We start from the raw sequence: 70,050 nt of genomic DNA on the forward strand, positions 1-70,050 counted from the left end.
GCAACCACAAAACCTGAGACATTTGTTGTTTTTATGTTTATTTATTGTTTTTATGTTCAGTTTCAACTGTTGCGAAGTTGATGTGCAGTTAATAAGTGCAATAAATATTTATACTGGAAAAGAGAATCGTGAGAGAATCGTGATCTCAATTCTAAGCCAAAAAATCGTGATTCTCATTTTATGCAAAATCGTGCAGCGCTAGGGTGTAGTAAGGAAGTTGGGGGAAGCAGACCAGAGTCTTTTGTCTCTTTGAGGACTCTGGGAAGTAGCAAGGGAGTGTGAACCTTAAGGTGTGAAACAGCTGTGTACTGCCTTTTGTTCCTGAAGAAGGTATTTAACTGAGAGCCATGCTAGGCTCAGTGAGAACTCTGCTGACCGTCTGTCCCGCGGACATGCAGGGGCTCCATCAAGCTTGGTTGTCTGTTGTCTTTGTGTGTTTGGATTAAAGAATGTTAGCTACCGCTCACTGCTCGTCTGCAGGCTTTATTTAAATGGAAAACTTCCACAACACTATCTGAAATGGTGTCATGTTTTATCACCACATAATACAATGCTGCATTTTCTGTACATGCTCTGGTCACGTGTCAGATTGATTATTACAATTCTATCCTTGCAAACGTCTCTATAGACATCAACTGGTGTAAAATGCAGCTGCTCATCGTATTACCAGACCTTTCTATAGAAAATATTAATACTTTCTTTCAACAGCTTCACGGGCTCCCTGTAAAAATACTGCATAAATGTTAAGATTCTGTTTCTTACTTTCAAATCTCTCCATGATCTCGTACCTCCATTTATCTCTGATCTTCTGCACATGGCCACTCGTTCCTGTACTCTGAGATTTTCCTTTTCGGTTGCTCTTGTTATATTCCCTGCTCGCCTGACTATCTGAACACTATGAGCTTTCAGCCAAGTGGTGCCTCATATTTGGAACTCTTTCACACCACATTTGCATTATTGACCCCCTATCTCCAAAGCCAATATTAAAACACATCTTATCAAGCGTTCCTATTCTCTTTGATTCTTTATTGCTGACTTTTTAATTATATGATGTTTTCCAACTGTTGGAACCTCTTGCATATTGTGATTTTGGTAGTTATTTCCCCAAAAGTTCATCTGGAAGTAGCGTTTTCAGTGGGATAAACATTTCATTACTCATCACAGTGACTTCTTTAGGTATTTAATTGCTTGTAAGGTGTCTTTGAGTGTCTTGAAAAGCACTTTGGTCTCAGAATCTCATCTCTGCTTTTCTGGTTCTGTTGGCTTCATCGGGTGATGGCCTCCAGCTCGCACTGGAACGGTTTGCAGCCGAGTGTGAAGCAGTGGGAATGAGAATCAGCACCTCCAAATCTGAGGCCATGGTCCTCATACGGAAAAGGGTGGAGTGCCCACTCCAGGTCCGGGACGAGTTCCTGCCCTAAGTGGAGGAGTTTGAGTATCTCGAGGTCTTGTTCGCGAGTGACGGGAGAAGGGAGCAGGAGATCAACAGACGGATTGGTGCTGCAGCCGCAGTGGACGCTGCACCAGTCTGTTGTGGTGAAGAGGGAGCTGAGTGTAAAAGCGAAGCTCTCAATTTACTAGTCGATCTACGACACTACCCTCACCTATGGTCACGAGCTGTGGGTACTAACCGAAAAAACAAGATCGCGGATGCAAGCAGCGGAAATGGACTTTCTCCAAAGGGTGGCCGGCCTCTTCCTCAGAGATAAGGTGAGAAGTTCAGTCATCCAAGAGGGGCTCAGAGTAAAGCTGCTGCTTCCTCCACATCGAAAGGAGTAACAGTTTTAATAATTTAGTAATGACACAACAGTAATTGCACAGCTTCACTTTACTTTCGGTCGTAAAACCAAAACTTGACGATGTTACTGTTTTATTGTAAATTTTGTGAATGGTTTTGTTGGGACGTATCAGTATAACTTTCTGACCAGTTTTATAGTCAAAAATATAACCATGTCAACAACAGGTCCAAACGACACTCATGTAGCCTACGTAGATTTTGCATAACATTGAAACTCATCAACCCGGTTGTACTAGTGTTTGTTGAGCCCAGAAGCAAGTTCTTTGTGATCTTCCAAGTACTGAACAACTACAGTGACTGGGCAGAAACAGTGATGTGTTTCAGCTTTTAAGAAGTATGTTTGGTCTCAAGAAAAGTAAAGTCAAAATTAAGGAAGGTGTTTTTGAAATCTTTTCCTAAAGTCCATGAACTAATGCTTAATGATGAGTTCAAAAGAAAAAGCCAGCTGAATTAAAAGCTTAGGAAGCATTCAAGCAGATAGTCCAGAATTTTCATGGCAATTACAGAACAGAGATTTATGCTAGACTTGTGTATAAGATCCTAAAAGCATATCAGGTACCAAATCTGGGAAATGTCAGTGATAAGGACACAGAATTGAGGATATTTTCAGGTAACGAGATTATTATTTGAGATGCATGAGATTTGCCTAGGTGCCTAGGTGAAGGAAGAAAAAAGCAATGGAGGCTAGATTGAAGACCAAATCAGGGAATAGACAGTTCATGCTTGCATCGAAATTATTGCCAGTACCACTACAGTATATGTAAACTCTAAAAGGTAACGATGGACTGCCTTCATAAGGGGTAACAATTTTATTACTCAGCAGTTGCTGAGTAATGTGAGACTGAGGTGGAAAAAAGGAGGTCTAGGTAACCCAAAATGATATCCTTTTTGTTTTCTTTTTAGCCATAAACATTGATTTTGCCAAACTTTATCCAAAATCATAACATTTCCTTTAACCCCGTTGTAGGTAGTTATAAACAAAGCATTTACATATCAACAGTCCTTAATCATATTTCGCAAATTTCATGTTCTGTTGACTGAATAATGATCATCTATCCAAAGTGTAGTCCATACTGTTTGTGCACAGTGTTTGGCAATGTGTTTACCCAATGGAATCTTTTAGAACATTCTCAGCATGTTTTGCTTCATCTGCTCTAATTTTCTTTTACTCCACCCAGTATATACCTGCTTCACCACTAACAGCGATCTTCAGTCTTCTCTCACAGAGTGAAGGAGTTCGAGAGGTGAGTTCAACCAGTTAAACATCTTTCTATGGCTTATCTTGCTTTCTGATATACTCTGTTATTAATTTATAATCACTATACAGAAGTAAGAAATAATCCATACTATTTAATCTTGCTTTTAGCTTTGGAGGGATTAAAAAGAAAATGTATGTATTGTGTATGTATAACATGTCATTCAAACGTCATACTTTTATGTTCTTTACTATTGAGTTTCTGTATCAACAATTCTTAGATCTAATGCACTGCAATAATTAAAATGCACTTTTATCACTTCATTTTTCTTTTCCAGTATCACTTTACATCTTTATCTAAAATAAAAATTAAATAATCTGAAAATCAACTGAGGGGCACAAAAAAAAAGTGAGAACTGAGTTCTCACGATGGGTGGCATAAAAATGTCAGTGCAAGTTCTGCTACTGTCATCTATTGGCATTGGTAAGTATCTCTGAACATTCAATTAGTCATTTAATAGAATATATATCCTTATCTAACACTTTTCTTTTTTATAAAAAAATCTATTGTATGTATGTCAGGACTGGTCTCTGCAACTGTAAGTGGTTTTTTTTTCAAGATTAAATAATTAAATCAAAAACAATGAAATGCAATGAAATACTGAATTAACATGTTCTTCTATAAATTTACATTACAGTCCAACACAACAGAAGGTAAGTTTTTTTTATACATATAAACCATATGCAATTTTATATGGATATAAAATAAAATGTCACCTTTTTCCTCTTTTAAAAGTTAATCCATTAACATCATTCTTATCCATTTTCCATTAATTATTAATTTGAAAATGTTAATACATGTGTTCATTCATTTTCTTTTTTGCATTTTATAGGACCAGGTTTATCTGAAAACAGGTAGGCATGCAAACTCAAATAACAATTTGTAGACATAATACATTCCAGGGATGTTATTTTAGTTAAAGATGACTTTATTATTCATTTCTGTTACCGTGTTTTTTCTTCTTTAAGCAAAGCCACCACTCATACCAACGGTTTCCAGGAAACTTGCCATGCAGCAAATCTACAAGATGCCATTCAAAGAGTAAGCCTTTTGGAATTAATTTGAGTAAAAAATGATAAATTCATCTTTAAACCTTAAATTATTAAATGTCACCACAAAGCATTGTTGATAAATGACTCCCCCTTGTGCTAAGTTACTGACAGTAACCCAGTCCTTTCACCTGGTCTATGTGTTCTTAGATCTCTGCTGCAGTGGACACACTGACAGGCGAGCTATCCTGTAAAAGGGGTAAAAATGCAAGCTTAACAGATGAAAAGTCGAGGATGGTGGAACAAAATCTCAGGCAGATTGTAGAGTCGACTTTACAAGTGTTCTTTGACCTGGTAAATGAGCTAATGCTTTACTTCAGTATAGTGTAGGTGTAAAACATGTAACAGCTTTTAAGAATGGTAAATGGCAAATTTGTCTTGTAACAGAACAACAATGTCCCTGGATTTGATGTTCTGGATATATTTGGAGTTCTGGACAGCCTTCGTTTGGGTAATGACAGTGACCCCGAATTCATCAGGCTGTGGTTCTCTGTGAAGATGATTCCTCTTTTGCCTTATGTCAATGGAAACTTCCTAAACCAGCTCAGCAAGCAGAACTTCAGCTGCACCTCTTTCCAAGAGATGTAAGTGAATAAATTCCATTTTACCAATTATTGCTGGTGACTGCTGTTAACTGCTTATGGAAATCATTAAAGACATAAACAATTTTAATTGAATATTCTAACATGTAACACATTTCTCACTGTGTATTGCATTGAATGTTGATGTCAGGGTCCCAAAGTCCACTGAAATCACTACTAAAAGGAAGAAAGAAATATGTGTATCACCTGATTGTTAAATTACAAGTCAGACCAAACAAGTTATGACTGTGTGACCCAGCTGTTGTAGAAGAGGCATAGACCTTAATATAAGGTGGTCGTTCGTGAAGCTGTTTTCTTTAAAATAAGAATGTTATATAATGATTCAAAAATTATGTAATTGAAAACAAGTCAATAGGAGAATTTCAACTGAAAATTGCTACCCACGATGTAAAACGCGGTTGGAAACTTTTCCAGACATGAAAAGACTGAGGTTAAAAGAGTTCACTATCCCATATTAGAATACCATATGAAATTAGCAAATTATCAAAGGAAATGAAAGTGTGGATGAATAAACGAAAGAAAAAAAGGTCTTATTCTGTGTAGAAGAGGTTGTGACAAAATGTACCAATTTGTTGATTACGATGATTTAAAATATCAATGGGATTTAAGTTTGAAATGTTTGTGATTGAATTATGTTGAATTTTGAATATGTTGAGTAATTAGTTATTGAAAGCTTTCTCTCAAATGTAGCATTCAGGCATTTGGAAGCCAAAAGGCATCCATGGACAGAGACACACAGCAAGCAGTCTTCACTTACTTCATCAAACCGTTCTTGTCAAGAAATGACTCAACAGGTAAAAGGAGAAACTCAAGCTCACTTTGGTTTTTCCATGACATCATGTGGTATATTACCCTGTCAATAACTTTCTTGCTTTTTCTGCAGATCCTGGCTGTGTCTCATCTATCACGGGGAGCCAAGCGTGGCTAAAGGCAAACCTTGGCGACTTCTCTGATTTTGCAACTGTGCAGGACTTGCAAGCCTTCAATCCTAATTTGTCCACTGTGAGTGCCAACTGCAGATGTACATCTTCCTGTAAACGGAATTCTTTTACCCAGAACATTTCCATGACTGCTGTCTTATATTATGCTGGTTCTCTTTTGTAGGCTGAATTGTTGTCAGTCCTCAGTCCTTCTCAGGTGGCACAGCTGGTACTGAGTTTGGGAGCCTCCAATAACACAGATTTGATTGATCGTGTGTTTGAGCGACTGCAAGAGGGCAACGCTCTAAAAAATGTGGATGGATTCCTCACACAACTGACAACCAATGGACAGGTATGCTAGGCTTCTAAAAGGGTGAAGGAGGACAATCCTGGTGTTTTATTCCAGCAGGATAAGACAGAATAAGACATTTGCTAAACCGCTACACAAGTCTTCAAGGAGTCTATCATAGAAAAGAATTGCTTGCAGCCTTTGTGCTGTGTTGTATGAGTACATTTGCAACATGCAGTCTCTGTATTGCTTAGCTTCTTTTCCACCTCAATTTCACAGATGCCAATTTTCCAGCCTGTTGTGAGAGATCGGGTCATGAATACGACCTTCATCGTCATCAGTCCACATTTCTCCACTTTCACGACAAATGACTATGAACTTTGGTTCCATGTGAAACTGATTCCTATCCTTGCCAGTTTTACTCCAGAAATGCTGATAAACGCAACCACAAAAATCAGCTGCATGAACTACCAAGTCATGTGAGTAGCTTTCTTGGAGCAATCAAGATTTTGTTGCAAATGAAAATGACAATAGTGACAAAGAACAGCATGAGAACGTTTTCTTTCAACTGTTGCAGTGTGAGTGGGTTGGCTTTAGTTATCCAGGAGATGCCACTGTACAGACGGCAAGAGATCACACATGGTCTGCTGGGCTATCTAAGAAATGCTGAAAATGCCATCAATGAGCCAGGTAGGGCAGACATAGGGTGCGTTATGTGCTTTCCAGTGTGAAATGTCTTGAAAAGCACTCAGACAAAAAACTTGCCCACAAATTCTTTTATGTCTACCAGTCAGAAACCTTCCTAAATTGAGCACATCCTAACTTTTGTTTGCATGCCTTAGCTTGCAGGCAACAAAATGAGAGTGATGCCCAATGGGTTAAAGCAAATCTGGGTCCATTCGTCCAATATACAGCGTACTCTGACCTCAAAGACTTCAACATCTCTACGGTAAGCCCTACATTGCACTTCTAGTCCTCCCTTAAGAACAGGAAAACAAAATTGTAGACTTAAGAAGACAAACACAGGAGTTTATTTTGCCATATAAAAAATACAAGCAAATCATAGAGCACACTTTCTTTGGTTGCAAACTGTAATCCTTTACCCACAGCATTGGTCATTACTGCTGTCTGATATTATGTTGATTCCCTGTTGTAGGCTGGATTGTTGTCAACGCTCAATCCCTCTGAGGTGGCACAGCTGCTACTGAGCTCTGGAGCCTCAAATAACACAGATTTTATTGATCTTGTGTTTGAACAACTTGAAGAGGGCAACGCTCTAAAAAATGTGGATGAATTCCTGACACAGCTGACAGCCAATGGACAGGTAGGCTAGCCTCCTAAAAGGGTGAAGGAGGACAATGCGGATATTTGATTCCAGAAGTAAATACAGAATAACACATCGGTCTCAACCGCTACATCCATTGTTGGCTATTGTATCTTAGAAAACAAATGGTTACAGCCTTTGTACCATGTTGTATGAGTGTACTTCCAACATGCAATCTCACATTTGCTTATGTCTTTTTCCACTTTAATATGACAGACCCCACATTTCCAGCCTGTTGTGAGAGATCGGGTCATGAATACGACCTTCATCATCATCAGTCCACATTTCTCCACTTTCACGACAAACGACTATGAACTTTGGTTCCATGTGAAACTGATTCCTATCCTTGCCAGTTTTACTCCAGAAATGCTGATAAACACAACCACAACCATCAGCTGCACGAACTACCAAGTCATGTGAGTAGCTTTCTTGGAGCAATCAAGATTTTGTTGCAAATGAAAATGACAATAGTGACAAAGAACAGCATGAGAACGTTTTCTTTCAACTGTTGCAGTGTGAGTGGGTTGGCTTTAGTTATCCAGGAGATGCCACTGTACAGACGGCAAGAGATCACACATGGTCTGCTGGGCTACCTAAGAAATGCTGACAATGCCATCAATGAGCCAGGTAGGGCAGACATAGGGTGTGTTATGTGCTTTCCAGTGTGAAATGTCTAGAAAAGCACTCAGACAAAAAACTTAAATTCTTTCATGTCTACCAGTCACAAACCTTCCTAAATTGAGCACATCTTAAGTTTTGTCTGCGTGTCTTAGCTTGCAGGCAACAAAATGAGAGCGATGCCCAATGGGTTAAAGCAAATCTGGGTCCATTCATCCAATATTCAGCGTACTCTGACCTCAAAGACTTCAACATCTCTACGGTAATCTTCATATTACTCTTCCTGTCTTTCTTGAGAATAGCAAAGCAAAATTCTGGAAATTATACAAAAGACATGCATTTCATGAATTCTACTTTTTTGTATCCATAGCTGACAGTTCTGGACGTTCTTTCACCATCGCAGAAGGCTGAACTAATCCTAGATCCAAACAGTGGTGCTTTAAACGATGCACATGTTGTAAGGGAGGTGTTGACAAGCTTGACAGAGACCAGTGATTATGAGCAGCTCAACCAATTCTTCCAGGTTTTTGCAAACATCAACAAGCAGGTGAATTCTCATTGGTAACCTTACCTCAGTGCAAACATCAACAAATGTTAACAGTGTTCTTTCATAAGCCTGCTCAAGTGTTTAACTCAAAATGATCTATTTCTGATATGCTTCATGCCTTGAGGCATCCCTGCTGTACAGAAGTACAAAGATTTAGTTTAGATAAGCTCCCCCTCACCTCCACATTTCCACAAAGACTTCAGGACTTCCTCTCTGACCTTATTATGATCCCCTTCTCTTTTCAGAGAAATGTCACCTTCATCCAAAATCCAGATGTGCGAGACACCATTTTGAACCTGACCTTGACAGCCCTTGCTCCTCAGCTTAAAGACTTTCAGCCAGAAGACTATCAACAGTGGTTCCAGGTTTATTTGGTTCCTGTGATGGCGAGCATCCTTCCTAGCAGCTTGCGGGTGATCCCCAGTAACATCACCTGTGAATCCTACCAGGCTATGTAAGATATTTCTGATATCCACAGTTAGACATTTGGGTGTGCACAATGCCAAGCTGAGGCTCCTGACAAGTCACAATGAATTCTTTTCTTCCTTTAGATACGATGGTCTTGCGCAGAGTTTGGCAGCATTGCCACTGGACCTTTCACAGGGCGTGAGATCAAGCAAGCAGTACCTCCAGGACACATTCCCACGTATGTGGCAAATAGGCTTTCCTGACTAAACTTTTCTCAAAAGCCCAGTACCAGCACTGTAATGACTACTCCACTGATTTGTTTCCTTTCTTTTTCTTCCCAAACAGGCTGCTCAGTTCCAGCTTCCTTTGTGGTAAGATTAGTTTTTTGGGGTGTGTGTGTGTGTGGGGGGGGGGGGGGGGGGTGTCTTGCATGGGTTATCCAATATTTGATCCAGGTTTGGCACACTAATTGGGCCAACTGTGACAAAGTCAAGGTATTTACACTTGAAGAAGATGTTTCCACTATACTAACAATCATATTTTCTTTGTCTTCAGTGCAAGGTGACCCCAGTTCATGGTGAGTCTGTCTAAAAGTAGACATTTCAACTCTAAGGATATAAATGCATTCTGAAGGACTATTATCTGACACACAACCATTCTCTTTTCACAGTGAATCTCATTTGTGATGGAGTTGATGGGTGGGTGAAATGCCGTTTTGTTCAATGTTGATTCTGTCTAGGTAAAATTCGTTAACACAGTGCAATTAAGGGGACATTGGATTTCAATTTATTGTGTTTTTTCCACAGTTCAAAACTTGAACAAATCCTGTCAGCTGGCAATTCCTCGGCAGCCCTGTGCAATTTCACCATCACAGAACATGCCTGTTCCTCTGTAAGATTCCTTTTTAAACTCCAAAAACAGAACATAGATTTTGCCCCATTATGGTTCTGAGACAAATCTCCATGAGCTCTGACAAAATGGCTGTATTCTTTGTCAATTTTCTTTTTCAAGGCTCCCTATCTCACATCCAGCAACTTGGTCACACTGCTGAACTGCACACTGAAAAGCCAAAACATATACCCAGTAGAAGTCTGGAAGCTTTTCTTCCAAAAAGCCTCTGCTGTACTGGACCAGGCCCTTGAGACATTTGCTAACATGGTAAGTACAAAATCACATTTTCACAATATTGCCGTTTCCCTGCGTGAAGTTTGGGTCCAGCTACAATTATTTTTCTGCCAATTCAAGGCCAGCAACAACACTTACCCGACCTCGTCAAATGTGCTCGAGGCTCTTGGAGAAGTGAGAATTGACAACTTCAACCAGGCACAACTACAGAGTGAGGAGTTCATTACCAGCTGGTTCAAGACAAAGATCCGTCCGTTTCTGGCCGTTCCATCTTTCAACTTCCTATTTTGCCTTAGCTCCAAAAACTTCAGCTGCCAGACATACCAGACTGTGTAAGTAAATATGAGACATATTGCTCTATTCTGCAAACTTGCAGTTGACTAGAAGTTTAGATGTTGAAAGCTTTCTCTCAAATGTAGCATTCAGGCATTTGGAAGCCAAAAGGCATCCATGGACAGAGACACACAGCAAGCAGTCTTCACTCACTTCATCAAACCGTTCTTGTCAAGAAATGACTCAACAGGTAAAAGGAGAAACTCAAGCTCACTTTGGTTTTTCCATGACAACATGTGGTATATTACCCTGTCAATAACTTTCTTGCTTTTTCTGCAGATCCTGGCTGTGTCTCATCTATCACGGGGAGCCAAGCGTGGTTAAAGGCAAACCTTGGCGACTTCTCTGATTTTGCAACTGTGCAGGACTTGCAAGCCTTCAATCCTAATTTGTCCACTGTGAGTGCCAACTACAGATGTACATCTTCCTGTAAACGGAATTCTTTTACCCAGAACATTTCCATGACTGCTGTCTTATATTATGCTGGTTCTCTTTTGTAGGCTGAATTGTTGTCAGTCTTTAGTCCTTCTCAGATGGCACAGCTGGTACTGAGTTTGGGAGCCTCCAATAACACAGATTTGATTGATCGTGTGTTTGAGCGACTGCAAGAGGGCAACGCTCTAAAAAATGTGGATGGATTCCTCACACAACTGACAGCCAATGGACAGGTATGCTAGGCTTCTAAAAGGGTGAAGGAGGACAATCCTGGTGTTTTATTCCAGCAGGATAAGACAGAATAAGACATTTGCTAAACCGCTACACAAGTCTTCAAGGAGTCTATCATAGAAAAGAATTGCTTGCAGCCTTTGTACCATGTTGTATGAGTACATTTGCAACATGCAGTCTCTGTATTGCTTAGCTTCTTTTCCACCTCAATTTCACAGATGCCAATTTTCCAGCCTGTTGTGAGAGATCGGGTCATGAATACGACCTTCATCATCATCAGTCCACATTTCTCCACTTTCACGACAAACGACTATGAACTTTGGTTCCATGTGAAACTGATTCCTATCCTTGCCAGTTTTACTCCAGAAATGCTGATAAACACAACCACAAAAATCAGCTGCACAAACTACCAAGTCATGTGAGTAGCTTTCTTGGAGCAATCAAGATTTTGTTGCAAATGAAAATGACAATAGTGACAAAGAACAGCATGAGAACGTTTTCTTTCAACTGTTGCAGTGTGAGTGGGTTGGCTTTAGTTATCCAGGAGATGCCACTGTACAGACGGCAAGAGATCACACATGGTCTGCTGGGCTATCTAAGAAATGCTGAAAATGCCATCAATGAGCCAGGTAGGGCAGACATAGGGTGCGTTATGTGCTTTCCAGTGTGAAATGTCTTGAAAAGCACTCAGACAAAAAACTTGCCCACAAATTCTTTTATGTCTACCAGTCAGAAACCTTCCTAAATTGAGCACATCCTAACTTTTGTTTGCATGCCTTAGCTTGCAGGCAACAAAATGAGAGTGATGCCCAATGGGTTAAAGCAAATCTGGGTCCATTCGTCCAATATACAGCGTACTCTGACCTCAAAGACTTCAACATCTCTACGGTAAGCCCTACATTGCACTTCTAGTCCTCCCTTAAGAGCAGGAAAACAAAATTGTAGACTTAAGAAGACAAACACAGGAGTTTATTTTGCCATATCAAAAAGTACAAGCAAATCATAGAGCACACTTTCTTTGGTTGCAAACTGTAATCCTTTACCCACAGCATTGGTCATTACTGCTGTCTGATATTATGTTGATTCCCTGTTGTAGGCTGGATTGTTGTCGACGCTCAATCCCTCTGAGGTGGCACAGCTGCTACTGAGCTCTGGAGCCTCAAATAACACAGATTTTATTGATCTTGTGTTTGAACAACTTGAACAGGGCAACGCTCTAAAAAATGTGGATGAATTCCTGACACAGCTGACAGCCAATGGACAGGTAGGCTAGCCTCCTAAAAGGGTGAAGGAGGACAATGCGGATATTTGATTCCAGAAGTAAACAGAATAAAACATCGGTCTCAACCGCTACATCCATTGTTGGCTATTGTATCTTAGAAAACAAATGGTTACAGCCTTTGTACCATGTTGTATGGGTGTACTTCCAACATGCAATCTCACATTTGCTTATGTCTTTTTCCACTTTAATATGACAGACCCCACATTTCCAGCCTGTTGTGAGAGATCGGGTCATGAATACGACCTTCATCATCATCAGTCCACATTTCTCCACTTTCACGACAAACGACTATGAACTTTGGTTCCATGTGAAACTGATTCCTATCCTTGCCAGTTTTACTCCAGAAATGCTGATAAACACAACCACAACCATCAGCTGCACAAACTACCAAGTCATGTGAGTAGCTTTCTTGGAGCAATCAAGATTTTGTTGCAAATGAAAATGACAATAGTGACAAAGAACAGCATGAGAACGTTTTCTTTCAACTGTTGCAGTGTGAGTGGGTTGGCTTTAGTTATCCAGGAGATGCCACTGTACAGACGGCAAGAGATCACACATGGTCTGCTGGGCTACCTAAGAAATGCTGACAATGCCATCAATGAGCCAGGTAGGCCAGACATAGGGTGCGTTATGTGCTTTCCAGTGTGAAATGTCTGGAAAAGCACTCAGACAAAAAACTTAAATTCTTTCATGTCTACCAGTCAGAAACTTTCCTAAATTGAGCACATCTTAACTTTTGTTTGCATGCCTTAGCTTGCAGGCAACAAAATGAGAGTGATGCCCAATGGGTTAAAGCAAAGCTGGGTCCATTCGTCCAATATACAGCGTACTCTGACCTCAAAGACTTCAACATCTCTACGGTAAGCCCTACATTGCACTTCTAGTCCTCCCTTAAGAACAGGAAAACAAAATTGTAGACTTAAGAAGACAAACACAAGAGTTTATTTTGCCATATAAAAAATACAAGCAAATCATAGAACACACTTTCTTTGGTTGCAAACTGTAATCCTTTACCCACAGCATTGGTCATTACTGCTGTCTGATATTATGTTGATTCCCTGTTGTAGGCTGGATTGTTGTCAACGCTCAATCCCTCTGAGGTGGCACAGCTGCTACTGAGCTCTGGAGCCTCAAATAACACAGATTTTATTGATCTTGTGTTTGAACAACTTGAACAGGGCAACGCTCTAAAAAATGTGGATGAATTCCTGACACAGCTGACAGCCAATGGACAGGTAGGCTAGCCTCCTAAAAGGGTGAAGGAGGACAATGCGGATATTTGATTCCAGAAGTAAATACAGAATAACACATCGGTCTCAACCGCTACATCCATTGTTGGCTATTGTATCTTAGAAAACAAATGGTTACAGCCTTTGTACCATGTTGTATGGGTGTACTTCCAACATGCAATCTCACATTTGCTTATGTCTTTTTCCACTTTAATATGACAGACCCCACATTTCCAGCCTGTTGTGAGAGATCGGGTCATGAATACAACCTTCATCATCATCAGTCCACATTTCTCCACTTTCACGACAAACGACTATGAACTTTGGTTCCATGTGAAACTGATTCCTATCCTTGCCAGTTTTACTCCAGAAATGCTGATAAACACAACCACAACCATCAGCTGCACGAACTACCAAGTCATGTGAGTAGCTTTCTTGGAGCAATCAAGATTTTGTTGCAAATGAAAATGACAATAGTGACAAAGAACAGCATGAGAACGTTTTCTTTCAACTGTTGCAGTGTGAGTGGGTTGGCTTTAGTTATCCAGGAGATGCCACTGTACAGACGGCAAGAGATCACACATGGTCTGCTGGGCTACCTAAGAAATGCTGACAATGCCATCAATGAGCCAGGTAGGGCAGACATAGGGTGCGTTATGTGCTTTCCAGTGTGAAATGTCTAGAAAAGCACTCAGACAAAAAACTTAAATTCTTTCATGTCTACCAGTCACAAACCTTCCTAAATTGAGCACATCTTAAGTTTTGTCTGCGTGTCTTAGCTTGCAGGCAACAAAATGAGAGCGATGCCCAATGGGTTAAAGCAAATCTGGGTCCATTCATCCAATATTCAGCGTACTCTGACCTCAAAGACTTCAACATCTCTACGGTAATCTTCATATTACTCTTCTTGTCTTTCTTGAGAATAGCAAAGCAAAATTCTGGAAATTATACAAAAGACATGCATTTCATGAATTCTACTTTTTTGTATCCATAGCTGACAGTTCTGGACGTTCTTTCACCATCGCAGAAGGCTGAACTAATCCTAGATCCAAACAGTGGTGCTTTAAATGATGCACATGTTGTAAGGGAGGTGTTGACAAGCTTGACAGAGACCAGTGATTATGAGCAGCTCAACCAATTCTTCCAGGTTTTTGCAAACATCAACAAGCAGGTGAATTCTCATTGGTAACCTTACCTCAGTGCAAACATCAACAAATGTTAACAGTGTTCTTTCATAAGCCTGCTCAAGTGTTTAACTCAAAATGATCCATTTCTGATATGCTTCATGCCTTGAGGCATCCCTGCTGTACAGAAGTACAAAGATTTAGTTTAGATAAGCTCCCCCTCACCTCCACATTTCCACAAAGACTTCAGGACTTCCTCTCTGACCTTATTATGATCCCCTTCTCTTTTCAGAGAAATGTCACCTTCATCCAAAATCCAGATGTGCGAGACACCATTTTGAACCTGACCTTGACAGCCCTTGCTCCTCAGCTTAAAGACTTTCAGCCAGAAGACTATCAACAGTGGTTCCAGGTTTATTTGGTTCCTGTGATGGCGAGCATCCTTCCTAGCAGCTTGCGGGTGATCCCCAGTAACATCACCTGTGAATCCTACCAGGCTATGTAAGATATTTCTGATATCCACAGTTAGACATTTGGGTGTGCACAATGCCAAGCTGAGGCTCCTGACAAGTCACAATGAATTCTTTTCTTCCTTTAGATACGATGGTCTTGCGCAGAGTTTGGCAGCATTGCCACTGGACCTTTCACAGGGCGTGAGATCAAGCAAGCAGTACCTCCAGGACACATTCCCACGTATGTGGCAAATAGGCTTTCCTGACTAAACTTTTCTCAAAAGCCCAGTACCAGCACTGTAATGACTACTCCATTGATTTGTTTCCTTTCTTTTTCTTCCCAAACAGGCTGCTCAGTTCCAGCTTCCTTTGTGGTAAGATTAGTTTTTTGGGGGGTGTGTGTGTGTGTGTGTGTGTGTGTGGGGGGGGGGGGGGGGGGGGTGTCTTGCATGGGTTATCCAATATTTGATCCAGGTTTGGCACACTAATTGGGCCAACTGTGACAAAGTCAAGGTATTTACACTTGAAGAAGATGTTTCCACTATACTAACAATCATATTTTCTTTGTCTTCAGTGCAAGGTGACCCCAGTTCATGGTGAGTCTGTCTAAAAGTAGACATTTCAACTCTAAGGATATAAATGCATTCTGAAGGACTATTATCTGACACACAACCATTCTCTTTTCACAGTGAATCTCATTTGTGATGGAGTTGATGGGTGGGTGAAATGCCGTTTTGTTCAATGTTGATTCTGTCTAGGTAAAATTCGTTAACACAGTGCAATTAAGGGGACATTGGATTTCAATTTATTGTGTTTTTTCCACAGTTCAAAACTTGAACAAATCCTGTCAGCTGGCAATTCCTCGGCAGCCCTGTGCAATTTCACCATCACAGAACATGCCTGTTCCTCTGTAAGATTCCTTTTTAAACTCCAAAAACAGAACATAGATTTTGCCCCATTATGGTTCTGAGACAAATCTCCATGAGCTCTGACAAAATGGCTGTATTCTTTGTCAATTTTCTTTTTCAAGGCTCCCTATCTCACATCCAGCAACTTGGTCACACTGCTGAACTGCACACTGAAAAGCCAAAACATATACCCAGTAGAAGTCTGGAAGCTTTTCTTCCAAAAAGCCTCTGCTGTACTGGACCAGGCCCTTGAGACATTTGCTAACATGGTAAGTACAAAATCACATTTTCACAATATTGCCGTTTCCCTGCGTGAAGTTTGGGTCCAGCTACAATTATTTTTCTGCCAATTCAAGGCCAGCAACAACACTTACCCGACCTCGTCAAATGTGCTCGAGGCTCTTGGAGAAGTGAGAATTGACAACTTCAACCAGGCACAACTACAGAGTGAGGAGTTCATTACCAGCTGGTTCAAGACAAAGATCCGTCCGTTTCTGGCCGTTCCATCTTTCAACTTCCTATTTTGCCTTAGCTCCAAAAACTTCAGCTGCCAGACATACCAGACTGTGTAAGTAAATATGAGACATATTGCTCTATTCTGCAAACTTGCAGTTGACTAGAAGTTTAGATGTTGAAAGCTTTCTCTCAAATGTAGCATTCAGGCATTTGGAAGCCAAAAGGCATCCATGGACAGAGACACACAGCAAGCAGTCTTCACTCACTTCATCAAACCGTTCTTGTCAAGAAATGACTCAACAGGTAAAAGGAGAAACTCAAGCTCACTTTGGTTTTTCCATGACAACATGTGGTATATTACCCTGTCAATAACTTTCTTGCTTTTTCTGCAGATCCTGGCTGTGTCTCATCTATCACGGGGAGCCAAGCGTGGTTAAAGGCAAACCTTGGCGACTTCTCTGATTTTGCAACTGTGCAGGACTTGCAAGCCTTCAATCCTAATTTGTCCACTGTGAGTGCCAACTGCAGATGTACATCTTCCTGTAAACGGAATTCTTTTACCCAGAACATTTCCATGACTGCTGTCTTATATTATGCTGGTTCTCTTTTGTAGGCTGAATTGTTGTCAGTCTTTAGTCCTTCTCAGATGGCACAGCTGGTACTGAGTTTGGGAGCCTCCAATAACACAGATTTGATTGATCGTGTGTTTGAGCGACTGCAAGAGGGCAACGCTCTAAAAAATGTGGATGGATTCCTCACACAACTGACAGCCAATGGACAGGTATGCTAGGCTTCTAAAAGGGTGAAGGAGGACAATCCTGGTGTTTTATTCCAGCAGGATAAGACAGAATAAGACATTTGCTAAACCGCTACACAAGTCTTCAAGGAGTCTATCATAGAAAAGAATTGCTTGCAGCCTTTGTACCATGTTGTATGAGTACATTTGCAACATGCAGTCTCTGTATTGCTTAGCTTCTTTTCCACCTCAATTTCACAGATGCCAATTTTCCAGCCTGTTGTGAGAGATCGGGTCATGAATACGACCTTCATCATCATCAGTCCACATTTCTCCACTTTCACGACAAACGACTATGAACTTTGGTTCCATGTGAAACTGATTCCTATCCTTGCCAGTTTTACTCCAGAAATGCTGATAAACACAACCACAAAAATCAGCTGCACAAACTACCAAGTCATGTGAGTAGCTTTCTTGGAGCAATCAAGATTTTGTTGCAAATGAAAATGACAATAGTGACAAAGAACAGCATGAGAACGTTTTCTTTCAACTGTTGCAGTGTGAGTGGGTTGGCTTTAGTTATCCAGGAGATGCCACTGTACAGACGGCAAGAGATCACACATGGTCTGCTGGGCTATCTAAGAAATGCTGAAAATGCCATCAATGAGCCAGGTAGGGCAGACATAGGGTGCGTTATGTGCTTTCCAGTGTGAAATGTCTTGAAAAGCACTCAGACAAAAAACTTGCCCACAAATTCTTTCATGTCTACCAGTCAGAAACCTTGCTAAATTGAGCACATCCTAACTTTTGTTTGCATGCCTTAGCTTGCAGGCAACAAAATGAGAGTGATGCCCAATGGGTTAAAGCAAATCTGGGTCCATTCGTCCAATATACAGCGTACTCTGACCTCAAAGACTTCAACATCTCTACGGTAAGCCCTACATTGTACTTCTAGTCCTCCCTTAAGAGCAGGAAAACAAAATTGTAGACTTAAGAAGACAAACACAGGAGTTTATTTTGCCATATCAAAAAGTACAAGCAAATCATAGAGCACACTTTCTTTGGTTGCAAACTGTAATCCTTTACCCACAGCATTGGTCATTACTGCTGTCTGATATTATGTTGATTCCCTGTTGTAGGCTGGATTGTTGTCGACGCTCAATCCCTCTGAGGTGGCACAGCTGCTACTGAGCTCTGGAGCCTCAAATAACACAGATTTTATTGATCTTGTGTTTGAACAACTTGAACAGGGCAACGCTCTAAAAAATGTGGATGAATTCCTGACACAGCTGACAGCCAATGGACAGGTAGGCTAGCCTCCTAAAAGGGTGAAGGAGGACAATGCGGATATTTGATTCCAGAAGTAAACAGAATAAAACATCGGTCTCAACCGCTACATCCATTGTTGGCTATTGTATCTTAGAAAACAAATGGTTACAGCCTTTGTACCATGTTGTATGGGTGTACTTCCAACATGCAATCTCACATTTGCTTATGTCTTTTTCCACTTTAACATGACAGAGCCCACATTTCCAGCCTGTTGTGAGAGATCGGGTCATGAATACGACCTTCATCATCATCAGTCCACATTTCTCCACTTTCACGACAAACGACTATGAACTTTGGTTCCATGTGAAACTGATTCCTATCCTTGCCAGTTTTACTCCAGAAATGCTCATAAACGCAACCACAACCATCAGCTGCACAAACTACCAAGTCATGTGAGTAGCTTTCTTGGAGCAATCAAGATTTTGTTGTAAATGAAAATGACAATAGTGACAAAGAACAGCATGAGAACGTTTTCTTTCAACTGTTGCAGTGTGAGTGGGTTGGCTTTAGTTATCCAGGAGATGCCACTGTACAGACGGCAAGAGATCACACATGGTCTGCTGGGCTACCTAAGAAATGCTGACAATGCCATCAATGAGCCAGGTAGGGCAAACATAGGGTGCGTTATGTGCTTTCCAGTGTGAAATGTCTTGAAAAGCACTCAGACAAAAAACTTGCCCACAAATTCTTTCATGTCTACCTGTCAGAAACTTTCCTAAATTGAGCACATCCTAACTTTTGTTTGCATGCCTTAGCTTGCAGGCAACAAAATGAGAGTGATGCCCAATGGGTTAAAGCAAAGCTGGGTCCATTCGTCCAATATACAGCGTACTCTGACCTCAAAGACTTCAACATCTCTACGGTAAGCCCTACATTGCACTTCTAGTCCTCCCTTAAGAACAGGAAAACAAAATTGTAGACTTAAGAAGACAAACACAGGAGTTTATTTTGCCATATAAAAAATACAAGCAAATCATAGAACACACTTTCTTTGGTTGCAAACTGTAATCCTTTACCCACAGCATTGGTCATTACTGCTGTCTGATATTATGTTGATTCCTTGTTGTAGGCTGGATTGTTGTCAACGCTCAATCCCTCTGAGGTGGCACAGCTGCTACTGAGCTCTGGAGCCTCAAATAACACAGATTTTATTGATCTTGTGTTTGAACAACTTGAACAGGGCAACGCTCTAAAAAATGTGGATGAATTCCTGACACAGCTGACAGCCAATGGACAGGTAGGCTAGCCTCCTAAAAGGGTGAAGGAGGACAATGCGGATATTTGATTCCAGAAGTAAACAGAATAAAACATCGGTCTCAACCGCTACATCCATTGTTGGCTATTGTATCTTAGAAAACAAATGGTTACAGCCTTTGTACCATGTTGTATGGGTGTACTTCCAACATGCAATCTCACATTTGCTTATGTCTTTTTCCACTTTAATATGACAGACCCCACATTTCCAGCCTGTTGTGAGAGATCGGGTCATGAATACGACCTTCATCATCATCAGTCCACATTTCTCCACTTTCACGACAAACGACTATGAACTTTGGTTCCATGTGAAACTGATTCCTATCCTTGCCAGTTTTACTCCAGAAATGCTGATAAACACAACCACAACCATCAGCTGCACGAACTACCAAGTCATGTGAGTAGCTTTCTTGGAGCAATCAAGATTTTGTTGCAAATGAAAATGACAATAGTGACAAAGAACAGCATGAGAACGTTTTCTTTCAACTGTTGCAGTGTGAGTGGGTTGGCTTTAGTTATCCAGGAGATGCCACTGTACAGACGGCAAGAGATCACACATGGTCTGCTGGGCTACCTAAGAAATGCTGAAAATGCCATCAATGAGCCAGGTAGGCCAGACATAGGGTGTGTTATGTGCTTTCCAGTGTGAAATGTCTAGAAAAGCACTCAGACAAAAAACTTAAATTCTTTCATGTCTACCAGTCACAAACCTTCCTAAATTGAGCACATCTTAAGTTTTGTCTGCGTGTCTTAGCTTGCAGGCAACAAAATGAGAGCGATGCCCAATGGGTTAAAGCAAATCTGGGTCCATTCATCCAATATTCAGCGTACTCTGACCTCAAAGACTTCAACATCTCTACGGTAATCTTCATATTACTCTTCCTGTCTTTCTTGAGAATAGCAAAGCAAAATTCTGGAAATTATACAAAAGACATGCATTTCATGAATTCTACTTTTTTGTATCCATAGCTGACAGTTCTGGACGTTCTTTCACCATCGCAGAAGGCTGAACTAATCCTAGATCCAAACAGTGGTGCTTTAAACGATGCACATGTTGTAAGGGAGGTGTTGACAAGCTTGACAGAGACCAGTGATTATGAGCAGCTCAACCAATTCTTCCAGGTTTTTGCAAACATCAACAAGCAGGTGAATTCTCATTGGTAACCTTACCTCAGTGCAAACATCAACAAATGTTAACAGTGTTCTTTCATAAGCCTGCTCAAGTGTTTAACTCAAAATGATCTATTTCTGATATGCTTCATGCCTTGAGGCATCCCTGCTGTACAGAAGTACAAAGATTTAGTTTAGATAAGCTCCCCCTCACCTCCACATTTCCACAAAGACTTCAGGACTTCCTCTCTGACCTTATTATGATCCCCTTCTCTTTTCAGAGAAATGTCACCTTCATCCAAAATCCAGATGTGCGAGACACCATTTTGAACCTGACCTTGACAGCCCTTGCTCCTCAGCTTAAAGACTTTCAGCCAGAAGACTATCAACAGTGGTTCCAGGTTTATTTGGTTCCTGTGATGGCGAGCATCCTTCCTAGCAGCTTGCGGGTGATCCCCAGTAACATCACCTGTGAATCCTACCAGGCTATGTAAGATATTTCTGATATCCACAGTTAGACATTTGGGTGTGCACAATGCCAAGCTGAGGCTCCTGACAAGTCACAATGAATTCTTTTCTTCCTTTAGATACGATGGTCTTGCGCAGAGTTTGGCAGCATTGCCACTGGACCTTTCACAGGGCGTGAGATCAAGCAAGCAGTACCTCCAGGACACATTCCCACGTATGTGGCAAATAGGCTTTCCTGACTAAACTTTTCTCAAAAGCCCAGTACCAGCACTGTAATGACTACTCCATTGATTTGTTTCCTTTCTTTTTCTTCCCAAACAGGCTGCTCAGTTCCAGCTTCCTTTGTGGTAAGATTAGTTTTTTGGGGTGTGTGTGTGTGTGTGTGTTGGGGGGGGGGGGGGGGTGTCTTGCATGGGTTATCCAATATTTGATCCAGGTTTGGCACACTAATTGGGCCAACTGTGACAAAGTCAAGGTATTTACACTTGAAGAAGATGTTTCCACTATACTAACAATCATATTTTCTTTGTCTTCAGTGCAAGGTGACCCCAGTTCATGGTGAGTCTGTCTAAAAGTAGACATTTCAACTCTAAGGATATAAATGCATTCTGAAGGACTATTATCTGACACACAATCATTCTCTTTTCACAGTGAATCTCATTTGTGATGGAGTTGATGGGTGGGTGAAATGCCGTTTTGTTCAATGTTGATTCTGTCTAGGTAAAATTCGTTAACACAGTGCAATTAAGGGGACATTGGATTTCAATTTATTGTGTTTTTTCCACAGTTCAAAACTTGAACAAATCCTGTCAGCTGGCAATTCCTCGGCAGCCCTGTGCAATTTCACCATCACAGAACATGCCTGTTCCTCTGTAAGATTCCTTTTTAAACTCCAAAAACAGAACATAGATTTTGCCCCATTATGGTTCTGAGACAAATCTCCATGAGCTCTGACAAAATGGCTGTATTCTTTGTCAATTTTCTTTTTCAAGGCTCCCTATCTCACATCCAGCAACTTGGTCACACTGCTGAACTGCACACTGAAAAGCCAAAACATATACCCAGTAGAAGTCTGGAAGCTTTTCTTCCAAAAAGCCTCTGCTGTACTGGACCAGGCCCTTGAGACATTTTCTAACATGGTAAGTACAAAATCACATTTTCACAATATTGCCATTTCCCTGCGTGAAGTTTGGGTCCAGCTACAATTATTTTTCTGCCAATTCAAGGCCAGCAACAACACTTACCCGACCTCGTCAAATGTGCTCGAGGCTCTTGGAGAAGTGAGAATTGACAACTTCAACCAGGCACAACTACAGAGTGAGGAGTTCATTACCAGCTGGTTCAAAACAAAGATCCGTCCGTTTCTGGCCGTTCCATCTTTCAACTTCCTATTTTGCCTTAGCTCCAAAAACTTCAGCTGCCAGACATACCAGACTGTGTAAGTAAATATGAGACATATTGCTCTATTCTGCAAACTTGCAGTTGACTAGAAGTTTAGATGTTGAAAGCTTTCTCTCAAATGTAGCATTCAGGCATTTGGAAGCCAAAAGGCATCCATGGACAGAGACACACAGCAAGCAGTCTTCACTCACTTCATCAAACCGTTCTTGTCAAGAAATGACTCAACAGGTAAAAGGAGAAACTCAAGCTCACTTTGGTTTTTCCATGACAACATGTGGTATATTACCCTGTCAATAACTTTCTTGCTTTTTCTGCAGATCCTGGCTGTGTCTCATCTATCACGGGGAGCCAAACGTGGCTAAAGGCAAACCTTGGCGACTTCTCTGATTTTGCAACTGTGCAGGACTTGCAAGCCTTCAATCCTAATTTGTCCACTGTGAGTGCCAACTGCAGATGTACATCTTCCTGTAAACGGAATTCTTTTACCCAGAACATTTCCATGACTGCTGTCTTATATTATGCTGGTTCTCTTTTGTAGGCTGAATTGTTGTCAGTCTTTAGTCCTTCTCAGATGGCACAGCTGGTACTGAGTTTGGGAGCCTCCAATAACACAGATTTGATTGATCGTGTGTTTGAGCGACTGCAAGAGGGCAACGCTCTAAAAAATGTGGATGGATTCCTCACACAACTGACAGCCAATGGACAGGTATGCTAGGCTTCTAAAAGGGTGAAGGAGGACAATCCTGGTGTTTTATTCCAGCAGGATAAGACAGAATAAGACATTTGCTAAACCGCTACACAAGTCTTCAAGGAGTCTATCATAGAAAAGAATTGCTTGCAGCCTTTGTACCATGTTGTATGAGTACATTTGCAACATGCAGTTTCTGTATTGCTTAGCTTCTTTTCCACCTCAATTTCACAGATGCCAATTTTCCAGCCTGTTGTGAGAGATCGGGTCATGAATACGACCTTCATCATCATCAGTCCACATTTCTCCACTTTCACGACAAACGACTATGAACTTTGGTTCCATGTGAAACTGATTCCTATCCTTGCCAGTTTTACTCCAGAAATGCTGATAAACACAACCACAAAAATCAGCTGCACAAACTACCAAGTCATGTGAGTAGCTTTCTTGGAGCAATCAAGATTTTGTTGCAAATGAAAATGACAATAGTGACAAAGAACAGCATGAGAACGTTTTCTTTCAACTGTTGCAGTGTGAGTGGGTTGGCTTTAGTTATCCAGGAGATGCCACTGTACAGACGGCAAGAGATCACACATGGTCTGCTGGGCTATCTAAGAAATGCTGAAAATGCCATCAATGAGCCAGGTAGGGCAGACATAGGGTGCGTTATGTGCTTTCCAGTGTGAAATGTCTTGAAAAGCACTCAGACAAAAAACTTGCCCACAAATTCTTTCATGTCTACCAGTCAGAAACCTTCCTAAATTGAGCACATCCTAACTTTTGTTTGCATGCCTTAGCTTGCAGGCAACAAAATGAGAGTGATGCCCAATGGGTTAAAGCAAATCTGGGTCCATTCATCCAATATACAGCGTACTCTGACCTCAAAGACTTCAACATCTCTACGGTAAGCCCTACATTGCACTTCTAGTCCTCCCTTAAGAGCAGGAAAACAAAATTGTAGACTTAAGAAGACAAACACAGGAGTTTATTTTGCCATATCAAAAAGTACAAGCAAATCATAGAGCACACTTTCTTTGGTTGCAAACTGTAATCCTTTACCCACAGCATTGGTCATTACTGCTGTCTGATATTATGTTGATTCCCTGTTGTAGGCTGGATTGTTGTCGACGCTCAATCCCTCTGAGGTGGCACAGCTGCTACTGAGCTCTGGAGCCTCAAATAACACAGATTTTATTGATCTTGTGTTTGAACAACTTGAACAGGGCAACGCTCTAAAAAATGTGGATGAATTCCTGACACAGCTGACAGCCAATGGACAGGTAGGCTAGCCTCCTAAAAGGGTGAAGGAGGACAATGCGGATATTTGATTCCAGAAGTAAACAGAATAAAACATCGGTCTCAACCGCTACATCCATTGTTGGCTATTGTATCTTAGAAAACAAATGGTTACAGCCTTTGTACCATGTTGTATGGGTGTACTTCCAACATGCAATCTCACATTTGCTTATGTCTTTTTCCACTTTAATATGACAGACCCCACATTTCCAGCCTGTTGTGAGAGATCGGGTCATGAATACGACCTTCATCATCATCAGTCCACATTTCTCCACTTTCACGACAAACGACTATGAACTTTGGTTCCATGTGAAACTGATTCCTATCCTTGCCAGTTTTACTCCAGAAATGCTCATAAACGCAACCACAAAAATCAGCTGCACAAACTACCAAGTCATGTGAGTAGCTTTCTTGGAGCAATCAAGATTTTGTTGCAAATGAAAATGACAATAGTGACAAAGAACAGCATGAGAACGTTTTCTTTCAACTGTTGCAGTGTGAGTGGGTTGGCTTTAGTTATCCAGGAGATGCCACTGTACAGACGGCAAGAGATCACACATGGTCTGCTGGGCTACCTAAGAAATGCTGACAATGCCATCAATGAGCCAGGTAGGGCAAACATAGGGTGCGTTATGTGCTTTCCAGTGTGAAATGTCTGGAAAAGCACTCAGACAAAAAACTTGCCCACAAATTCTTTCATGTCTACCAGTCAGAAACCTTCCTAAATTGAGCACATCCTAACTTTTGTTTGCATGCCTTAGCTTGCAGGCAACAAAATGAGAGTGATGCCCAATGGGTTAAAGCAAAGCTGGGTCCATTCGTCCAATATACAGCGTACTCTGACCTCAAAGACTTCAACATCTCTACGGTAAGCCCTACATTGCACTTCTAGTCCTCCCTTAAGAACAGGAAAACAAAATTGTAGACTTAAGAAGACAAACACAGGAGTTTATTTTGCCATATAAAAAATACAAGCAAATCATAGAACACACTTTCTTTGGTTGCAAACTGTAATCCTTTACCCACAGCATTGGTCATTACTGCTGTCTGATATTATGTTGATTCCCTGTTGTAGGCTGGATTGTTGTCAACGCTCAATCCCTCTGAGGTGGCACAGCTGCTACTGAGCTCTGGAGCCTCAAATAACACAGATTTTATTGATCTTGTGTTTGAACAACTTGAACAGGGCAACGCTCTAAAAAATGTGGATGAATTCCTGACACAGCTGACAGCCAATGGACAGGTAGGCTAGCCTCCTAAAAGGGTGAAGGAGGACAATGCGGATATTTGATTCCAGAAGTAAACAGAATAAAACATCGGTCTCAACCGCTACATCCATTGTTGGCTATTGTATCTTAGAAAACAAATGGTTACAGCCTTTGTACCATGTTGTATGAGTGTACTTCCAACATGCAATCTCACATTTGCTTATGTCTTTTTCCACTTTAATATGACAGAGCCCACATTTCCAGCCTGTTGTGAGAGATCGGGTCATGAATACGACCTTCATCATCATCAGTCCACATTTCTCCACTTTCACGACAAACGACTATGAACTTTGGTTCCATGTGAAACTGATTCCTATCCTTGCCAGTTTTACTCCAGAAATGCTGATAAACACAACCACAACCATCAGCTGCACGAACTACCAAGTCATGTGAGTAGCTTTCTTGGAGCAATCAAGATTTTGGTGTAACAGAAAATGACAATAGTGACAAAGAACAGCATGAGAACGTTTTCTTTCAACTGTTGCAGTGTGAGTGGGTTGGCTTTAGTTATCCAGGAGATGCCACTGTACAGACGGCAAGAGATCACACATGGTCTGCTGGGCTACCTAAGAAATGCTGACAATGCCATCAATGAGCCAGGTAGGGCAGACATAGGGTGCGTTATGTGCTTTCCAGTGTGAAATGTCTGGAAAAGCACTCAGACAAAAAACTTAAATTCTTTCATGTCTACCAGTCAGAAACCTTCCTAAATTGAGCACATCTTAAGTTTTGTCTGCGTGTCTTAGCTTGCAGGCAACAAAATGAGAGCGATGCCCAATGGGTTAAAGCAAATCTGGGTCCATTCATCCAATATTCAGCGTACTCTGACCTCAAAGACTTCAACATCTCTACGGTAATCTTCATATTACTCTTCCTGTCTTTCTTGAGAATAGCAAAGCAAAATTCTGGAAATTATACAAAAGACATGCATTTCATGAATTCTACTTTTTTGTATCCATAGCTGACAGTTCTGGATGTTCTTTCACCATCGCAGAAGGCTGAACTAATCCTAGATCCAAACAGTGGTGCTTTAAACGATGCACATGTTGTAAGGGAGGTGTTGACAAGCTTGACAGAGACCAGTGATTATGAGCAGCTCAACCAATTCTTCCAGGCTTTTGCAAACATCAACAAGCAGGTGAATTCTCATTGGCAACCTTACCTCAGTGCAAACATCAACAAATGTTAACAGTGTTCTTTCATAAGCCTGCTCAAGTGTTTAACTCAAAATGATCCATTTCTGATATGCTTCATGCCTTGAGGCATCCCTGCTGTACAGAAGTACAAAGATTTAGTTTAGATAAGCTCCCCCTCACCTCCACATTTCCACAAAGACTTCAGGACTTCCTCTCTGACCTTATTATGATCCCCTTCTCTTTTCAGAGAAATGTCACCTTCATCCAAAATCCAGATGTGCGAGACACCATTTTGAACCTGACCTTGACAGCCCTTGCTCCTCAGCTTAAAGACTTTCAGCCAGAAGACTATCAACAGTGGTTCCAGGTTTATTTGGTTCCTGTGATGGCGAGCATCCTTCCTAGCAGCTTGCGGGTGATCCCCAGTAACATCACCTGTGAATCCTACCAGGCTATGTAAGATATTTCTGATATCCACAGTTAGACATTTGGGTGTGCACAATGCCAAGCTGAGGCTCCTGACAAGTCACAATGAATTCTTTTCTTCCTTTAGATACGATGGTCTTGCGCAGAGTTTGGCAGCATTGCCACTGGACCTTTCACAGGGCGTGAGATCAAGCAAGCAGTACCTCCAGGACACATTCCCACGTATGTGGCAAATAGGCTTTCCTGACTAAACTTTTCTCAAAAGCCCAGTACCAGCACTGTAATGACTACTCCATTGATTTGTTTCCTTTCTTTTTCTTCCCAAACAGGCTGCTCAGTTCCAGCTTCCTTTGTGGTAAGATTAGTTTTTTGGGGTGTGTGTGTGTGTGTGTGTTGGGGGGGGGGGGGGGGGGGGTGTCTTACATGGGTTATCCAATATTTGATCCAGGTTTGGCACACTAATTGGGCCAACTGTGACAAAGTCAAGGTATTTACACTTGAAGAAGATGTTTCCACTATACTAACAATCATATTTTCTTTGTCTTCAGTGCAAGGTGACCCCAGTTCATGGTGAGTCTGTCTAAAAGTAGACATTTCAACTCAAAGGATATAAATGCATTCTGAAGGACTATTATCTGACACACAACCATTCTCTTTTCACAGTGAATCTCATTTGTGATGGAGTTGATGGGTGGGTGAAATGCCGTTTTGTTCAATGTTGATTCTGTCTAGGTAAAATTCGTTAACACAGTGCAAATAAGGGGGCATTGGATTTCAATTTATTGTGTTTTTTCCACAGTTCAAAGCTTGAACAAATCCTGTCAGCTGGCAATTCCTCGGCAGCCCTGTGCAATTTCACCATCACAGAACATGCCTGTTCCTCTGTAAGATTCCTTTTTAAACTCCAAAAACAGAACATAGATTTTGCCCCATTATGGTTCTGAGACAAATCTCCATGAGCTCTGACAAAATGGCTGTATTCTTTGTCAATTTTCTTTTTCAAGGCTCCCTATCTCACATCCAGCAACTTGGTCACACTGCTGAACTGCTCACTGAAAAGCCAAAACATATACCCAGTAGAAGTCTGGAAGCTTTTCTTCCAAAAAGCCTCTGCTGTACTGGACCAGGCCCTTGAGACATTTGCTAACATGGTAAGTACAAAATCACATTTTCACAATATTGCCGTTTCCCTGCGTGAAGTTTGGGTCCAGCTACAATTATTTTTCTGCCAATTCAAGGCCAGCAACAACACTTACCCGACCTCGTCAAATGTGCTCGAGGCTCTTGGAGAAGTGAGAATTGACAACTTCAACCAGGCACAACTACAGAGTGAGGAGTTCATTACCAGCTGGTTCAAAACAAAGATCCGTCCGTTTCTGGCCATTCCATCTTTCAACTTCCTATTTTGCCTTAGCTCCAAAAACTTCAGCTGCCAGACATACCAGACTGTGTAAGTAAATATGAGACATATTACTCTATTCTGCAAACTTGCAGTTGACTAGAAGTTTAGATGCTGAAAGCTTTCTCTCAAATGTAGCATTCAGGCATTTGGAAGCCAAAAGGCATCCATGGACAGAGACACACAGCAAGCAGTCTTCACTCACTTCATCAAACCGTTCTTGTCAAGAAATGACTCAACAGGTAAAAATAGAAACTCAAGCTCACTTTGGTTTTTCCATGACAACATGTGGTATATTACCCTGTCAATAACTTTCTTGCTTTTTCTGCAGATCCTGGCTGTGTCTCATCTATCACGGGGAGCCAAGCGTGGTTAAAGGCAAACCTTGGCGACTTCTCTGATTTTGCAACTGTGCAGGACTTGCAAGCCTTCAATCCTAATTTGTCCACTGTGAGTGCCAACTGCAGATGTACATCTTCCTGTAAACGGAATTCTTTTACCCAGAACATTTCCATGACTGCTGTCTTATATTATGCTGGTTCTCTTTTGTAGGCTGAATTGTTGTCAGTCCTTAGTCCTTCTCAGATGGCACAGCTGGTACTGAGTTTGGGAGCCTCCAATAACACAGATTTGATTGATCGTGTGTTTGAGCGACTGCAAGAGGGCAACGCTCTAAAAAATGTGGATGGATTCCTCACACAACTGACAGCCAATGGACAGGTATGCTAGGCTTCTAAAAGGGTGAAGCAGGACAATCCTGGTGTTTTATTCCAGCAGGATAAGACAGAATAAGACATTTGCTAAACCGCTACACAAGTCTTCAAGGAGTCTATCATAGAAAAGAATTGCTTGCAGCCTTTGTGCTGTGTTGTATGAGTACATTTGCAACATGCAGTCTCTGTATTGCTTAGCTTCTTTTCCACCTCAATTTCACAGATGCCAATTTTCCAGCCTGTTGTGAGAGATCGGATCATGAATACGACCTTCATCGTCATCAGTCCACATTTCTCCACTTTCACGACAAACGACTATGAACTTTGGTTCCATGTGAAACTGATTCCTATCCTTGCCAGTTTTACTCCAGAAATGCTGATAAACACAACCACAAAAATCAGCTGCACAAACTACCAAGTCATGTGAGTAGCTTTCTTGGAGCAATCAAGATTTTGTTGCAAATGAAAATGACAATAGTGACAAAGAACAGCATGAGAACGTTTTCTTTCAACTGTTGCAGTGTGAGTGGGTTGGCTTTAGTTATCCAGGAGATGCCACTGTACAGACGGCAAGAGATCACACATGGTCTGCTGGGCTACCTAAGAAATGCTGAAAATGCCATCAATGAGCCAGGTAGGGCAGACATAGGGTGCGTTATGTGCTTTCCAGTGTGAAATGTCTTGAAAAGCACTCAGACAAAAAACTTGCCCACAAATTCTTTCATGTCTACCAGTCAGAAACCTTCCTAAATTGAGCACATCCTAACTTTTGTTTGCATGCCTTAGCTTGCAGGCAACAAAATGAGAGTGATGCCCAATGGGTTAAAGCAAATCTGGGTCCATTCGTCCAATATACAGCGTACTCTGACCTCAAAGACTTCAACATCTCTACGGTAAGCCCTACATTGCACTTCTAGTCCTCCCTTAAGAACAGGAAAACAAAATTGTAGACTTAAGAAGACAAACACAGGAGTTTATTTTGCCATATCAAAAAGTACAAGCAAATCATAGAGCACACTTTCTTTGGTTGCAAACTGTAATCCTTTACCCACAGCATTGGTCATTACTGCTGTCTGATATTATGTTGATTCCCTGTTGTAGGCTGGATTGTTGTCGACGCTCAATCCCTCTGAGGTGGCACAGCTGCTACTGAGCTCTGGAGCCTCAAATAACACAGATTTTATTGATCTTGTGTTTGAACAACTTGAACAGGGCAACGCTCTAAAAAATGTGGATGAATTCCTGACACAGCTGACAGCCAATGGACAGGTAGGCTAGCCTCCTAAAAGGGTGAAGGAGGACAATGCGGATATTTGATTCCAGAAGTAAACAGAATAAAACATCGGTCTCAACCGCTACATCCATTGTTGGCTATTGTATCTTAGAAAACAAATGGTTACAGCCTTTGTACCATGTTGTATGGGTGTACTTCCAACATGCAATCTCACATTTGCTTATGTCTTTTTCCACTTTAATATGACAGACCCCACATTTCCAGCCTGTTGTGAGAGATCGGGTCATGAATACGACCTTCATCATCATCAGTCCACATTTCTCCACTTTCACGACAAACGACTATGAACTTTGGTTCCATGTGAAACTGATTCCTATCCTTGCCAGTTTTACTCCAGAAATGCTGATAAACACAACCACAACCATCAGCTGCACAAACTACCAAGTCATGTGAGTAGCTTTCTTGGAGCAATCAAGATTTTGTTGTAAATGAAAATGACAATAGTGACAAAGAACAGCATGAGAACGTTTTCTTTCAACTGTTGCAGTGTGAGTGGGTTGGCTTTAGTTATCCAGGAGATGCCACTGTATAGACGGCAAGAGATCACACGTGGTCTGCTGGGCTACCTAAGAAATGCTGACAATGCCATCAATGAGCCAGGTAGGGCAGACATAGGGTGCGTTATGTGCTTTCCAGTGTGAAATGTCTTGAAAAGCACTCAGACAAAAAACTTGCCCACAAATTCTTTCATGTCTACCAGTCAGAAACCTTCCTAAATTGAGCACATCCTAACTTTTGTTTGCATGCCTTAGCTTGCAGGCAACAAAATGAGAGTGATGCCCAATGGGTTAAAGCAAATCTGGGTCCATTCGTCCAATATACAGCGTACTCTGACCTCAAAGACTTCAACATCTCTACGGTAAGCCCTACATTGCACTTCTAGTCCTACCTTAAGAGCAGAAAAACAAAATTGTAGACTTAAGAAGACAAACACAGGAGTTTATTTTGCCATATAAAAAATACAAGCAAATCATAGAGCACACTTTCTTTGGTTGCAAACTGTAATCCTTTACCCACAGCATTGGTCATTACTGCTGTCTGATATTATGTTGATTCCTTGTTGTAGGCTGGATTGTTGTCGACGCTCAATCCCTCTGAGGTGGCACAGCTGCTACTGAGCTCTGGAGCCTCAAATAACACAGATTTTATTGATCTTGTGTTTGAACAACTTGAAGAGGGCAACGCTCTAAAAAATGTGGATGAATTCCTGACACAGCTGACAGCCAATGGACAGGTAGGCTAGCCTCCTAAAAGGGTGAAGGAGGACAATGCGGATATTTGATTCCAGAAGTAAATACAGAATAAAACATCGGTCTCAACCGCTACATCTATTGTTGGCTATTGTATCTTAGAAAACAAATGGTTACAGCCTTTGTACCATGTTGTATGAGTGTACTTCCAACATGCAATCTCACATTTGCTTATGTCTTTTTCCACTTTAACATGACAGAGCCCACATTTCCAGCCTGTTGTGAGAGATCGGGTCATGAATACGACCTTCATCATCATCAGTCCACATTTCTCCACTTTCACGACAAACGACTATGAACTTTGGTTCCATGTGAAACTGATTCCTATCCTTGCCAGTTTTACTCCAGAAATGCTCATAAACACAACCACAACCATCAGCTGCACGAACTACCAAGTCATGTGAGTAGCTTTCTTGGAGCAATCAAGATTTTGGTGTAACAGAAAATGACAATAGTGACAAAGAACAGCATGAGAACGTTTTCTTTCAACTGTTGCAGTGTGAGTGGGTTGGCTTTAGTTATCCAGGACATGCCACTGTACAGACGGCAAGAGATCACACATGGTCTGCTGGGCTACCTAAGAAATGCTGACAATGCCATCAATGAGCCAGGTAGGGCAGACATAGGGTGCGTTATGTGCTTTCCAGTGTGAAATGTCTGGAAAAGCACTCAGACAAAAAACTTAAATTCTTTCATGTCTACCAGTCAGAAACCTTCCTAAATTGAGCACATCTTAAGTTTTGTCTGCGTGTCTTAGCTTGCAGGCAACAAAATGAGAGCGATGCCCAATGGGTTAAAGCAAATCTGGGTCCATTCATCCAATATTCAGCGTACTCTGACCTCAAAGACTTCAACATCTCTACGGTAATCTTCATATTACTCTTCCTGTCTTTCTTGAGAATAGCAAAGCAAAATTCTGGAAATTATACAAAAGACATGCATTTCATGAATTCTACTTTTTTGTATCCATAGCTGACAGTTCTGGACGTTCTTTCACCATCGCAGAAGGCTGAACTAATCCTAGATCCAAACAGTGGTGCTTTAAACGATGCACATGTTGTAAGGGAGGTGTTGACAAGCTTGACAGAGACCAGTGATTATGAGCAGCTCAACCAATTCTTCCAGGCTTTTGCAAACATCAACAAGCAGGTGAATTCTCATTGGTAACCTTACCTCAGTGCAAACATCAACAAATGTTAACAGTGTTCTTTCATAAGCCTGCTCAAGTGTTTAACTCAAAATGATCCATTTCTGATATGCTTCATGCCTTGAGGCATCCCTGCTGTACAGAAGTACAAAGATTTAGTTTAGATAAGCTCCCCCTCACCTCCACATTTCCACAAAGACTTCAGGACTTCCTCTCTGACCTTATTATGATCCCCTTCTCTTTTCAGAGAAATGTCACCTTCATCCAAAATCCAGATGTGCGAGACACCATTTTGAACCTGACCTTGACAGCCCTTGCTCCTCAGCTTAAAGACTTTCAGCCAGAAGACTATCAACAGTGGTTCCAGGTTTATTTGGTTCCTGTGATGGCGAGCATCCTTCCTAGCAGCTTGCGGGTGATCCCCAGTAACATCACCTGTGAATCCTACCAGGCTATGTAAGATATTTCTGATATCCACAGTTAGACATTTGGGTGTGCACAATGCCAAGCTGAGGCTCCTGACAAGTCACAATGAATTCTTTTCTTCCTTTAGATACGATGGTCTTGCGCAGAGTTTGGCAGCATTGCCACTGGACCTTTCACAGGGCGTGAGATCAAGCAAGCAGTACCTCCAGGACACATTCCCACGTATGTGGCAAATAGGCTTTCCTGACTAAACTTTTCTCAAAAGCCCAGTACCAGCACTGTAATGACTACTCCATTGATTTGTTTCCTTTCTTTTTCTTCCCAAACAGGCTGCTCAGTTCCAGCTTCCTTTGTGGTAAGATTAGTTTTTTGGGGTGTGTGTGTGTGTGTGTGTTTGGGGGGGGGGGGGGGGGGGTGTCTTACATGGGTTATCCAATAGTTGATCCAGGTTTGGCACACTAATTGGGCCAACTGTGACAAAGTCAAGGTATTTACACTTGAAGAAGATGTTTCCACTATACTAACAATCATATTTTCTTTGTCTTCAGTGCAAGGTGACCCCAGTTCATGGTAAGTCTGTCTAAAAGTAGACATTTCAACTCAAAGGATATAAATGCATTCTGAAGGACTATTATCTGACACACAACCATTCTCTTTTCACAGTGAATCTCATTTGTGATGGAGTTGATGGGTGGGTGAAATGCCGTTTTGTTCAATGTTGATTCTGTCTAGGTAAAATTCGTTAACACAGTGCAATTAAGGGGACATTGGATTTCAATTTATTGTGTTTTTTCCACAGTTCAAAACTTGAACAAATCCTGTCAGCTGGCAATTCCTCGGCAGCCCTGTGCAATTTCACCATCACAGAACATGCCTGTTCCTCTGTAAGATTCCTTTTTAAACTCCAAAAACAGAACATAGATTTTGCCCCATTATGGTCCTGAGACAAATCTCCATGAGCTCTGACAAAATGGCTGTATTCTTTGTCAATTTTCTTTTTCAAGGCTCCCTATCTCACATCCAGCAACTTGGTCACACTGCTGAACTGCACACTGAAAAGCCAAAACATATACCCAGTAGAAGTCTGGAAGCTTTTCTTCCAAAAAGCCTCTGCTGTACTGGACCAGGCCCTTGAGACATTTGCTAACATGGTAAGTACAAAATCACATTTTCACAATATTGCCGTTTCCCTGCGTGAAGTTTGGGTCCAGCTACAATTATTTTTCTGCCAATTCAAGGCCAGCAACAACACTTACCCGACCTCGTCAAATGTGCTCGAGGCTCTTGGAGAAGTGAGAATTGACAACTTCAACCAGGCACAACTACAGAGTGAGGAGTTCATTACCAGCTGGTTCAAGACAAAGATCCGTCCGTTTCTGGCCGTTCCATCTTTCAACTTCCTATTTTGCCTTAGCTCCAAAAACTTCAGCTGCCAGACATACCAGACTGTGTAAGTAAATATGAGACATATTGCTCTATTCTGCAAACTTGCAGTTGACTAGAAGTTTAGATGTTGAAAGCTTTCTCTCAAATGTAGCATTCAGGCATTTGGAAGCCAAAAGGCATCCATGGACAGAGACACACAGCAAGCAGTCTTCACTCACTTCATCAAACCGTTCTTGTCAAGAAATGACTCAACAGGTAAAAGGAGAAACTCAAGCTCACTTTGGTTTTTCCATGACATCATGTGGTATATTACCCTGTCAATAACTTTCTTGCTTTTTCTGCAGATCCTGGCTGTGTCTCATCTATCACGGGGAGCCAAGCGTGGCTAAAGGCAAACCTTGGCGACTTCTCTGATTTTGCAACTGTGCAGGACTTGCAAGCCTTCAATCCTAATTTGTCCACTGTGAGTGCCAACTGCAGATGTACATCTTCCTGTAAACAGAATTCTTTTACCCAGAACATTTCCATGACTGCTGTCTTATATTATGCTGGTTCTCTTTTGTAGGCTGAATTGTTGTCAGTCCTCAGTCCTTCTCAGGTGGCACAGCTGGTACTGAGTTTGGGAGCCTCCAATAACACAGATTTGATTGATCGTGTGTTTGAGCGACTGCAAGAGGGCAACGCTCTAAAAAATGTGGATGGATTCCTCACACAACTGACAGCCAATGGACAGGTATGCTAGGCTTCTAAAAGGGTGAAGGAGGACAATCCTGGTGTTTTATTCCAGCAGGATAAGACAGAATAAGACATTTGCTAAACCGCTACACAAGTCTTCAAGGAGTCTATCATAGAAAAGAATTGCTTGCGGCCTTTGTGCCATGTTGTATGAGTACATTTGCAACATGCAGTCTCTGTATTGCTTAGCTTCTTTTCCACCTCAATTTCACAGATGCCAATTTTCCAGCCTGTTGTGAGAGATCGGGTCATGAATACGACCTTCATCATCATCAGTCCACATTTCTCCACTTTCACGACAAACGACTATGAACTTTGGTTCCATGTGAAACTGATTCCTATCCTTGCCAGTTTTACTCCAGAAATGCTCATAAACACAACCACAACCATCAGCTGCATGAACTACCAAGTCATGTGAGTAGCTTTCTTGGAGCAATCAAGATTTTGTTGTAAATGAAAATGACAATAGTGACAAAGAACAGCATGAGAACATTTTCTTTCAACTGTTGCAGTGTGAGTGGGTTGGCTTTAGTTATCCAGGAGATGCCACTGTACAGACGGCAAGAGATCACACATGGTCTGCTGGGCTATCTAAGAAATGCTGAAAATGCCATCAATGAGCCAGGTAGGGCAGACATAGGGTGCGTTATGTGCTTTCCAGTGTGAAATGTCTTGAAAAGCACTCAGACAAAAAACTTGCCCACAAATTCTTTCATGTCTACCTGTCAGAAACCTTCCTAAATTGAGCACATCCTAACTTTTTTTTGCATGCCTTAGCTTGCAGGCAACAAAATGAGAGTGATGCCCAATGGGTTAAAGCAAATCTGGGTCCATTCGTCCAATATACAGCGTACTCTGACCTCAAAGACTTCAACATCTCTACGGTAAGCCCTACATTGCACTTCTAGTCCTCCCTTAAGAACAGGAAAACAAAATTGTAGACTTAAGAAAACAAACACAGGAGTTTATTTTGCCATATAAAAAATACAAGCAAATCATAGAGCACACTTTCTTTGGTTGCAAACTGTAATCCTTTACCCACAGCATTGGTCATTACTGCTGTCTGATATTATGTTGATTCCCTGTTGTAGGCTGGATTGTTGTCAACGCTCAATCCCTCTGAGGTGGCACAGCTGCTACTGAGCTCTGGAGCCTCAAATAACACAGATTTTATTGATCTTGTGTTTGAACAACTTGAACAGGGCAACGCTCTAAAAAATGTGGATGAATTCCTGACACAGCTGACAGCCAACGGACAGGTAGGCTAGTCTCCTAAAAGGGTGAAGGAGGACAATGCGGATATTTGATTCCAGAAGTAAATACAGAATAAAACATCGGTCTCAACCGCTACATCCATTGTTGGCTATTGTATCTTAGAAAACAAATGGTTACAGCCTTTGTACCATGTTGTATGGGTGTACTTCCAACATGCAATCTCACATTTGCTTATGTCTTTTTCCACTTTAATATGACAGACCCCACATTTCCAGCCTGTTGTGAGAGATCGGGTCATGAATACGACCTTCATCATCATCAGTCCACATTTCTCCACTTTCACGACAAACGACTATGAACTCTGGTTCCATGTGAAACTGATTCCTATCCTTGCCAGTTTTACTCCAGAAATGCTGATAAACACAACCACAACCATCAGCTGCACGAACTACCAAGTCATGTGAGTAGCTTTCTTGGAGCAATCAAGATTTTGTTGCAAATGAAAATGACAATAGTGACAAAGAACAGCATGAGAACGTTTTCTTTCAACTGTTGCAGTGTGAGTGGGTTGGCTTTAGTTATCCAGGAGATGCCACTGTACAGACGGCAAGAGATCACACATGGTCTGCTGGGCTATCTAAGAAATGCTGAAAATGCCATCAATGAGCCAGGTAGGGCAGACATAGGGTGCGTTATGTGCTTTCCAGTGTGAAATGTCTTGAAAAGCACTCAGACAAAAAACTTGCCCACAAATTCTTTCATGTCTACCAATCAGAAACCTTGCTAAATTAAGCACATCCTAACTTTTGTTTGCATGTCTTAGCTTGCAGGCAACAAAATGAGAGTGATGCCCAATGGGTTAAAGCAAATCTGGGTCCATTCATCCAATATTCAGCGTACTCTGACCTCAAAGAGTTCAACATCTCTACGGTAATCTTCATATTACTCTTCCTGTCTTTCTTGAGAATAGCAAAGCAAAATTCTGGAAATCATACAAAAGACATGCATTTCATGAATTCTACTTTTTTGTATCCATAGCTGGCAGTTCTGGACGTTCTTTCACCATCGCAGAAGGCTGAACTAATCCTAGATCCAAAAAGTGGTGCTTTAAACGACGCATGTCTTGTAAAGGAGGTGTTGAGAAGCTTGACAGAGACCTGTGATTATGAGCAGCTCAACCAATTCTTCCAGGCTCTTCCAAAGCGCGGCTGCTGAGTGACCCCTCATCTGGGACTCTCGTCAGCTCTTTCTGGGATAGTGACGCGGCTGCCCCTCTGTTGGTCTTCCTTGGTCTCTTGTGTTCTGAGGGCCTCTGGATGTCTGGAGTCTTGATCTCCTCCATACCTGCTTCATGCCCTGGAGGACGGGGCTGTGCCACACTCTCTAGCAGATCATTACATGAAGGAACCTTTTAAAAAAAAGCGCGTTCATGCTCACAGGTGTACACACGGGTGCTCACAGACACAAACGACACCCTTTTTGGCTCCTACCTCAAAGCACACTGTGCGCTGTCGATCTTACGTGCTGCACAATAACGTTTAATAAATAGCATTTACTGTTATATTCACATAGATCATCATGATGTTGTTTATTCTATTGCTCTCGTTTTCTTCTGCTTGTTTTCTTTTTTCATTCTCAACAGGTGATCCAGGTGATAAATATATGTATTTTTTGTCTGCTTATTTTGTTGGTTTTTGTTTTTTGCCCTCTATCCCCGTCCCTCTTCTCCGCTGTTTTTCTTTCCCTCTTTCTTTCTCCCCTCTCTTTTCATCATTCAAGTATCTAGCAAGTGAAAATAAAAAATAAAATAAACAATAAAAGGTGAATCAAATAGACCATTACAGCACGGGTGGGAGGGTCCATTTGGTAAAGTAAATCCATTGGGCATCTTTCTTTGCCTTTAGACAATTATTCTGATGGCAAAAGAACTGTGGGGATGAACAAAAGTATTTTACCAGCATAATATAATCTGCAGTATGATCATTGCTTTAACAATGTAACAGATAGCTTTAAGATGGCCTTAAGATGTTTATGCAGATGGTTATCATATTAACCTTGTATTCCAGATGCAGTTATAACTATTTTATACATATTGCATATCTGTGCTTATTTTGAGTTGATGTTCGGTTCATTAAGGGTCTTAAGCTTCACTGGCGTGACTGTCCAGGTGATACATGTTGAGGGAAACTAGAACATAGAAGGAATTGCAATGCATGCTTACAAAACACTTATATCAGGTCATTTTTAATATCTTTTATATGTTCATATTCTTGTATTAAGCTTTTAGTAGAGGTTCTTGATTAAAACATTTATTTAGTAGATGACATATACATAGTTTCAGTTCGGTTATTACATATATGAGAGTGGCTTCTGTCTCTCTGTCTGGTTAGAGGTCAGGAGCTAGTCGGCGAGGTGAAATAGGGTGCAATTGTGGTTAGCACACAGACACACACACACTTAGTTAGAGAGAATCATTTATAGGTGAAAGTTTAATCATGTTTTGCTTGGGGTTGCAAAAAGAGCAGTTTGTCGCAGAACTGCTGCTGAGGTGTCAAGATGACAAGCGAGCATCCGGCAGTAACAGGATGTACCTGCAATGAAAACGACGACAACGTTCTTTTTAAACTGTGTTAAAAGTCATTGTGGTTTTGATCTGATCTATGTATAAAATGTATCTGTGACGTTGAAGGGGCGTCATTAAATTTAAGCCCTGACGGTATAAAATATCTGTTTATGCTTTGATTAAGTCGAAGATCAATTGCTGTCTGTAGTGATCTTCCCACGCGTGTATTAAAATCATCGTTTGACTTCACCCGGCCGGATCAGTGTGGTTATTCTTCGATCACCTCTTGTATCCTTCCTCAATTTTTGAACCTTAACATTTTGGGGGCTTCGTCCGGTGGTTGAGGAGGGAGAGAATTGGAGGTGTAGACGGAGAAATTCGGTGGTCCGAGGTGGTCAGACGGGCAGACTTGACCAGTGGTCAAAAGTGAGTGGACGCACGCCGGCGCATCATATCTAAAAAGGTAAGACACCACCTGTTGAATTATTTCCAAAATGTGTCAAATTGGGCTGTGAAAATTAAAAGTCCGCTCACTGAAATTACTGGTGGATGTCTGTTTTGATTTTGATGAAAAATCTCATGAGTTAAAGCAGTTAGAGTCTGCTAAAGCAGTTAGAGTCTGCTAAGAAGAAATGAAAGCAGTTAGAGTCTGCTAAGAAATTGGGTTGGAGTCCCAAGGAAAAGGAAAACAGTGAAAGTGAGTTCGAGGCTCACGTAGGATTTAGGGAATTTGGTCATTTTGTGGGTTAAAGTCCCAGTTGGTCATTAGGTCAGACCTTTGTTGGTCATTTTGTGGGTTGGAGTCCCCATTGTCCATCAGGGTAGATCTGCCTCAGTCATACACTTGTTTTGGGTGTTGATTGTTGTTTCAAAGTATTATAAATTATTCTAGAACGGCAGTTAGAGTCTGCTAGGAAGCGCAGAGCCCAGAGGTTACGCTCCCTCCTTGTCGTGGACGCGCGACATTGACCTCTCGGCGAAGAGGGATAGTTCAGTGTGGCTTAACTGTGGGGTACAGGGCATCCTGGAATTAAGCTAGGAGTTAGAGTCTCCTTACCGTTTGGAACGGTAGTCTGCGCTTTTTTGGCCAGCAGAAACCGGGTTTCGGGCGTGAAACCTTAACTTAAAACTTCGGGGAAAGCCTTGGCTGTGTAATGCCAAAAAATAGAGCTTCAGGCAAAGTTTGGGTTGGTTAACGCTTATAAATTTATTTAGGAAATAGAAATCGGGCCACGGTCCGGGACCGAGACTGATTAATTGGTCGCAAAAAACTCAGGGAGTTTATCGGTTGGACTGTTATGTTAAATTTGTCGAAATTCGGTAGGTGTTAAAAGGCTTAAAATCTGTGCAGTTGTAATTATAAGACGTCTTTGTAATATAAAATAAGAGATCTTGGTGTGAAAGGAGTCTGAGGCAGTGCTGGAGCTATTTTTAGACCGTGTGTGTGTGTACATGCAAATGAGGCAACTGATGCGGAGCGCATGAGAGGATTGTGCTTTCGGTTTTGTGTGTTATTCAGCTCTATAAGTATTGTTTGCATATGTGGTTAAATGTCTGTGATTAAAATGCTGGCTTAGTATATAACAACACTGTAAATAGAGTTTGAATGATGGTTGTGAATATATGAATGGTGACGGCGTTTCTAAGTAGAATATAAGAATTGTTTGTGTTTAAAACCAGCGTTTAGGCCAGAAGATTTAAGGTGGATTTGAAGGTTTAAACAAGAAATAAAGGCGTGATGTTAGTAAAAAGGGTTACAGTCTGAAAGTGCTGTTAATTTATGAGCTGTCTGGATGCAGAGTAAATGGAGTGGTCATCCTGAAAGGATTGAATGATGCTCCAACTCTGTGGTCAAGTCAGACATAGGCTTTAAGCAACCATGAGCCACTAATAAGCGTGACAGATTAATGAGTATGTGTAAATTGAACTTGTTAAATAGCTTTGATAGGAGTAACTCAATGAGCACGCAATAAAGTGGACTTTTTAGGGGCAGTTTACCACCGATACCATAAAATGCAACTTAATTTGTAGTTCAATAACAAATTTTAAAGATAACCTTTGTTACTTGATAAAAGAGAGAAAATTCAGGTTACATATAGTTACACATAAATAAGGGAATGCTAATCTTTGCGTCATGTCAGATTGAAATTTCAACTGTAGGGGATCGTGTGGAGGTGAATTGTGTGGGGCACGGGGAGACAGAGGAGTCACCCTATGATTTTTCAGTGTGTATAGAGATAGAGGAGGCTGAACTGGAAGCCTGCCTGCGCCGTTGTTTTCTTTTATTTGAGGGTCTGCTTGAAATTAGTGAGAACGACCACATTGATGTATGGGAGCCTTCGCGGGCAGCGATTTTTTTGTTAAACATGTGGCAGGCTGTGCAAAACGGAGAAAGCTTTGACATAATGTAAGGTGATTTCTTGGTTTTAGATTTATTAGTACGGGATAAGTTGAGTGACGTTTCAGGGTGTGTTGTGGGAGAAGTAAGGTTGAGACGGTTGTCAGCGCATTCTTGAACTGAGGAGATTACGCGGAGTATCCGTGTCTACTGTTGGTGTCCTTGGATTGAATTAGAACCGAGCTAAGAGCGTACTTGAGGGCCGGGGAGAGTGGGGCTGTCGTTAATCTCCCGGTCCCCAAAGCTACGGTGGGTTGTGGTAGAGTGTATAAGAGACGCGCAGCACCGTTAATGGGTTTAAAAACAAATGAAAAACACTAATCAGAGGAACTATGGGAGAGAGGTAAGTATATGAAGGTGAGCGTGTTGCGCATAAGAGCTGCTGGTTTTATATATTAATATTTTGAGTGTGAACGATTTTGGTTGAGTGTCAACGCTTGAGAACGCGAGGACAGCGTCTAAAGTGATGGGTTAAACTTTGTGTGTCACCGAGCAGGGGAAGAGGAGCCAGTGATTGCGAGAACAGGGAGACGGATTCTGAAACCGAAAGTTAAGCGTGTTTGGGTGACCTAGACCTAGAAGGCGGAGTCGACCAACGTCATTTGAAAAGGTAAGTTTGTGTTGCAGAGAATGGCTGACAGCTCGGGTGCGACACCTAGTGGGAAAAGGGGATATAAACCTTTGAAGGATCAGCTTGAACAGCTTAAGAAAGCTATTCGTTTGGCTTCCCCTGGAGTATTAAAATCAGCAGAGAAGGAGTGCCAAGCGATGGAGGTTGAGGTAAGCAAACTCATTACATCCCAACACAAAGGGCTGGGTGACAAAACAGCTCTGAGCTTGGTGTTAAAAACTGAAGGAGAGAGATGTGAACAGAGATTGAAACAATTAGAAGAGGAGTCCGAGGGACGTTCAGTGAACAGGAAAGCCAGAGGAGAAATTAAGGACCTAAAAGAAACTCATGCCAAGTGTTGTAAGTGGCTGTTCCTGTGGAGGGCAGCCTCTTCCTGGATGAAGGAGGAGGATGACACAGGAAAATCAGGAGACATGGTGAGTATAATGGAGTCTTTGAAACACCTGAAGGAGGAAAATAAAAAGCTAGAGGACCAAATGAAGGATTTGACTCCGAAGGTAGAAGAGGCTAACAGGTATTACACACCGAAACTATATCCTTGGGCCGCATTGACGCCTAGTGCCCCACCACCACCGTATGTCATGCCTGTAATGACCCTTGGAGGGGGACAAGTTCGTGGTCCAGACGGACAGACTGGAGTTGTCCTTGGCGGAGTAGTAGACGTTGAATATACTAGTGCACCCCAAACTACCCCTGAAGAAGGGACAAGGGCAGTGGAATGCCAGTCCCAAAATATGGGAGGGAGAATGATAGCTTCAGCTGCAGATGAAGGCTCGACCTCGCCTCCCAGTTTGCTGGATAGTGGAAACATGATACGGGCCGAAGTGTCTACGGTGGAACAGCCAAGGCAGGATAGAGAGGCCAAAAGGACGTCTAGAATGGAGGACATGATACCACCAGGGGACACAACCAAGGGGGAACCCTGGGAAGGAGAAGTGTATGGACAAATGCATGAGGCCCCACGTGCGCTATTAGAGGCATTAAAGGCATTGGATGTCATAAAGCAGAGAGTAATGAAGGGAGTGTCAGAAGAGGAGAACGAAGACTGTGTGACTTCATCAGAAGAAGAGGCCGATGAGGAGGACGGAGAGGGAGGAGGAGCTGAGCCCCAACCAGGTACAAGCCTAGTGTTGAGGAAAAGAAGTGTGAAGAGAGACCAAGCACAGAGACGGCCCATATTTAAGAGCTCAAAGGGAAAAGGAAAGTTGAGGAAGAGTAGAAAAGTGAGTTTTGAACAAGGAGCTGCTGACCCTGGTTTAAATCTGCCTTTAATAGCAGGTCCAAAGAACGAACCAGTTTATCGCGCATATAAGGTAAGAGATTTGGAAGCATTGGTTAAACAACTTCCACCAATAACTGAGGGAGGAGCTAGCTGGTTGAGAAAGCTGGGCGCACTCACCGAAGGAGAAGAACTTGCTGTGGGCGATTTTCGTGCTTTGGCCGGACGTTGTATGCTGGGTGGTGGGTTAGCAGATGTAGAGCAGATAGCTCAAACAACCAGATACGCAAATGACCTGCCATACCATGAGGTGCAGAGTGTGTTAGCAGATGCAGTCCGGGAGAAGTACCCAACCCCTAACACTGGAGCTATTCCAAAAATTATTTGGGATCCCAAAAACACACCCAGAGAGTTTTTAGCTAAAGCAAAGGAACAATGGCTGTCAGAAACAGGAATACATCCGGGGAAGGAGGGAGAAAGTAGAGCGTGGTTTCGTTCGGCAGTGCTGGCAGGGCTGCCCAACCAGGTTGCAATTGACTTGGAAAAGAACCCAGATTTTGCCGTTGCAGACTCGGTACAGTGGGAGAGACACGTGACCCACAGACTTCAGCAGGAGCAGGATTTGGCGAACAAACAAAAGAAAGAGTTGGAGGAGGCACAGGCGCAGCTGGTGAAGCTACAGCTGACAGAGGCGAGAAACAAGGCAGGCGACAGAAAGAAAGAGGATAAAGAGAGCGCAAAGAAAATAATGGTGGCAAGGCCCCAGCCTGATCCTGTGCCTGACTGGCCAGATCTGGATCCGGGTCTCTACCCTGATGACCGTTGGCCCGCCAATGCACCAAGGCAGCGTCAACCAGTAGGGAATTGGGGGACCGGTGGATCGCAGAGAGGGCGTGGTGGATCCGCGAGGGGAGGACAAAGGGCTCGGAATGCAGGAAATCCCAGTAACAATGTGTCTTGGATTGGCTGTTACAGATGTGGAGCAGAAGGACACTGGGCCCGAGAATGCCCTGAACCGCCACAAAATTATCAGGGGCGAGGCTATCAATCCCAGGCACGAGGAGGCCCAAGACAAAGAGCTGCTTATAGGGGAGCACATCAAGCTCCAAACCCAAATGCAGCACCAGTCGCCCAGTACCCAGTAGCTGACTGGGGCTGGGAGGGGGAGCGATACTGACGGAGCCCGGAGAGACCGAACAGCGTGGGGACGGCAGAACCCATGCTGTCGATGACCGTGGAAGGCACTGAATTGCCTTTCCTGGTGGACACTGGAGCAACATACTCAACATTGAGAGCCACACCAGACAGTGCAACACTCTCCTGTCACACAGTTAATGTGGTGGGTTTTTCCGGGGTTCCAATGACTCTGCCATTGACAGATCCAGCATTGACAGAGCTGGGAAAACAGACTTTGAAACATCAATATGTGGTGTCCTCACAGGTGCCTGTAAATCTCATGGGCAGGGACCTGCTCGTGAAGCTGGGAGCCACGATCATGTGCTCAGCAGATGGACTGACTGTTACTCTGCCTGGAGGAAAAGAATTCCCGTGCCTGGGATCACCTTCAAAGACTCAATATCTAGTCCAGAACTCTGAACAAGCCACTGCCGAAATCTATTGGGGGAGGCTAGTGGAAGAAGGCATTCTGAGACATTATCAGCTGTGGAAACCCTGGATAATGAGCCTGGCCGTCTATTCCCCGCCGCGGGATCCTTTCCACGTCACTCTCTTTTATGATAGGGAAGATAACGATATCTATCGGGAACAGTTCCAGTCTGATCTCGAGGGACAGACGTGGAATGTGCGAACACATAACATTTATGTTGGACCAGAAGGTGTGGCCGCGGCTGTGAAATTTACTGATGAACAACTGCCTTGGTACAATGTGGGAGAGGATTCAGCCCCTCACATTACCTTGGCGGTCCACGAGGGTCATGGGCCAAGAGATCTGGGACCGATGGTCAAGCGGGCGCTGGACAACGCATGCTGGCAAAGCACCCAAATTCCAAATGTCTGGTATGCACCAAAATGTAAAATATATCGCATAACTTGTTTGTCCAACGATGCAGTGATTTTAGAACATAAAGAAATCTCCAGAATACATGGCAGGGAAAGAATGGATCATCCTGATGCAGTAGCTGAGCTCTCAAAATTGCCTGATACTTTGTGGTCCGCAGGGCCCACGGATGTGGGTTTGGCTAACTGTTCGCCTGTCCTGTTCCAGCTGAAGTCTGACACACCAATTAATAGACCACAACATAAGCACAAAACTGAAGCAGAGGAAGGCATAGCTGAAACCATTGAAGGGCTGTGGAAGGCAGGAGTGCTTGAGCACCCTCATGTTCATTTTGGAACACACCTATTTTGCCAGTGGAAAAACATGGGACAGGGAAGTACCGTATGGCACATGATTTGAGAGCGATAAATGCCATACTGAGGACTGACACTGCGCCTGTACCGAATCCGTACACAGCTCTGACCGAAATTACTGGGGACCAAAAGTGGTTCACATGTATTGACCTAGCGAATGCATTCTTTTGTCTCCCACTGCACGAGTCACTCAGAGACATTTTCTCATTCACATACAGAGGCCGGAAATTTAGGTACACACGCCTACCACAAGGCTTTGCACTCTCACCAGGCATTTTCAATCAGGTGTTGAAAGAGGCACTGTCCCCATGTCAACTGCCGGAGGGTTGTACACTGATACAGTATGTTGATGATCTTCTTATTGCAGCCCCGTCAGCAGCGGCCTGTACGGCAGCATCGCTCGTGGTGTTGAACAGATTGGCGGAGTGTGGCTTCAAAGTAAGTAAAGAAAAACTGCAGTTGGTCCGACCAGAGGTAACATTTCTGGGCCGGGTGATCGCACACAAATCAGTGGGATTACTGAACACACACAGAGACCAAATTCTGACACATCCAAAACCAAGAACTGTGAAGGAGTTGCTTTCCTTTCTTGGCTTGACAGGTTACAGCAGGCAGTTCATTCCGAACTATGCTGGTAAAACCGCCCCTTTAAGGGACCTGATCAAGAAAGTCAGCGTTCGAAATCTTAAGGCTGAATTGCCTTGGACGCCGGACACAGAGACCTCATTTATTTCACTAAAACAGGATTTGTCAAGAGCCACAGATCTAGCCACACCTAACTATGATGAGGCGTTTTACCTTGTTTCAGAAACAAATGGGGTTGTAAATGGTGTGTTGTTTCAGAAAAAAGGGGGAGGTAGAGATGTGCTTATGTATGTTAGCATAAGATTACATTCAACAGAAGCAAGGCATCCCACATGTACACAACACGCAGCAGGAGTAGCAAAAATAATTCAGAAAACAGCACACATAGTGAGGGAACATCCACTGAAAGTGCTTACCACACACAGTGTAGTGACGTATGTGAATTCACAGGCATTCACAATGACCCCATTGACGCAACAGAGGTTGAGCAAAATTTTAGATGCGCCAAATTTGACATTCACACATGAAGGAACCAATATGGCAGATTTAATGGGGTCAGGAGAACCACATGACTGTGTTAAGAAAGCCCAAGTTGAAGGAAAAATCAGGGAAGACCTGAAGGCAGAGCCCATACTTGGAGCTGAGGACTGGTTCACAGATGGATGCTGCCACAGAGATGAAGAAGGATTGAAAGCTGGCTATGCTGTAGTCTGTAGAGTAGGAACTGAGTTTCAGGTGAAAGAAGCAGGAAAAATTGAAGGACAACAGTCGGCCCAGAGAGCTGAAGTGATAGCCCTAACTCGAGCCCTGAGGTTGGCTAAGAACATGAGAGTGAACATTTACACTGACTCAGCATATGCGTTTGGAGCAGCTCATGTGGAACTGGCTCAGTGGAAAAGAGCCGGGTTCAGAACGGCCACTAATGCACCCATCTGTCACAAAAAGGAAATGGAGGAACTGGAAAAGGCCCGGAGGATCCAGACGAGGTAAGTATCATAAAATGCAAAGGCCACTCACAAGCAGACAGTATGGTGGCGAAGGGAAATCAGAAAGCTGATGAAGCCGCAAAGGAAGCAGCAGGCTACAAAGGACAGAGACAAATGGTACAGGTAACCCCAGAAGAGGAGGCCAGCACTAACAGCATGGAAGAAGTTAGACAGGCTCAGGAGGAGACATCCCGAGAGGAAAAGGGGGTGTGGGAAAACAAAGGAGCCTGGCAAGATGGTGGTTTGTGGAGGGGGCCAGATGGGCGTCCCGCTTTAACGGCCAAAATGGCGGAACAGAAGGTGAATGAGGCTCACGGGCTTGGCCACGTGGGAGTGAAACAGATGGAGAGAAACTTGTGCCGATGGTGGCATCCTGATTTGAGAAGGATGATACTGGAAAAGGCCAGAACGTGCCTAATTTGTGGGGCACACAACCCAAAGCCAGCAGTAAAACCTGAAGCCGGTATGTTTCTCATGCCAGAGAGGCCAGGAGAAGAGGTCGTGATTGATTACACCGACATGATTGATACAGGCCCAGGGGGTGTGAGGTATTTGTTGGTGTGTGTGGATGTTCTGACCGGATGGCCCGAAGCATGGGCGACCAAACGTGAAGACGCGAAAAGTGTGATTAAGTGCTTAATCAATCATTACATTCCAAGGCACGGGTTTCCCAAGAGAATTAGATCGGACAATGGCACTCACTTCAAGAACAGAGATTTGCAAGAGGTAGAGAGGATGTTGGGAGTGCAACATAAGTTTGGGACAGTTTATCATCCCCAATCTCAGGGGAAGGTAGAGAGGATGAACCTAAATTTGAAAAACAAGTTGGCTAAAATCTGTGCGCAAACAGGGCTAAATTGGGTCGCAGCCCTGCCCATTGCTTTGATGACCATAAGATGCTCTGTTAACCAATCCACAGGTGTCACGCCTTACGAGCTGCTGACTGGGAGACAGTTTCCAGCACCCTGGACAGTGGTCCCGGTGGAGCAGCCCAGGACAAGCAACAGGTCTCATGCAGAATATTTTAATGAGTTGAAAGCTCTTGTGTCCAGCTTTACAAAACAGGTCACTTGTGAGAGACCCACGGGGAACGGAGAGGTCCCGGACGCAAAGGCAGTGTGGCTAAAGGTCATTAAGCGAAAGTGGAAGGAGCCCCGCTGGACTGGTCCGTATGAGGTGACCGCCCGGACGGCCACAGCAGTCCAGCTGAAAGGGAAAGGCGACACCTGGTACCACTGGTTGCAGTGTGCACCCGCACACGAGAGCTTGGTGGAGGAAAACTTGTCTTCAAAGAACACAGGTGTCAACAAACAGAGGCAGAATAAACCCTCTCACCTGTGCAACGGGCCGACCAGTAGTCAACCTGGAAGGCTGAAGAAAGAAGAGCAGCCTAGGAGGAAATCGCCGCGTCTACAGAAAGGAGTGGTAACAAACTGAGAGTTTGAAAAGGGGTGGTTTAAATAAAAAGAGGAAAAGGGAAAGAGGAAAACAGAAACAAAGTTTCAAAATTTATGCTAAGTACAAATATACATCACACAATGCCACCCCGTGAACCGGAGACTCGTGAGGAGAGAGGACTGATTAAAATGTTGCTTGTGATTGTTAGTTTGATGACTGTAATGATATTGATAATGGCCCTATGTTTGCTTGTCTATATTTTGCAGGGAGGCCCCCGCGAACTGTCTGAACACAGGGGCCAGTTGAATCCAGCACCAAAAGAGAAACTGTTTATTGAAACAGGGCTAAAGAGGAGATCAAAGCGCGAGGTTTCGGGTAAAAGGGATGAGTGCCTCAGTACATATGGTGGTTTAGAGTTGAACTATGTTAATGGGTCCACAACTTCATTCACATTTGATTTATGCAATGTTTTTAAGTGTGGAGGAGCAGATAGTAGTTGGAGAGGATATAATGTGTGGGTTTGTTGGGATTATGCAGTGAGTACACATTGTGAAAGAGGAAGTCGGCCCTTTGCAAACTGGTGTCGGAACTGGAATCAGGTGAAGGGTTACACTGGGGAAAATGGGGAAGCGTCAGAACTAGGGCCAGAGAACGTGCTAAAACTTCAGAGATTATAGTCCATCTAAGAATCCTTTGACTATGTCGCTGGACAACTGGCGGCGTAAAAACTCTGTGTATTTAGTCTTGGGTGCGGAGACTGTGGAAACTGACCCGAAGGGGTTAATTAAAGTTAATTTTCTTGAGAAGGCCAATCCCGTAAATCCCATAGAGCCAGTTAGAGAAGAAAAGGAAATACACATGATTAACAACCCAATAAACTCTGTTGCACATTTTACAGGAAAAAGGGGAAACGGGTCGTCAGATGTGGTACCAGAGGAACAGGAACCAAAGGATAGACGAGTCCTGGTGGTGGACTACACTACACTGAAGCCTCAAGATTTAATTGAGCGCGCCACTGGGTTCAGTGACAGTAATCTCTGGCTGGACTGGATGGCTTTAAATGCTAGGGAACAAGAGGTATCTAATTGTGTTGCTTGTGCCTCTGCTAGACCACGTTTGTTCACAAAGCCCGCTCCACTCCATCCGGAGGACAAGTGGGGCTATAATTGCATGTTGCGAATGACTAGAGGAGCGGTGAGTACTGGAGACTGCACTGTGTTGTCCAGTTTGTTTCCTCCAATTGATAAGCGGACAAAGGCAGGACCATTTTTGCCAAAAAAAGATAATTATACGTGTTTTAAGTTCTCCACAGATAAAGTAACATATAACGTGGGAGAAATCAACCCAAGTTGGTGCGCTGTTACCCAGACGGGAAGAACCACAAACAATATAAGTGATCCCACCACTTTAATTGGGACTTGGGCTAGAAGTGGACTTTATTATTACTGTGGGCACAAGACTCTTTTGGCTCGTGTTCCTCTGGGAAGTGTGGGGACGTGCGCGATGGTGAGACTAGGAGCACCTCTTATGCTAATTGGAAATCAGGTAAAAACCATTCCACAGCACAACACACGCACATTGGCAGCTAGGCGGAAGAGACATATCCTGTCCAAGAGCGGGATTGAGGGAACACATGCTTATGACCCTAGGCTGAACTCGCCAACCTGGATTGACTCAATAGGGGTCCCCAGAGGAGTTCCAAGTGAATATAAACTCGTAGACCAAATAGCTGCTGGTTTTGAGAATCTTCCAATAATTTCTGCTCTCTTTCCAGTGACCCCGAACAAAAATGTAGACAGAATCAATTACGTTCACTATAATTTGTTGAGGCTCTCTAACCTTACCAGAGACGGGATGGAAGGGCTAGCGGAGCAGATGGGTCCGACCTCATTAGTGGGGGTCCAAAATAGAATGGCCCTTGATATGTTGTTGGCGGAAAAAGGGGGCGTTTGTGCTATGTTCGGTGACCAGTGTTGTACTTTTATTCCGAATAACACTGCTCCAGATGGCTCGGTGACGCGAGCTTTGGAGGGGCTAAAGAGTCTCTCTAGGACCATGCATGACCACTTGGGAATTGACAACCCGCTGGAGAGCTGGATGACCTCAGTGTTCGGACAGTGGAAGGGGTTTGCTCTGTCAATTATGTTTTCCCTATCTGTATTGGTGGGTATTTTGGTGACCTGTGGTTGTTGTCTCATTCCTTGTGCCCGAAGGTTGGTAGAGAAGGTGATTGTAAAGGCAGTGGACCCTGGGGCGGTGGCCCCTATGTCCATGATGCCAATGATGGATATGGAAGTAGTTGAGTGGGCCGAGGAGTGAACAACAACATATGTATCGACCTCTGGTTTGCCAGAGGTCAAAAGGGGGATTGTGGGGATGAACAAAAGTATTTTACCAGCATAATATAATCTGCAGTATGATCATTGCTTTAACAATGTAACAGATAGCTTTAAGATGGCCTTAAGATGTTTATGCAGATGGTTATCATATTAACCTTGTATTCCAGATGCAGTTATAACTATTTTATACATATTGCATATCTGTGCTTATTTTGAGTTGATGTTCGGTTCATTAAGGGTCTTAAGCTTCACTGGCGTGACTGTCCAGGTGATACATGTTGAGGGAAACTAGAACATAGAAGGAATTGCAATGCATGCTTACAAAACACTTATATCAGGTCATTTTTAATATCTTTTATATGTTCATATTCTTGTATTAAGCTTTTAGTAGAGGTTCTTGATTAAAACATTTATTTAGTAGATGACATATACATAGTTTCAGTTCGGTTATTACATATATGAGAGTGGCTTCTGTCTCTCTGTCTGGTTAGAGGTCAGGAGCTAGTCGGCGAGGTGAAATAGGGTGCAATTGTGGTTAGCACACAGACACACACACACTTAGTTAGAGAGAATCATTTATAGGTGAAAGTTTAATCATGTTTTGCTTGGGGTTGCAAAAAGAGCAGTTTGTCGCAGAACTGCTGCTGAGGTGTCAAGATGACAAGCGAGCATCCGGCAGTAACAGGATGTACCTGCAATGAAAACGACGACAACGTTCTTTTTAAACTGTGTTAAAAGTCATTGTGGTTTTGATCTGATCTATGTATAAAATGTATCTGTGACGTTGAAGGGGCGTCATTAAATTTAAGCCCTGACGGTATAAAATATCTGTTTATGCTTTGATTAAGTTGAAGATCAATTGCTGTCTGTAGTGATCTTCCCACGCGTGTATTAAATCATCGTTTGACTTCACCCGGCCGGATCAGTGTGGTTATTCTTCGATCACCTCTTGTATCCTTCCTCAATTTTTGAACCTTAACAGAACCAAACGGGACAGGCAAAAAAACAAAAAAAACAACAACACAAAAACAAAAACAAAGTGCTCGCTCGTAGGGGGTCATTTGATTGTTGGGTTTTTCTCTGTATGTATTATTGTAGTACCTTACAATATAAAGCACTTTGAGGTGACTGTTGTTCTGATTTGGTGCTATATAAATTGAATTGAATTGAATTAAATATATTCAATAATTTGGTGTTTTGATTATGATTCTAATTGTGGTCACTTTACGTATGTTTATACATACACTGTGACTTTAAGTTTGGAGAACTGTTACTTCTTTAACAGCAAATGCCAACTATCCGGTTGTTCAGTCTGACGTCACTAGCCGTGTCTGGGTCTAAACTCCGCTGCAGGTCCATATATCAAATGATCACTATGGCATTACTGAGAGTTGAAAAACTGTCTAAAGTCTTTCATCTTTAATAAAATGATCAGCGTTCTGCTCTACCAGGTGTAACAATTGAGTTTAACATCCAGGCATCCATGAAAACGGAATTTATGACATTTAACGGAGTTAAAAGTTAGCAGGGAGTTAGCTCGCTAGCTTCTATCTAAATACAATATAGCATGTCCTGACTGCGGGGTTTTGGAAACAAATTAAAACTTACAGCTCTGCTATCACTTCCAACATAAATGAAGACAGAAAACTAAACAGCAGTGACGTTTGTAGGGTTACTGAAGTTGGGCTAGCTGGTATATAATGATGTGCTACGTGACCGCTAGCGACACAGCTATGTTAGCATAATATAAACAAGATAACTTTTTTTCCACTTGATAAAAGTTAACGTGAGTGCTCTCGGTGGTCAGGAACAAATGTAATCGCATGGCAGGATAATGTAAAAGGACCAAACTTCAGCCAGGAGAACAACTGAGATAATCCATCCACAATACGAGGTTAGTCATTCATATACTGCTGCATGGGCTGGGCTGTAGTTACATCCTAAGGTTTTAAAAACTGAGCTTAAATAAATGATTAGCGGTAATAAAAGCCGAGGGAGGTCAACAGTGATCACTGACTGTTTTAGGAGCTTTGTGAGATCAAATAGAAGAAAATACAAAACATTAAACATGTTAACAACACAAAAGCCATATTAAACGCAGACTACTTTAGACCCGGAAGTAGGATTCGTCGCGTCATCACTGAACAACCGGATAGGTGTTGTTGGGTTATAAGAACACAGTTCATGGTACAGCTGTGCCAAACGTCATATTGAACTGACAATACTTAGAAATGAAGCTACAAAGCAAAGATGCCTCATTTTGTTAAATGCCTGTTTCCTCAAGTCCTCTTGTAGGATATCTTCCTCACCTCCTCTGCTTCCATCTCTGCAGGAGGCTCTGAAATGCAAGGAGAGGGGTCAAAAAGAGGAATCAAGGATGTGCAATCTGTAAAATAAAAAAAGGCAATGTGCGTGTGTCATTCAGTCACAGCATGCTGAGCTTGCATGAAAGGGAGAAGGTATAGCAGGTGTCCTTGTTACTTGACTTGGGACTAGTCCCCGAACTCAGTGAATGAACCATTCATGGACATTGTAAACACCGTGCCCTGTGAATCGAGACATTGTCACCCTGGACCACTCCCTAGATGGAAATTAATTCCTGGATGGAAATGCATGATTAAAGTGGAACAAATACCCAGAAGTACTTTTCAATGTTCTGCATGAACTCTTTCTGTAAGGGACAAAATGCTAAAGAAGAAAAAGGCCTCGGACAAAATGCCATTTTTTTTCTTTTATCAGCTTAATGACATAGATAGATGCTTTTTTTAAATCAGGGAAAAAACAACTAAAACCAAGTGTTCTCATTTACAACCATTTAAGCACATTATAAATGTTATAAAATAAATGTACAATATGCTCTCTGAGTACAGCTTGCTAATACTGGTTGGACCTCTTTCAGAACTGCCTCAATACAGCAAAAAATATTTACAATGCAAATAAAATGCATTTTGCATATTATTCAAATACAGTTGGTAAAAATATCCCTTTACAAAAAGGGAACTGAATCAGGCAGGTGATCTCTGACACTTGGCCTCTATCTATGTCACCACTGGAGAGATGAACATGGTTATTTCTTAAAGCATATACAGGGCTCTAGAGTGCGACCAATTTCGTCGCAAATGCGACCAAATTTTTCAGTGGTGCAACTAAAAAAAATATTTGGTTGCACCTGTGCAACCAACTGTTCGGGTAGCAAAAAAATAAATAAAAATCTGCAACCTTCCCTGTGGTCAACAACAGACACACATTATGCCCCTATCGTGGACTAAACCAATCAGAGATAGTCAGGGGCGCGACCTCTCTGATTGGCTGTGGTCCAGTTGAAAGTGCAGTTGGAAGTGGGAGGTGAGTAGCTTGAATAAAGCGATATCAATTCATTAAATCCTGAATCGACTTTTAAATATAACTGTGTTTTGCCAGAAACGCCAGATTCTCAGATTAAAGCTCACAAAACCATTTCAACAACAACCAAACAGCAAATGAGAGCAGGTACACGGATTCCACACAAAGACGTAAACACACAACGGACCGACGCATCAGAATCAACTTTGTCTTTCTCGGCTTTCTCACCCGACGGCCCGTAGACGGACACGCTGTCGGAGCTTAGCGATCCTGATGCGTCCGGTCCGCGCTGTGTTTACGTCTTTTTGCGATGATTCTGAGCTGCAGGTTTTGTCTCTCTCCAACCAAAATTTACCGAGCCAGCAGCAAAAGAAGCAGCAAACTGCGCTTCACATTTGATCAATGTCGTCATGAATTTTGCTGTTTTGCTTCCACGACTATTAAAATCACACTTCATGCACAGCTAGCTCTCTCTATCTCTCTCTGTACTTCAAGAACAGTTTCCCGTCTCCAATCTCTGTTTTCTGTATTATTCATTCGCTTATTACCCACCAGTCTACCATTGTTTACAGCGCTGTCGGCTGCTGTCTTTTTCTTTTCTTTTTTTCATTTAAATTACCTCGGACAAGAAAGTCTATTTTTTCTGTTATTCAATACTGAAGAAATTTAAACTTTATATGCAGAACATTGTAGAATATCTTTAAGGTTATCTGCTATAAAAAGCCAGACCAGGGAAAATCTCCTTCATGTTTTTCTGTGTTTTATTCTCAGTTACTTTCACACAAAGGCATCTGCTGTGATGTTCACAATTCTGAAGAAGTCAGTACTGATAAATGATCAGAATTATAATATTTCTGACGGTCTGAGGCTAAGTTGAATCGAATCGGGACTTTGAAAACCGGAATCGAATGGATTATAGAAATCAGTGATGATACCCAGCCCTAGTGAGCAGCCTAGGCATGACAGAAGTGGATGTAGCTGTAATAGGAAAAGAACTATTGCTAACTTTTCTGTTAAGTTAAGGCCTGATCCTTCTGAAATTCATAGCCAGTGCTCGGACACGGTGTCATCAATCTTTGAATGCTGAAAAAGCACAGTGTATCCAGAAAAACACATTATATTATATAAATTATTATAAAATTTGTGTACGCCTAACTTTTGTGCCGGTACGCCTAACTTTTTAAAGTTAGGCGTACCGGTACGCCCATGGCAAAAAGTTAGTCTAGAGCCCTGATATAGTTAGGGCTGGACCAGGTGAGCCTGAATCCTCCCTTACTGCCTCAATACTTAATTGCACAAATTCACCAAGGAAATATTCCCCAGAGAACTTGGCAGCATCATGTAACTTTTGCAGATGTGTCAACATGATGTGAATTTCCTGTTCAACAAAATCCCAAAGATGTCCTATTGTATTTATATGTGGTGACTGCAGAGGTGACTTAAACTCTTTTTTTGTTGCTGTTCTTGTCATGTTCAGGTTTACTTTCCAAAACCATAAATATACCATTCATTTAAATGCACATGATTTATTTCATTAAATGCGTGCAAATGCTAACAGCAACCATTTAAAACTAAGTTTATTGTGGAGTATTTCTTCTCTTTTTCCCCATCGTTTCTGGATTTGTTGAGCAGATTAGATCAGAACTAATTGCTGTTTCTTTCGTTAGTTTTTTAAACCAGTTCTTTTCGTTCATAATATTTGACTGAGTAATGATTATTATTGAATGATTATTTGATTTGATTTGATATACCTTTATTAGTCCCACAAGAGGAAATTTCATGTTAAGGCTGCCGACCTATTGCACGCAATGGCAGCGCCATCTTACCCTCCGACCATACATATGTTACACAAAACATCATATAACAATGGAAAATGCACCACATGAGGAAAGATAAGGAGAAAAAAAAATAACTCCCCCCAGACTGAGCTCCAACAGGGAGATCAGTTTGAGAACAGAAAAAAAACACCTCTGCACATAGCACATGAAAAAAAAATGTTAATACACCAAAGAAACACATGACAAGCAACAGGGGTGGGTAAAGGGTGAGAGACCGCCGAATTAGACAGTACATCCGGGCCTGCGTGCGCTGGCCTCCTTGATCCACCGTCAGCATCGGAAGGGAATAAGCGTAAAAGGCGTTTGGAAAGTGAGGGGGGATGAGTGTGTGCATATCAGTGTATATGTATGTGTGTGCGTGTCCAGAGTTCAGCTGAGACAGTGTCCTTTGCCCTGCTAGGCTAAGTAAACAGTCTTCCAGCCAACCCAGGTGGCCTTGCATGGAATGGGAAGGAACAGACTAAACACACTCGTTATCGGGGTGTTGTTGTTCAGCTCCAGCCTTGAGACCGCAGCTGGCGCCAAAGGGGTATCCGCATGAAGTGATGGTGCTTTTTACTTTAGTGCGAACAGCTCATATGAATTTCAAAGCAGTTCTAGAGTCCAACACTGGTCTCTCAATCTCCCGTTGGAGAGCCGTGGAGAGCCATACTTGCGTTCTGTGATGTTGTCATTTCTTGTGCTCAAGGAGCCAATTCTGAGAACGGCAGTGTGCCTCCCCGAGATGTCATCCAATTTGCGCCCAGAGATGTTATTCCGAGCTAGCCCTTCGAGATGTATCCAGTCTGCAGTCAGAGATCTTATTCTGAGTATTCACAGCAGCTGTAGCCTCTCCAAGATCTTATCCGTGCTGCACTCAATGAGCCCATTTTGAGAAACTCACGCCTCTCCCATCGTTCCAATCCCAGCGGGCAGCCTTGTGGGGGTTTGAACAGCCGGTTTCGCTTTCTTAATTCTTCGATAAGTCAGGGCCAAGCCAGCTCCGATCAGCCAGAACCCTGTTACCATGGTTCCAAATAGGTAGATATCTTCAGCACTCAGGCTCACCCAAGCCCAAAGACCAGTTGATCCAATCCATAATTCCTCTTTTAGGTTTTAGAGAACAGACTGTGAGAGAACGTGGCAGGGAAAAGTAAGACAAAAAACACGAGACTAGACAAGGACATAAGAGGCTAAGCAGGAAAGCTAAGGGAGAGGAGCAGGAGGAGAGGAGAGTGTTTTGCAAGTGTTTTTCCTTTTGCAGGTATTTTTCTTTTTGCAGCATTTTTCTTTTTTTTTTTTGCAAGTGTTTTTCTTTTTGCAGGTATTTTTCTTTTTGCAAGTGTTTTCTGAAATTGCAGTCCGTTTGGCCTCTCAGGGCCACTGTATTTATGCCTATTTCTACTCCTGTTTGAATATGTTATGTATTATCATTTAGAAAAACTTGGAAAACATGTTTTTAATTTATTTTAACATGTTGAAACTAAAACCTAGACATCATTGTCTGTGACAAATTCAAATCATCTTGGTCTTTTTGTGTTTGGAAGATTAAAGAGGAACTAATTTGGATTGCGTTACAAAGACAATCTGATGATGCAAATGATAAACGAGTAGAAGTTTTTTTTATATAGCTGCTGTACAGGAACCTGGTCATACTGAAAAGAGAAGATAGACACGTGTAAATGTTCTACCTGTGCGTATCCATGATTTTTTTAATGTGGTTATTTGTCATGAGTGTGTTTCACTCCTCTTTAGGACAGAAAAGTTTTCTCCGTGCATACTCTCCTGAGAATATCATCATTGGTGGACTTTTCCCCATTCATTTAAAAACTAATAGGACTAACACTTCTGCACCTCTCTCCTGTAGTAAGTACAGGCTGAGTTCATCAGCTCATTAGTGTCAAATAGATGATTTGTGAATTTAATCTGCCTTCTGTCAATCTTGCAGCAAGTTCAAGTTTCCCACTTTTCTGCGAACCGTGCCTAGTGACAAATATCAGACAAGAGGTATTGTTGAGCTGGTGAAGATATTCCAATGGAAAACAGTGATTATTGTGGGAAGTGATGATGAGTATGGGAAATATGGCAGTGATAGCCTTCAAGACAACTTCAACAACAAGAGGATCTGCATTGAATTTGTTCACATCTTACCCGCTGATTTTACGACAAACAATAATAGCATGGACCAAACTGAGCTGAATGAACTACTGGAAAAAATTCAAAACTCTTCTGCTGAGGCCATCATCATCTTCACAAAGGAGACTAATGCAGAAATCATCCTGGAAGCAGCTATTAAACACAGAGTCAACAGAACGTGGATTGCAAGTGATGCATGTTCCAGCATAAGAGATTACAGGATCACCCCAACCTCAGCAACAGGACCACTCTCAGCACTGATCAGTTGTGTTTGCTTTTGGAACTGTGTCTTAATTCCACCTATGTTGCGTGAGGGTCAGTGCAGGCGGAAACCTAGGTGTGCCATGGGTTCCCCCAGGCCCCTGGTCAAAGTCACCAAACCAGTTCGTAAGCAGGTACAAACTGGTGTGTGTATATATATATACACTCAACAAAAATATAAACGCAACACCTTTGTTACTGCTCCCATTCCCCATGGGATGGACGTAGAGACCTAAAATTCAGTCCAGATACACAATATAACCATCCCTCCCAAACAGTGGTCACAAATCAGTCCAAATGTGTGGTAGTGGGCACATCTGCCATATTGAGATAATCCATCCCACCTCACAGGTGTGCCACATCAGGATGCTGATCTGACATCATGAGTAGTGCACAGGTGTACCTCAGACTGCCCACAACAAAAGGCCACCCTGGAATGTGCAGTTTTGTCTCACAGCAAAATGCCACAGATGCCACAAGCAATGAGGGACCGTGCAACTGGCATGCTGACAGCAGGAATGTCAACCAGATCTGTCGCCCGTGCATTGAATGTTCATTTCTCAACCATAAGCCGTCTCCACAGGCGTTTCAGAGAATATGGCAGCACATCCAACCGGCCTCACAACCGCAGACCTCGTGTAACCACACCAGCCCAGGACCTCCACATCCAGCAGGTTCACCTCCAAGATCGTCTGAGACCAGCCACCCAGACAGCTGCTGGAACAATTGGTTTGCACAACCAAACAATTTCTGCACAAACTGTCAGAAACCGTCTCAGGGACGCTCAACTGCATGCCCGTCGTCCTCATCGGGGTCTTGACCTGACTCCAGCTCGTCGCCGTAACAGACTTGTGTGGGCAAATGCTCACATTCGATGGCGTCTGGCACGTTGGAGAGGTGTGCGCTTCACGGATGAATCATGGTTCACATTGTTCAGGGCAGATGGCAGCTGAGAATGTCCCAGTTCTTGCATGGCCAGCATACTCACCGGACATGTCACCCATTGAGCATGTTCGGGATGTGCTTGACCGGCGTATACGACACCGTGTACCAGTTCCCACGAATATCCAACAACCTCGCACAGCCATTGAAGTGGAGTGGACCAACATTCCACAGGCCACAATTGACAATCTGATAGACTCCATGCGACGATGTGTTGCACTGCATGAGGCAAATGGTGGTCACACCAGATACTGACCGGTTCTGGGTCCCCAGACCCCCAATAGCGCAAAAAACTGCACATTCCAGGGTGGCCTTTTGTTGTGGGCAGTCTGAGGTACACCTGTGCACTACTCATGATGTCAGATCAGCATCCTGATGTGGCACACCTGTGAGGTGGGATGGATTATCTCAATATGGCAGATGTGCCCAATACCACACATTTGGACTGATTTGTGACCACTGTTTGGGAGGGATGGTTATATTGTGTATCTGGAATGAATTTTAGGTCTCTACGTCCATCCCATGGGGAATGGGAGCAGTAACAAAGGTGTTGCGTTTATATTTTTGTTGAGTGTATATAAAAAAAAAAAAAACACCCAGCACGCCCCTGCGGGCGGTTTATCCTTCAAGCTCGGGTCCTCTACCAGAGGCCTGGGAGCTTGAGGGTCCTGCGCAGTATCTTAGCTGTTCCCAGGACTGCGCACTTCTGGACAGAGATCTCCGATGTTATTCCCGGGATCTGCTGGAGCCACTCGCCTAGCTTGGGAGTCACCGCACCTAGTGCTCCGATTACCACGGGGACCACCGTTACCTTCACCCTCCACATCCTCTCGAGCTCTTCTCTGAGCCCTTGGTATTTCTCCAACTTCTCGTGTTCCTTCTTCCTGATATTGCTGTCATTGGGAACCGCTACATCGATCACTACGGCCGTCTTCTTCTGTTTGTCTACCACCACTATGTCCGGTTGGTTAGCCACCACCATTTTGTATCTGGAAGTCCCACAGGATCTTAGCTCGGTCATTCTCCACCACCCTTGGGGGCATCTCCCATTTTGACCTCGGGACTTCCAGGTTATACTCCGCACAGATGTTCCTGTACACTATGCCGGCCACTTGGTTATGGCGTTCCATGTATGCCTTGCCTGCTAGCATCTTGCACCCTGCTGTTATGTGCTGGATTGTCTCTGGGGCATCTTTACACAGCCTGCACCTGGGGTCTTGCCTGGTGTGATAGACCCCAGCCTCTATGGATCTTGTGCTCAGAGCTTGTTCTTGTGCTGCCATGATTAGTGCTTCTGTGCTGTCTTTCAGTCCAGCTTTGTCCAGCCACTGGTAGGATTTCTGGATATCAGCCACCTCCTCTATCTGCCGGTGGTACATACCGTGCAGGGGCCTGTCCTTCCATGATGGTTCCTCGTCTCCCTCCTCTTTCTTGGGTTTCTGCTGCCTGAGGTATTCACTGAGCACTCGGTCAGTTGGGGCCATCTTCCCAATGTATTCTTGGATGTTCGTTGTCTCATCTTGGACTGTGGTGCTGACACTCACCAGTCCCCGGCCCCCTTCCTTCCGCTTAGCGTACAGCCTCAGGGTGCTGGATTTGGGGTGAAACCCTCCATGCATGGTAAGGAGCTTTCTTGTCTTTATGTCAGTGGCTTCTATCTCCTCCTTTGGCCAGCCTATTACCCCAGCAGGGTACCTGATCACGGGCAGGGCGTACATGTTGATGGCCCGGATCTTGTTCTTACCATTCAGCTGACTCCTCAGGACTTGCCTGACCCTCTGCAGGTACTTGGTGGTTGCAGCTTTTCTAGCGGCCTCTTCATGGTTCCCATTCGCTTGTGGGATCCCCAAGTACTTGTAACTGTCCTCTATGTCTGCAATGTTGCCTTCTGGTAGTTCAATCCCCTCAGTTCTGACTACCTTCCCTCTCTTTGTTACCATCCGACTACACTTCTCCAGTCCGAACGACATTCCAATGTCATTGCTGTATAGCCTGGTAGTGTGGATCAGTGAATCGATGTCTCGTTCACTCTTGGCATACAGCTTGATGTCATCCATGTACAGGAGGTGGCTGACAACTGCTCCGTTCCGTAGTCGGTATCCGTAGCCAGTCTTGTTAATGATCTCACTGAGGGGGTTCAGGCCTATGCAGAACAGCAGTGGGGACAGAGCATCTCCTTGGTAGATCTCGCACTTGATGGTGACTTGTGCTATGGGCTTGGAGTTGGCCTCTAGTGTTGTACGCCACATCCCCACTGAGTTCCTGATGAAGGCTCTTAGGGTCCCATTGATCTTGTACAATTCTAGGCATTCCAGTATCCAGCTGTGGGGCATTGAGTCATAGGCCTTCTTGTAATCAATCCAGGCAGTGCACAGGTTGGTCAGTCTGGTCTTGCAGTCTCGGCTGATTGTTCTGTCTACCAGTAGCTGGTGTTTTGCACCTCTGGTATTCTTGCCAATTCCTTTCTGTGTCCCGCTCATGTATTGACCCATGTGCCTGTTCATCTTAGCCGATATGATGCCTGACAGGAGCTTCCATGTAGTACTGAGGCAGGTTATTGGTCGGTAGTTGGAGGGGACCGGTCCCTTCTTGGGGTCCTTGGGGATCAGGACCGTCCGGCCTTCAGTTAGCCATTCCGGGTGTCTCTCGTTAACTAGCAGCTGGTTCATTTGTGCTGCCAGACGCTCGTGGAGTGCAGTCAGCTTCTTCAGCCAGTAGGCGTGAACCATGTCGGGCCCTGGTGCTGTCCAACTCTTCATACTGGAGACCCTTTCTTGGATATCTGCCACTGTGATGGTTACTGGACCCTGTTCAGGGAGGTCGCTGTGGTCTGCCCTCAGATCCTCTAGCCACTGAGCATTGCCGTTATGGGTTGCGTCCTTCTCCCATATGCTCTTCCAGTATTGCTCCGTCTCCAGCCTTGGTGGTGCTGTTCTCTTATTGTTCCCTTGCCACTGAGAGTACACCTTTGCTGGTTCTGTGGAGAACAGCTGGTTTATATATATATATATATATATATATATATATACATACATACATACATACATACATACATACACACACACATATATATATATATATATATAGATATATATATATTACGGAGCCCCGCAGGGGACATGGGACATGCGAAAAAAAAATTAAGACGGACGTTTGCCAGATCTCGCAAAAGTTTTGCGAGATCTCGCAAAAGTCTGTACAATACACCTCCAAATCAGCACTGAAACCTTAGAAACAACCACAGCGATGGAGGACACACACCCATTTGAGCGATTCATCGATTTTTACTTTGAGCTTTGACTAAACTATAAAGACATTAAAACTGTGCTTTGCAGTAGACACAGTTTTCATATAAGCGAAAGACATCTGAAGAGAGTTCTTAGCGCAAGGGGACATACTCGCCACAAAGCGTACTCTGACCTTGGTTGAATTTATAGACAACCAATTGCAGTACTCTGGGCAGCTTCACGGATACCGATGGATGTACGCTAAATGCAGGGCACATGGACTATGCGTGAGGAAAGAGGATGTGCGCTTGGTTTTGAAGGAGCTGGATCCCCGAGGCGTCGCACTGAGGCAAGCAAGACGTTTCAGGCGAAGGAACTATTTTTCAAAAGGGCCGAATTTCATCTGGCACATGGACTCCTACGACAAACTGAAGCCATATGGCATCTGTATCAATGGTAGTATTGACGGTTTCTCGAGAAAAATAATCTGGCTTAATGCGTACACAACAAATAGTAATCCGAAAGTGATCGGGGGTATTACATAGAAGCGGTGCAGCGTTTAAAGGGCTGCCCTAGAGTTGTGAGGGGCTATCTTGGAACTGAAAATGGCCATGTTAGAGGCTTTCAGCGTTTCCTTGTGCCCGTGGCTCCTAACGACACCCTTGAGAGTTACTTGGAGGGAGCAAGTACCGCCAATCAAAGGATTGAATACTGGTGGCGTTTTCTTCGCAGCCAGTGTCTGGAGTTCTGGTTATCCTTATTTGCAGACATCAGAGACAACGGGTACTTTGATGGTGGGTTTCTGGACAAAAACCTCCTTCAGTTTTGTTGCATGGGACTCATCCAGGTGAGTTAATAAAATATGTTTTGTTGCGTGTATGGATGCATGCGTGTGTGAGTGAGAGATAAAGGAAACTGAGGAAGTGATAGAGAGGTAATACACGAAGTATTGTGAGAGATGAGACCTGTGCCAGGTTTAGGGAATGGAGAGACTTGCAGGAAGAAAGAGACAAGACAGGGAGAAGCGGTTGAGAGGAGCAGGGAGTAAATGAAATGAAAAATTGTGTAAATACTATAATTTAGGTTTAAGCAATCGGCCGCCTTAAGGAAGAGCTCAACAACCAAGACTACAGTAACATCTATGTTGAAGATGTTGACATGGCATATGAAAATTTCTTATCTATAATATTAACTATTTACAATTTGGAATTATTTCGATTGTGATATCAAAATAACTTACAAATACAAAATACAATGATCAGTGACATAAAACAAATTGATTATTATGAGGGGAGTAGATGAGCCAAGCAGGTAGTAATAACACTAATAGTACTAATGTAAGATATCACAGCATAACAGTAACCGTAGTTAGTGTGTGAAACACTTGTACAGATGACATTAGGTAAAGTACATGATTACAAAAATGCACATGATTGTTTAAAAATAATAAATTGCATAAATATAAGAAACCTTCCTCTCAGTGAGTGAGTTGTCTCATCGTGATTTGCGTATATGTATACACGTACATGCGATCGCATTTCTTAAATTTCTGTATTCTTTTTAACAGGATGAGCTGGATGACACTGCACAGGTTTGGAATACACACTCCATCAGGCCATCAACAAACATCAATATCCCCAGTGGTCGACCTAATGTAATGTATACATTACCTGAGCTCTACGGGACAAGAGACTTCCTTTGCCCCACTGAAGAAGAACATGTTGAAATGAGTAAAACTGAGTGTGTTTTTCGACAAAACCATGTAACCCCGATGTATATGAATTGTGCAATATCATCTTCTGGATGTTAAACAGATTGTAAACTGTAAGCTTTCTAGTACACAGTCATTTATGAGAATATCTTATATAGAAATATTTATTGTTGTGTTCCAGGAGGGTCAGTGAACTAAAGTATAAAGGGGAGTCTCTGCCTGTTAATGATATTCTGAGTGTTCTTTAGCACAAAAACATTGTAATGTTCTGTCAAATGTTATCAAGTTCTATGTCTATGTGTATTACTTCGAATTACTTTAACTGTGTATTTGGCTTGATACATGGATCAAAACATAAGACACATCTTAAATTAATGTGTTAGGAGTTTTAATGTACAGTGTTTACTCAGATAATGGTGGTTTATGTTGAGTATTTTGTAATAATTTTTAAATGTTGAGTTGTTTTTTATTTACACCATCTTTATTTGTTAATGATGGGAATGTTTAGTTGTTGATGTTGATTAGAATACAGTTCAAAAATCGAAGAGATATTCTATTATGCCTTGTTGCTTTATACAGTGGGGCAAAAAAGTATTTAGTCAGCCACCGATTGTGCAAGTTCCCCCACCTAAAATGATGACAGAGGTCAGTAATTTGCACCAGAGGTACACTTCAACTGTGAGAGACAGAATGTGAAAAAAAAATCCATGAATTCACATGGTAGGATTTGTAAAGAATTTATTCGTTAATCAGGGTGGCAAATAAGTATTTGGTCAATAACAAAAATACAACTCAATACTTTGTAACATAACCTTTGTTGGCAATAACAGAGGTCAAACGTTTACTATAGGTCTTTACCAGGTTTGCACACACAGTAGCTGGTATTTTGGCCCATTCCTCCATGCAGATCTTCTCGAGAGCAGTGATGTTTTGGGGCTGTCGCCGAGCAACACGGACTTTCAACTCCCGCCACAGATTCTCTATGGGGTTGAGGTCTGGAGACTGGCTAGGCCACTCCAAGACTTTCAAATGCTTCTTACGGAGCCACTCCTTTGTTGCCCGGGCGGTGTGTTTTGGATCATTGTCATGTTGGAAGACCCAGCCTCGTTTCATCTTCAAAGTACTCACTGATGGAAGGAGGTTTTGGCTCAAAATCTCACGATACATGGCCCCATTCATTCTGTCCTTAACACGGATCAGTCGTCCTGTCCCCTTGGCAGAAAAACAGCCCCATAGCATGATGTTTCCACCCCCATGCTTCACAGTAGGTATGGTGTTCTTGGGATGCAACTCAGTATTCTTCGTCCTCCAAACACGTCGAGTTGAGTTTATACCAAAAAGTTCTACTTTGGTTTCATCTGACCACATGACATTCTCCCAATCCTCTGCTGTATCATCCATGTGCTCTCTGGCAAACTTCAGACGGGCCTGGACATGCACTGGCTTCAGCAGCGGAACACGTCTGGCACTGCGGGATTTGATTCCCTGCCGTTTTAGTGTGTTACTGATGGTGACCTTTGTTACTTTGGTCCCAGCTCTCTGCAGGTCATTCACCAGGTTCCCCCGTGTGGTTCTGGGATCTTTGCTCACCGTTCTCATGATCATTTTGACCCCACGGGATGAGATCTTGCGTGGAGCCCCAGATCGTGGGAGATTATCAGTGGTCTTGTATGTCTTCCATTTTCTGATGATTGCTCCCACAGTTGATTTTTTCACACCAAGCTGCTTGCCTATTGTAGATTCACTCTTCCCAGTCTGGTGCAGGTCTACAATACTTTTCCTGGTGTCCTTCGAGAGCTCTTTGGTCTTGGCCATGGCGGAGTTTGGAGTCTGACTGTTTGAGGCTGTGGACAAGTGTCTTTTATGCAGATGATGAGTTCAAACAGGTGCCATTTATACAGGTAACGAGTGGGGGACAGAAAAGCGTCTTACAGAAGATGTTACAGGTCTGTGAGAGCCAGAGATTTTCCATGTTTGAGGTGACCAAATACTTATTTGCCACCCTGATTTACGGATAAATTCTTTACAAATCCTACCATGTGAATTCATGGATTTTTTTTTCACATTCTGTCTCTCACAGTTGAAGTGTACCTCTGGTGCAAATTACTGACCTCTGTCATCATTTTAAGTGGGGGAACTTGCACAATCGGTGGCTGACTGAATACTTTTTTGCCCCACTGTATATATTATAACGCCAACTGTCACACTGGCAGGCTACATGAAATGGTACTAAGGGGCATCATAATCTGAGAGGGGGCACCTTGGCATTTTTCTGAACTCAAGTTTCTCTGGCTAAAAATAAAATTATTTCATGTCATTTTGCTTCTTTTTCTTTAACTATTTATTCTGATTCCAGAAGAGCTTTAGTTTTCTAATGTTGGTTAAACAAAACTGAAAAAATAAAGAACTAAATAGACTACTTGCACTAGGGCATGTGACGTATTTCCGTTTCCAAATAGTACCGCTTGTGCGTTTCCGGTACGTTTGCTTATCTATCGGTAGCTATGCTAATGTCGCTTCAGAATGAGTATAAAAAGGAAAGTATTTAAAACAGAACATTTTCAAAAACAGGAGAAGAAATACTCCGAGCATTGCTGTGTCCCACTTTGTTCAGCTTCAGCCAAATTTAACGGCATACTAAGTTTTCATGCCTTTCCGACCCATTTCGACTTGAGAAGACAATGGCTGGTAAATATACGCCGGGATCATTTCACGATTACCTCTCACACCAGGGTCTGCTGGAGACACTTTGCCAGTGATCAACTCATAGAGCCAACAACCCTCGATGGTCGAAGGCGGCTTATTAAAGGTGCTGTACCAACACTTTTTGAGTGGAATGGCTATAAAGTTGAACCACCGCGGCGTAGTGTTTGGGAGAGAACGGAGCGACGCCCTGAACTAGTTCCTCCTGACGATCAAGAAGAGCACAGTCTTACAAGAGATCATGACTACTGCTCAGTCCCTGAGCCATCTGCATTGGACATATCTGCATCAGCTGCAGAAGACCTGTCCGAAGACGTGGAGACTCTGAGGAAGGAAATACAGGAGTTACGTGTCCAGCGAGAATTTGGGTTACAGCGTTTTGCTGGCTCCGACACTGACATCCGATTCTATACCAGGTACACCTAAGTTCTATTCAAGCTAACTGTTTAAAATATACCAAGGTCACCATCAGTTAAATTTAGAAAGTTTTTCCAGTCTTAATGAAAACAAAATAGAAATTTACTTTTTCTCTGCTGATTGTATGTTTTATGTAGATGCTTTAGTATTTAAACAATATCCTAATGCTACAGGTAAAATACAACACCAAATACTCTTAATCAGACTATTTTATACAGCATTCCATTAGCATATTTGTCACAGTTCACATTATTTTTATGTCAGTGTGTAATGTTAATTAATGATTGACATGATGTATGTCTCTCTCGTGAATAGATTTCCAAGCTATGATCATTTGATGGCATTCTGGGTTTTGATTGAGCCTTGCATCTATAAAATGATCCGGGTTTCAAGAGCCAAGTCAGCTGCCAATCGGAACGAAGAAGTGTTGACACCTGCACGCACATCAACAGTAGGTTATGGGTTTGTTGGTAGTTAGAACTAGAGGTGTAATGTTATTGTATTTATGTACAATAACATTACTTTATGTACAGTAGCATACATACACAGGTGTATGTATGCTAGACTCAGTATCCTTTACATACATACACCTGTGCACTACAGCACCTCATTGTTTACCCCATGGTACAGTATGGTATGCCTAACCATTACAAAACATTTAGCCAAGAAAAGAATAATTTTACTAGTTCATAGCTTAAGGAGTAACATTTTCCCTTTTGTTTTCACCTTCCAGAGGCTGCTACAGCCAATTGATGAGGTTTTCTTTTCCTGGTTTTCCTGTCAGTTGGTTTGAAGGAGAGGGACCTGGCACACCGATTTAACATACACCAGTCCACAGTGAGCCGCATTATTGCAACATGGACAAATTTTCTTGCCACTGCACTGGGGTCTCAGTGCATCTGGCTTACACGTGAAGAAGTGCAAGCTTACCTCCCTGAGGAATTCAAAGATTTCTCAGACACCCAGATGATCCTTGACTGTACAGAGCTGAGGTGTCAGACACCATCCTCACCACTTCTCCAAAGTGAAATGTACTCTTCGTACAAATCCCACTGTACGATGAAAGCCCTGGTTGGCATAGCTCCACATGGTCCAGTGACATTCATCTCTAATCTGTATGCTGGTTCGGTTAGTGACAAGGAACTATTCAAACAATCAGGCATTGCTGAGAAGTTGACTGAAGACATGGCAGTGATGGTAGATAAGGGCTTCCTAATCACTGATTGTTGTAAATGCAAAGTGTACTGCCCACCTTTTCTATCTAAGCAGAAGCAGATGCCAGCATACCAGGTTAAGGAGACGCAGGCCATAGCCAGACTCAGGGTACATGTGGAGCGAGTCATTAGGAGGATCAAACAGAACAAACTTTTTGATAGCATCATTACCATGTCACATGTTTATAATATCAACCAACTGTTTGCAGTGGCATGTATGCTGTCAAATTACCAGAACACAGCATTAGTTAAAAAATGGGTTAAGTGAGACAAGATGGATTTTTCCCAAGACACCAGTGCCAGTACAAGTAACTTATGGAAAATGACCTGCAGCTGAGGCCACTACAGTTGAATTTCTTCCTTCTCAGCTGACAATACTTGATTACAGAACTGGTACTTGAGTGCCGATAGTTGAGTTTCAGTTATTGATAATTCAAATTCATTGCAAATGTTTAATGTTAATAATACTGTTTAATTATACTACTATTATTACTATTCAGATTCAACAAAACTATTTATCAAAATTATAAAGTAAATCACTAAATCGTTTTAAAACCATAAGTGACATTGAACTTTTGTAACATCAAAAATACCATTTGTCATTTTCTACAGTTCAGTTATTGTCTAAATGTATATCAGTATGCTAGGCATGGAGTTTTAAATACTTACCATGTAAATAAGTTCTGCACAAATTCAACGTTTTAATGTGTGTTTTTAAAAATTAAATT

The 70,050-nt window shown here is 42.6% G+C and overlaps 4 protein-coding genes and 4 long non-coding RNA genes across 8 annotated transcripts in view; 7 read left to right on the top strand and 1 right to left on the bottom strand.

Moving 5' to 3' along the window:
- The first annotated feature begins 5,447 nt into the window (after positions 1–5,447).
- LOC145422411 (uncharacterized) lies at positions 5,448–5,947 on the top strand. Its single transcript, XR_013903695.1, has 3 exons — positions 5,448–5,499; positions 5,589–5,707; positions 5,810–5,947. It is a non-coding gene; the product is annotated as an uncharacterized LOC145422411 (long non-coding RNA).
- A 2,442-nt stretch (positions 5,948–8,389) lies between these two features.
- Positions 8,390–13,461, top strand: LOC145422629 (uncharacterized). Its single transcript, XM_080294172.1, has 20 exons — positions 8,390–8,403; positions 8,649–8,857; positions 8,955–9,049; positions 9,157–9,182; positions 9,367–9,388; positions 9,482–9,509; positions 9,618–9,702; positions 9,823–9,969; positions 10,057–10,268; positions 10,356–10,459; positions 10,549–10,667; positions 10,770–10,937; positions 11,154–11,353; positions 11,452–11,564; positions 11,717–11,823; positions 12,032–12,199; positions 12,414–12,613; positions 12,712–12,824; positions 12,971–13,077; positions 13,285–13,461. Exons 2-20 carry the CDS (start codon positions 8,787–8,789, stop codon positions 13,459–13,461), a joined length of 2,262 nt encoding a protein of 753 aa, XP_080150298.1. The 5' UTR covers positions 8,390–8,403; positions 8,649–8,786.
- A 412-nt stretch (positions 13,462–13,873) lies between these two features.
- LOC145422528 (uncharacterized) lies at positions 13,874–17,911 on the top strand. Its single transcript, XM_080294003.1, has 16 exons — positions 13,874–14,079; positions 14,226–14,332; positions 14,441–14,617; positions 14,863–15,071; positions 15,169–15,263; positions 15,371–15,396; positions 15,597–15,618; positions 15,712–15,739; positions 15,848–15,932; positions 16,053–16,199; positions 16,287–16,498; positions 16,586–16,689; positions 16,779–16,897; positions 17,000–17,167; positions 17,384–17,583; positions 17,682–17,911. The coding sequence occupies exons 1-16, from the start codon at positions 13,908–13,910 to the stop codon at positions 17,833–17,835; spliced, it is 2,025 nt and encodes a 674-aa protein (XP_080150129.1). The 5' UTR covers positions 13,874–13,907; the 3' UTR covers positions 17,836–17,911.
- Positions 17,912–18,245: 334 nt separating this feature from the next.
- Positions 18,246–19,054, top strand: LOC145422390 (uncharacterized). The gene is made up of 3 exons (XR_013903673.1): positions 18,246–18,429; positions 18,644–18,843; positions 18,942–19,054. It is a non-coding gene; the product is annotated as an uncharacterized LOC145422390 (long non-coding RNA).
- A 471-nt stretch (positions 19,055–19,525) lies between these two features.
- Positions 19,526–20,313, top strand: LOC145422452 (uncharacterized). The gene is made up of 3 exons (XR_013903738.1): positions 19,526–19,688; positions 19,903–20,102; positions 20,201–20,313. It is a non-coding gene; the product is annotated as an uncharacterized LOC145422452 (long non-coding RNA).
- An 83-nt stretch (positions 20,314–20,396) lies between these two features.
- Positions 20,397–24,100, top strand: LOC145422630 (uncharacterized). The gene is made up of 16 exons (XM_080294173.1): positions 20,397–20,406; positions 20,460–20,566; positions 20,675–20,851; positions 21,097–21,305; positions 21,403–21,497; positions 21,605–21,630; positions 21,820–21,841; positions 21,935–21,962; positions 22,071–22,155; positions 22,276–22,422; positions 22,510–22,721; positions 22,809–22,912; positions 23,002–23,120; positions 23,223–23,390; positions 23,607–23,806; positions 23,905–24,100. Exons 1-16 carry the CDS (start codon positions 20,397–20,399, stop codon positions 24,056–24,058), a joined length of 1,863 nt encoding a protein of 620 aa, XP_080150299.1. The 3' UTR covers positions 24,059–24,100.
- Positions 24,101–26,918: 2,818 nt separating this feature from the next.
- Positions 26,919–39,523, top strand: LOC145422631 (uncharacterized). Its single transcript, XM_080294174.1, has 43 exons — positions 26,919–27,074; positions 27,320–27,528; positions 27,626–27,720; positions 27,828–27,853; positions 28,047–28,068; positions 28,162–28,189; positions 28,298–28,382; positions 28,503–28,649; positions 28,737–28,948; positions 29,036–29,139; positions 29,229–29,347; positions 29,450–29,617; positions 29,834–30,033; positions 30,132–30,244; positions 30,397–30,503; positions 30,712–30,879; positions 31,094–31,293; positions 31,392–31,504; positions 31,657–31,763; positions 31,971–32,138; positions 32,355–32,554; positions 32,653–32,765; positions 32,912–33,018; positions 33,127–33,303; positions 33,549–33,757; positions 33,855–33,949; positions 34,057–34,082; positions 34,276–34,297; positions 34,391–34,418; positions 34,527–34,611; positions 34,732–34,878; positions 34,966–35,177; positions 35,265–35,368; positions 35,458–35,576; positions 35,679–35,846; positions 36,063–36,262; positions 36,361–36,473; positions 36,626–36,732; positions 36,940–37,107; positions 37,324–37,523; positions 37,622–37,734; positions 37,887–37,993; positions 38,102–39,523. The coding sequence occupies exons 2-43, from the start codon at positions 27,458–27,460 to the stop codon at positions 38,276–38,278; spliced, it is 5,250 nt and encodes a 1,749-aa protein (XP_080150300.1). The 5' UTR covers positions 26,919–27,074; positions 27,320–27,457; the 3' UTR covers positions 38,279–39,523.
- A 29,966-nt stretch (positions 39,524–69,489) lies between these two features.
- LOC113011370 (uncharacterized) overlaps positions 69,490–70,050 on the bottom strand; it is a 3,326-nt gene continuing 2,765 nt past the window's right edge. The window contains exon 3 of the long non-coding RNA XR_013903769.1: positions 69,490–70,050. This exon is cut by the window's right edge and continues 1,127 nt beyond it. This is a non-coding gene — a long non-coding RNA (uncharacterized LOC113011370).

This window comes from Astatotilapia calliptera, chromosome 19 (assembly GCF_964374335.1).
Source record: "Astatotilapia calliptera chromosome 19, fAstCal68.1, whole genome shotgun sequence".
Classification (NCBI taxonomy): Eukaryota; Metazoa; Chordata; class Actinopteri; order Cichliformes; family Cichlidae; genus Astatotilapia; species Astatotilapia calliptera.

Coding starts and splice junctions, on each gene's coding strand:
- LOC145422631 (XM_080294174.1), top strand. CDS start 27,458: ATGGCGAGCATCCTTCCTAGCAGCTTGCGGGTGATCCCCAGTAACATC. Junction 27,721..27,827: donor CCTCCAGGACACATTCCCAC/GTATGTGGCAAA, acceptor CTTCCCAAACAG/GCTGCTCAGTTCCAGCTTCC. Junction 36,263..36,360: donor TGCATGAACTACCAAGTCAT/GTGAGTAGCTTT, acceptor CAACTGTTGCAG/TGTGAGTGGGTTGGCTTTAG.
- LOC145422630 (XM_080294173.1), top strand. Junction 21,842..21,934: donor CAAGGTGACCCCAGTTCATG/GTGAGTCTGTCT, acceptor CTCTTTTCACAG/TGAATCTCATTTGTGATGGA. Junction 22,913..23,001: donor GTCAAGAAATGACTCAACAG/GTAAAAGGAGAA, acceptor CTTTTTCTGCAG/ATCCTGGCTGTGTCTCATCT.
- LOC145422629 (XM_080294172.1), top strand. CDS start 8,787: ATGGCGAGCATCCTTCCTAGCAGCTTGCGGGTGATCCCCAGTAACATC. Junction 9,389..9,481: donor CAAGGTGACCCCAGTTCATG/GTGAGTCTGTCT, acceptor CTCTTTTCACAG/TGAATCTCATTTGTGATGGA. Junction 9,970..10,056: donor TTGAGACATTTGCTAACATG/GTAAGTACAAAA, acceptor TGCCAATTCAAG/GCCAGCAACAACACTTACCC.
- LOC145422528 (XM_080294003.1), top strand. CDS start 13,908: ATGAAAATGACAATAGTGACAAAGAACAGCATGAGAACGTTTTCTTTC. Junction 15,072..15,168: donor TGTGAATCCTACCAGGCTAT/GTAAGATATTTC, acceptor TTCTTCCTTTAG/ATACGATGGTCTTGCGCAGA. Junction 17,584..17,681: donor TGCACAAACTACCAAGTCAT/GTGAGTAGCTTT, acceptor CAACTGTTGCAG/TGTGAGTGGGTTGGCTTTAG.